The sequence below is a fragment of the Heteronotia binoei genome, chromosome 20 (assembly GCF_032191835.1).
Source record: "Heteronotia binoei isolate CCM8104 ecotype False Entrance Well chromosome 20, APGP_CSIRO_Hbin_v1, whole genome shotgun sequence".
Taxonomy (NCBI): Eukaryota; Metazoa; Chordata; class Lepidosauria; order Squamata; family Gekkonidae; genus Heteronotia; species Heteronotia binoei.
The window spans coordinates 3,971,315-4,043,403 of record NC_083242.1 but is presented as its reverse complement, the minus strand read 5'-3'; positions in this window follow the sequence as shown (position 1 = coordinate 4,043,403).

Below are 72,089 nucleotides of genomic sequence, written 5' to 3'. Positions count from 1 at the left end.
TCTAACAGTCAGGAAGTTCTTCCTAACAGAATCCTAGAGTTGGAAGGAACCTCCAGGGTCATCTAGTCCAACCCCCTGCACAATGCAGGAAACTCACAAATACCTACCCCTACATTCACAGGATCTTCATTGCTGTCAGATGGCCATCTTGCCTCTATTTAAAAACCTCCAAGGAAGGAGAGCCCACCACCTCCCAAGGAGGAAGCCTGTTCCACTGAGGAACCACTCTAAACTCACCAACACCTCCCCCTAAATTCACAGGATCCTCATTGCTGTCAGATGGCCATCTAGCCTCTGTTTAAAAACCACCTTCTCATCCAGTTGTGGCCCTCCTTGAAGCATCCATGGGTTTGATGCAGGGGGAGGGCTCTTTGCAGAATCGATGCATTCACTCTGCTCTAGACACATCGCTGGGAAACAAAGCTGGCTTCTGGCATTGCCACTGTCTCTCCCACGACCAAGCCTTGCGAATGGGAAGTCTGACGGTGCATACTGATTGACCAGCGCCACTATCTATCTCCTCTCTGCTGCCGTCCTTCCTGTCTTCCTCTCCCTCGAGTGCCTGTCACTAGTAATCCCTTTCTTAATGCACCAAGATATGGAGAAATCTCTCAACGGGCTGTTGGTTCAGGTTTTGGGGGGGGGGGGTTGCAGTTTGTCTGATTGCCTTTCAATTAATCTCAACAAAAGCCGGGTCTCACAACATGTCGTCCCCCTTCACCACACATCCGGGGAGAGTGGAGGCAGTGTGGCATTGCCCCTGCATCTGACAAGGTCCAGAATTGAAGTTAAACTCTTTTCATCAGGGAGGACTAGGTTTTGGAGACGGAGCCTTCTTTAGCCCCAAACTGACCACAGCAAAGCCTGAGACCCAGTTTGGTGTAGTGGTTAAGTGCACGGACTCTTAACTGGGAGACCCGGGTTTGATTCCCCACTCCTCCACTTGCAGCTGTTGGAATGGCCTTGGCTCAGCCATAGCCCTTGCAGAGCTGTCCTTGAAAGGGCAGCTTCTGGGAGAACTCTCTCAGCGCCACCCACCTCACAGGGATATAAATTCAATATCTTCATCTACCTCACAGTGTGTCTGTTGCGGGGGAGGAAGGGAAAGGAGATTGTGGGCCGCTCTGAGACTCTTCGGAGTGGAGGGCGGGATATAAATCCAATATCTTCATCTACCTCACAGTGTGTCTGTTGCGGGGGAGGAAGGTAAAGGAGATTGTGAGCCGCTCTGAGACTCTTCGGAGTGGAGGGCGGGATATAAATCCAATATCTTCATCTACCTCACAGTGTGTCTGTTGTGGGGGAGGAAGGGAAAGGAGATTGTGAGCCGCTCTGAGACTCTTTGGAGTGGAGGGCGGGATATAAATCCAGTATCTTCATCTACCTCACAGTGTGTCTGTTGCGGGGGAGGAAGGGAAAGGAGATTGTGAGCCGCTCTGAGACTCTTCGGAGTGGAGGGCGGGATATAAATCCAATATCTTCATCTACCTCACAGGGTGTCTGTTGTGGGGGAGGAAAGGAAAGGAGATTGTGAGCCACTCTGAGACTCTTCGGAGTGGAGGGCGGGATATAAATCCAATATCTTCATCTACCTCACAGGGTGTCTGTTGTGGGGGAGGAAGGGAAAGGAGATTGTGAGCTGCTCTGAGATTCTTCGGAGTGGAGGGCGGGATATAAATCCAATATCTTCATCTACCTCACAGGGTGTCTGTTGTGGGGGAGGAAAGGAAAGGAGATTGTGAGCCACTCTGAGACTCTTCGGAGTGGAGTGCAGGATATAAATCCAATATCTTCATCTACCTCACAGGGTGTCTGTTGTGGGAGAGGATGGTAAAGGGGATTGTGAGCCGCTCTGAGACTCTGAGATTCTGAGTGAAGGGCAGGGTATAAATCCACTATCATCTTCTGAAGTATTGTGGGATGATATGGCACTGATGCTCTGGTGTGATCTACCAGTAGAAGTTTGAATTTCTTGCCCTACTGATGGCATCAGGGGGGGGGGGGTTGCCCACTACGTGACACAGAATGATGGACTGGATGGGCCATTGGCCTGATCCAACATGGCTTCTCTTATGTTCTTATGTGACACAGAGTGATGGACTGGATGGGCCATTGGCCTGATCCAACATGGCTTCTCTTATGTTCTTATGTGACACAGAGTGATGGACCAGATGGGCCATTGGCCTGATCCAACAGGGTTTCTCTTATGTTCTTATGTGACACAGAGTGTTGGACTGGAGGGGCCACTGGCCTGATCCAGCATGGCTTCTCTTATGTTCTTATGTGACACAGAGTGTTGGACTGGATGGGCCATTGGCCTGACCCAACAGGGCTTCTCTTATGTTCTTATGCTGCCCCCGAACTCCGATTTTACACATGGTGTATTAGATCTCTGGGTGTGAAGTGCCATCAAATCACTCAAGACTTGCAGTGACCCTACAAATTAACGTTCTTCAGAATGTCCTATCATTAAGAACCTCATTCAGGTCTTGCAAACTGAGGGCTCTGGCTTCCTCAATGGGGTCTATGCATCTCATGTTGAGTTCCCCTCTTTTCCTTCTGTCTTCAACCTTTATTCATTTATTTAATTAATTTCTATCCCCCCGCTTTCCCAGGGCAGATAACAGCACAGATAAAACAACAGTTAAAACTTACAATTAAAATCACAACAACGTGAAGCAATGGAGTAAAACTATAGGCAAGTTATAAGCCATAAATGGCGGTTTCAGTGGGCGCATTCTACAATTCAATGTACTGATAGTCTAAAGATACAGCGAGTGATGGTATAGCAGTAAAGAAGGAATCGCAGCAAAGAATGCCAGTTGATGGAATAGGACACCCAATGCCTCAACCAAAGGCCCAGCAGAATAGCTCTATTTTACAGGCCTACAAAAAGGTAACAAATCAGTTAGGGCCTGGATCTCTGTAGGGAGCTGCTCCAGTTGAGATTCCAGTTGAGAGCCAGCTTGGTGTAGTGGTTAAGTGTGCAGACTCTTATCTGGGAGAACAGTGTTTGATTCCCCACTCCTCCACTTGCAGCTGCTGGAAAGGCCTTGGGTCAGCCATAGCTCTGGCAGAGGTTGTCCTTGAAAGGACAGCTGCTGTGAGAGCCCTCTCCAGCCCCACCCACCTCACAGGGTGTCTGTTGTGGGGGAGGAAGGGAAAGGAGATTGTGAGCCGCTCTGAGACTCTTCGGAGCGGAGGGCGTGATATAAATCCAATATCTTCATCTACCTCACAGGGTGTCTGTTGTGGGGGAGGAAGGTAAAGGAGATTGTGAGCCGCTCTGAGACTCTTTGGAGTGGAGGGCAGGATATAAATCCAAAATCTTCATCTACCTCACAGGGTTTCTGTTGTAGGGGAGGAAGGGAAAGAAGATTGTGAGCTGCTCTGAGACTCTTTGGAGTGGAGGGCGGGATATAAATCCAATATCTTCATCTACCTCACAGGTTGTCTGTTGTGGGGGGGGGGGGGAAGGTAAAGGAGGTTGTGAGCCGCTCTGAGACTCTTCGGAGTGGAAGGCGGGATATAAATCCAAAATCTTCATCTACCTCACAGGGTTTCTGTTGTGGGGGAGGAAGGGAAAGAAGATTGTGAGCTGCTCTGAGACTCTTTGGAGTGGAGGGTGGGATATAAATCCAATATCTTCATCTACCTCACAGGGTGTCTATTGTGGGAGAGGAAGGGAAAGGAGATCATGAGCTGCTCTGAGACTCTTCGGAGTGGAGGGCGGGATATAAATCCAATATCTTCATCTACCTCACAGGGTGTCTGTTGTGGGGGAGGAAGGCAAAGGAGATTGTGAGCCACTCTGAGACTCTTCGGAGTGGAGGGTGGGATATAAATCCAATATCTTCATCTACCTCACAGGGTGTCTGTTGTGGGGGGGGGGAAGGTAAAGGAGGTTGTGAGCCGCTCTGAGACTCTTCGGAGTGGAGGGCGGGATATAAATCCAATAACTTCCACCAGGCTGAGGCCAAGACCGAAAAAACCCTGGCCCTGGTTGAGGCAAGTCGGATGTCCTTTGGGCCAGGGATAGTCAGCAGGTGTTGCGAGCCAGCATTGTCCTTTTCCAGCATTATCGCCTTTGCCTATGAATTAATGACCTCCAAAGTATCCTTTCATTAACAGCCTCACTCTGGTCTTGCAAATGGGGGCCATAACTTCCTTGGTTGGGTCCATTCATTTCATGTTTAAGCGTTTCTCGTTTCCTGCTGCCTTCAACTTTTCGTAGCACAGTTGTCTTTTCCAGAGTACAAAGAAGAAACAAAACTGGAAAAGGATTCTTTCTTTCTTTCTTTCTTTCTTTCTTTCTTTCTTTCTTTCTTTCTTTCTTTCTTTCTTTCTTTCTTTCTTTTTTTCTTTCTTTCTTTCTAGCTTTCTTTCTTTCTTTCTAGCTTTCTAGCTTTCTTTCTTTCTTTCTTTCTAGCTTTCTTTCTTTCTTTCTTTCTTTCTTTCTAGCTTTCTTTCTTTCTATCTTTTTCTTTCTTTCTTTCTTTCTTTCTTTCTTTCTAGCTTTCTTTCTTTCTTTCTAGCTTTCTTTCTTTCTTTCTTTCTTTCTTTCTAGCTTTCTTTCTTTCTTTCTAGCTTTCTTTCTTTCTTTTTTCTTTCTTTCTTTCTTTCTTTCTAGCTTTCTTTCTTTCTTTCTTTTTTTCTTTCTTTCTTTCTAGCTTTCTTTCTTTCTTTCTTTCTTTTTTTCTTTTTTCTTTCTTTCTAGCTTTCTTTCTTTCTATCTTTTTCTTTCTTTCTTTCTTTCTTTCTTTTTTTCTTTCTTTCTTTCTAGCTTTCTTTCTTTCTAGCTTTCTTTCTTTCTTTCTAGCTTTCTTTCTAGCTTTCTTTCTTTCTTTCTTTCTTTCTTTCTTTCTTTCTTTCTTTCTTTCTTTCTTTCTTTCTTTCTTGTTAACAGAACAGAGATGAGAAACTTGAAATACACACCCCCCCCCCCTTTCTGGTACGATCCAACAACTTTCTTCTTAGGTTCTGATAAAGTCTGTAATTCTTAGCTTGCAGGGGGAACAGTAAAGGCAACTTGGCCTCCATGAATTGGATTTCCTTCCTGAAGACAAGTTGCGAGTTGAGAAACAAGAAGACAAAATCCTCTTTCCGCCGCTAAATCGGCCATGAGCAGAGGGACTTTCTCTTGGCATTCCCAACGCAGAGACCTCATCAAAGAGCCACTCAGTTGTCACGCCCGTCAGCAACTGCTTTAAGGATCTTGAGAGACTTTGACAGCGAGCTAAGTCTTCTGCAAATTAACTGAAACTTTTCCCCATCTCTCTCTCTCTCTTACATCCCTCCCCGTTGGCCAGAAAAAAACCCAAGAACTGATACCTCCTTTCTCCCGTCGATGAGTCATGGTAACCAGTTCCATCAAGTTCTAGAAGAAGACTAACTTTTGTGCAATAATCCCTGGCAAATTTGGACTTTCTTCATGAGTAATCCACGATTCACACAATGCTGCCTTAAATATTGAGACGACCCACTGGTATACCTTGCGTAGGAGAGGCTACTGGAATTGACAGTAGTTCTCCCGTTAAGAAAGGTCTTAGGATCCTTTCTCACTGGACATGCAAAAGATCCATCCCTAGATCAGGGCTCTTCATACAGGACTTACTGTAAGCTCCAGAAGGATTGGCTACATGATAGGGGTGTGGCCTAATATGCAAAGGAGTTCCTGCTACCAAAAAAAAGCCCTGGAAATGCCCAATGATAGCAGCAATTTGTGTGGCGAGTCTGATCTGGAGTTCCACAGATAATTTCATCCTTTTAGCCTCTTGCCAAATACTTCCCAAGAAAGCCACCATTTTGGAGGGTTCAGAAGCCATGTTCTTATTTTTGTAAAAAAAAAAATTACTACTGGCTTTTCCCCTGTATCCTCCTTGTCCTCGTTTGCAACTAATTAGACAAGGAAACGCTTTCTCCTTTCTGTGCTGGATTTCAGCACCAGCCAATTTCAGTTCTCCCCCCACAAAAAACAATGCTAAAACCTTGCGTCTCAAAATGCAAAGGGAGGGGAGGAGGATTTGCATTTAGATGCTTCCAGCTTCAGGGAGATGAGGCCCACAAAGGCCACCTTTCAAAATTCCTCTTTCAGCACACCACTGAGAGCCAATGAAATAAAAACCCTGATAGACTGAAAGGAAGAAGGCAAACCCCACCGTGTGCGGACGGCAGAACTAATTGTTCAGCTAAATTCCTGGAGAAATCTTCCAGGGATGTGGCGATGCTATGCTCTGTTTGGTCCGCCCAGCCATTCCCGGCTGCGTTTTCTTTCCAACTAGAGGTCAATTTAATCTCCTGGCCTTGTGTTAACTCTGCATGTGAAGTATTCTTTTTTTTAATGGCTCCCGAGTCAATAGCAACATGAAGGGGTATCTTTGTGCTTTGTATACCATAGCCTGCTCTTTCTAGCAATCTTGTTCCCCAAACAGGAAACAGAGAGCTGCATTTCCAACTTTTTAAATATCCAGGCCGCCTTTTCTTGAATTAAAACTGAAAACACATATCCCTTTTACATTTGCAAGAGACATACGTTTCTCTATCAGGTTCCATTATCCTTGCAGCCAATGACTGGTAACTTCCATCTATCTTTCTAGTACAACAGATCCAAGTGGGCAGCCGTGTTGATCTGAAGCAGTAGAACAAAGTAGGCGTCAAGTCCACCTTTAAGACCAACAAAGTTTTATTATCCTTCTCTACTTTGGAGTGTCACACACAGCTCTTCCATTCCCCCATTTTATTTTTACCGTGTGAAGTAAGTGACATCACAGTGACCACCCTAACGTCGTCCAGACAGATTGGGGATTTGAACCCAGGTCTCCCCAAATGTGGCTGGGATTTCTGGGGTGGGACCATGCTTTCTTGGTCACAGCAATCCTTCTTCCAATTTCCTGAGCACATGGTGAAAAGTCCCACAAGGCAATTTTGCTTAACCTGCGGTCAGTTATCAGTATGTCCAAACAAGGGTTTCCCAATGAGGTGCCCCAGGAGCAACCTAATGCCCTCCATTGCTTCCCCTTGCACCTGTCAAGCTCTTTAGAAAGAGGGCAGAGCAATTGTAAGGGTTATTATTGGTTCATTCATTCAAATGGAAGGGTTTTCCACATCTGTAATAACCACTGGAGAATCAGGAATGGTAAGCATCCAGGTTTGTGTGATTTGATTCACCTTTCTAGCTTTCCTTCTTTTTATTCTCCCTTTTCCCTTCCACCCCCCCCCCCTTTGGCCTGCCTGCCTCCCTCCCTTTCTTCTCTCCCTCCCTCCCTTTCTTCCCTCCCTCCCTTATGAGATTCCCTACTCATCCACTTGCAGCTGCTGGAATGGCCTTGGTTCAGCCATAGCTCTCGCAGAGTTGAGCTTGAAAGGGCAGCTTCTGTGAGAGCTCTCTTAGCCCCACCTATCTCACAGGGTGTCTGTTATAGGGGAAGAGGATAAAGGAGATTGTAAACTGCTCTGAGACTCTGACATTCAGAGTGAAGGGTGGGTTATAAATCCAATATCATCTTCTTCCTTCCTTCCTTCCTTCCTTCCTTCCTTCCTTCCTTCCTTCCTTCCTTCCTTCCTTCCTTCCTTCCTTCCTTCCTTCCTTCCTTCCTTCCTTTTTGTTCCCCCTTCTTCTCCCTCTGGCTTTCCAGAGGCTCCGCCTCCTGTGGCAGCCATTTTGGGTTGGGCTCTACTCTCTGCGGCAGCCATTTTGGGGTGGGGCTCACCACTCTCTCTCAAAATTCTGCAGGTGCCCACTGACTCGAAAAGGTTGTGGACCCCGTCCTAACCTACCCTCATTGACTCAGAAGCAAGCCTTCCTGTACTCAGCGAAGCTGACAATGTGACCTAGCTTTGCAACATTAAATACACACAATGACTGCCTTGAAATCAACAGTACGTTTAGCCCACTGGCCTGTGTTCTATATGTACTAGTAAAATGTACTTGGGAGCCACTCATTTTCGGCCCTGTCACTGTGCATCCAGAAACCCATGCTGTTCTCCCTGACAATTTTGGTTTCCTCGCAAGAAGCCAAAACTCACCTCCACCAAACGTTGTCGTAATTGCGATGCGACTAACCTGAAGGGCTGCAAAAGTTATTTTACGGATGTTTGCCTTGAATAGCTGGATGCCTTCTGTACCTTGGGGGAAGACTCGCGTTTCCTTAAAATATTTGCTACCAGCGAGGAGAAAATATTGCAGCCGGTTTCTAGGACGCCTGACGGCAGAGCGGGGAAAAGGCCTCCCATCCTCTTCCGTTGCCGAGAGATTTCGATCAGCCATTTAAAAAATAATTAATAGTTTTGCCTTTCCGCTCTGTGGGGTCCTTGACAACTACCAAAGGCCCCAGAGAAAGCTGATATCTATTTGCTGTGAAAATGGCTTGTGAGCCTGTACACACCTCACACACACACCCCGCCTTCCCTCAAAAACACTTCTTCCTTTTAAAAAGATGTTAGGTTTGATTTTTCTAAACAGATCTTCCCATGAGCAGAAGGCCTGGGTCAAAGAAAAGAAAACACTTTGCATGACAGTTAATTTTGCACGGTGTGGAGGATGCAGAGTTCTATGCATAGTTATAGGATGGGGGAGACTTGTCTTAGCAGTAGTATGTGCGAAAAGGATGTAGGGGACTTCATGGATCATACACTGAACATGAGCCAACAGTGTGATGCAGTGGCTAAAAAGACAAATGAAGTTTTGGGCTGTATCAACAGAAGTATAGTGTCCAGATCACGTGATGTGATGGTATTGCTTTACTCTGCTCTGCTCTGGAGTATTGCATTCAGTTTTGGGCACCACATTTTAAGAAGGATATAGACAAGCTGGAACACGTCCAGAGGAAGGCGACGAAGATGGTGAGGGGTCTGGAGACCAAGTCCTATGAAGAAAGGTTGAAGGAGCTGGGAATGTTTAGCCTTTAATACTATGACATGTCAAAAGCTTAATAGAATTCTTCCACAAATATTCCAAAGGGATCTGTTGAGGCTGGGTGAGTGGGAGTCAACGTGGCAGATGCGGTTCAATGTGGCCAAGTGCAAAGTAATGCACATTGGGGCCAAGAATCCCAGCTACAAATACAAGTTGATGGGGTGTGAACTGGCAGAGAGTGACCAAGAGAGAGATCTTGGGGTCGTGGTAGATAACTCACTGAAAATGTCAAGACAGTGTGCGTCTGCAATAAAAAAGGCCAACGCCATGCTGGGAATTATTAGGAAGGGGATTGAAAACAAATCAGCCAGTATCATAATGCCCCTGTATAAATCGATGGTGCGGTCTCATTTGGAGTACTGTGTGCAGTTCTGGTCGCCGCACCTCAAAAAGGATATTATAGCATTGGAGAAAGTCCAGAGAAGGGCAACTAGAATGATTAAAGGGCTGGAGCACTTTCCCTATGAAGAAAGGTTGAAACACTTGGGACTCTTTAGCTTGGAGAAACGTCGACTGCGGGGTGACATGATAGAGGTTTACAAGATAATGCATGGGATGGAGAAAGTAGAGAAAGAAGTACTTTTCTCCCTTTCTCACAATACAAGAACTCGTGGGCATTCGATGAAATTGCTGAGCAGAAAGGTTAAAACGGATAAAAGGAAGTACTTCTTCACCCAAAGGGTGATTAACATGTGGAATTCACTGCCACAGGAGGTGGTGACAGCCACAAGTATAGCCACCTTCAAGAGGGGTTTAGATAAAAATATGGAGCACAGGTCCATCAGTGGCTATTAGCCACAGTGTATGTGTGTATATAAAAAAAATTTTGCCACTGTGTGACACAGAGTGTTGGACTTGATGGGCCGTTGGCCTGATCCAACATGGCTTCTCTTATGTTCTTATGTTCTTATGTTCCCAAGTTTCCATCTGTATTTCTTTATTTACATTAAATTGCCACTTTATCATTTGAGGTTTCACTACTTCATCTTCTGTAGACCATTTTAAAAGTAATTTATATAGTTTTGAAATTAATTTTTCATTATCTCCAAGCAGAACTCTTTCCATTTCTGTTTGCTCTTTTCTTATTCCTTCAGTTTTAATATCCTTTTCCACCAAACTCTTTATTTGTTGCATTTGAAACCAATCATATTTATTATTCAGCTCTTCAGCAGTTTTCAATTCTATTTTGCCACTTTGTATTTTTAATAGTTGTTTGTATGACAACCACTTTTCTTCACCCATCTCCGCTGTTATTTTTATTACTTCTGCTGGCACTATCCATAATGGCTTTCTGTCATCCCCATATTTCTTATATTTCATCCACGTATTTAACAAATTGTTTCTTATATAGGTGAGAAAAAAACCATCCATCTTTTTTTTTCCATAATACAAATAAGCGTGCCAGCCAAATTTATTCCCATGACCTTCCAACACTAAGAGTTTTTTGTTTAACAGCATCATCCATTCTTTTATCCACACTAAACAAACTGTTTCATGATATAGTTTTAAATCTGGTAGTTGAAATCCACCTCTCTCTTTTGCATCTGTTAAGATTTTCATTTTAATTCTTCCCAGCCCACACAAATTCTGAAATTTTCCGTTGCCATCTATTAAATTGTTTACTGTCTTTCACAATCGGAATAGTTTGAAACAAATACATTATTCTTGGCAGAATATTCATTTTAATTGCAGCTATTCTACCCAGCAATGACAAGTTAAGTTTATTCCATTTTATCATATCTTCATCAATTTTACGCCATAGCTTTTCATAATTATTTTTAAACAGATCAATATTCTTCATTGTTATCTCCACATCCAGATATTTTACCTTAGAGGTAACTTCACAACCCGTTAGTTTCTGCCATTCCTTTTGTTTATTTACTTACTTTCTATCAACCCTTCTCCCCATTATTTGACCCCCGCCGGTAGCTCCACACCTATAGAACCAGCTCCCGGAAGAAGTGCAGGCCCTGCGGGACTTTGAACAGTTTCACAGGGCCTGCAAGACCATCCTCTTTGGGATGGCCTTCACCGATTAAAAAGATAGAGGGACTTGCCTAAGTGACTTTCACCATCTGTTGAAATAGCACCAAAATGTTAATTTTAGTAATTTTAGAATCTTAATTAAACTGTTAAACTAGCTATTGCTTTTAAATATTTATTGTATAATTTACTGTATTTGATTTGATGTTGTTAGCCGCCCTGAGCCTGCTTCGGTGGGGAGAGCGGGATATAAATAAAATGATTGATTGATTGATTGATTGATATTTTTACATAGAAGTTTTGATTTTTCTTTATTAATATAAAGTCCCGCCAATTCTCCATATTCTTGTATTTTAGCTAGTAACAAAGGTGTTACTTGTATAGGATTTTCATTTATAAACATTATACCGTCTGCAAATGCTCTATATTTATAAGTAAATCCTTTTATTTTAATCCTTCTATTTCTTTGTCTTCTTGGATTTGCATCAGTAAGATTTCAAGAGTCATTATAAACAACAGTGGGGAAAGCAGACAACCTTGTCTTGTACCTTTACTAATTATCATATCTTCTGTAACATCTGCATTTATACATAGCCTTGCACGTTGTTCAGTATATATTGCTTTTATCATCCTTATAAAGTTTTCCCCCAACTCCATTTTCTCCATTACTGCAAACATAAAGTCCCAATTTAAATTATCAAATGCTTTCTCTGCATCCGCAAAGAATAATGCTACTTCCTTTTCTGGATGTCTTTCATAATATTCTACAATATTTACAACAGTTCTAATATTGTCTCTTATTTGCCTTTTGGGGAGAAACCCTGCTTGATCCTCCTTTATAAAATTTGTCAGATATTATTTAAGTTGTTCTGCTAATATTCTTGTATATATTTTATAGTCATTATTTAATAGTGAGATTGGTCTGTAATTTTTCACATTCATGACATCTCTATCTTCTTTTGGAATCAACGAAATAACAGCTTCCTTCCATGTATTTGGAAGGAAGCTGTTATTTTCCCTTTTATTCATATCATGTTCATCAATTTCTGAAGTTTCAGTATTAACTCCTCCTTGAAAGTTTTAAAAAAAATTAGCTGTATATCCATCTGGCCCAGGTGCCTTTCAAATTTTCATTGCATTAATCGCTGCTTCAATTTCTATTTTTTTTTCAATTGGATCATTCAAAACTTTCCCCATATTTTCTGTTAAAGGTGCTATTTTAATGTTTTGTAAGTACTCCTCCATCTTTTCTTTCTTTATTTTAACACCCTTAAATAATTTGGCATAATACTTGCCCTCTTATCTTTATTATTCAAAATAATCAATATTCCTCTCATTACTGCTTTATAAGCATCCCATACCGTCTGAAATTCTATATCTTCTTTATTGTTTATTTGGAAGAAAGCTTTAGTTTCGTTTTCTAGAGATGTCACTATTTCTTTATTCTGTAGTAAATCTTCATTTAATCTCCATCTTCTCGACTTTTTAGACAATTTTGTAATCCATATTATCGGGTTATGATCAGTCCCTACTTTAGGTAAAATCTCTATTTTCTTTGTTATAAGACCTAAATCCTTAGTGCCCCACAACATGTCAATTCTGGAAAAGGTATTATATCTTGCTGAAAAAAAGGTATAGTCCTGCACTTCAGGGTTAAATTTTCTCCATATATCCTCCAGGTTTTCTTGTTTAACCAATTCAAAAAAAGACTTTGGCAATTTTCCTTTCTTATTATTTCTTTTTCCCCCAGACCTATCCAGTGTATTCTTAATTGTTCCATTAAAGTCCCCCATTATCAAAACTTGATCATATGTCACTTCATCAAATTGTTGTATAATGTCTTTTTAAAAAGCATCCTTTGCTCCATTTGGTGCATACAGTCCCAATAACAACGGGGGGTTTGCATTTAACATTATTTCTACTGCTACAAATCTTCCATCTTTATCCTTAAACACTAATTTCAGGTCCAGTTCTTGTTTAATATAAAAAATCACTCCCCTTTTCTTCTGTTCAGCCAGTGAATGAAATTCTAGTCCCAATTGCTTATTCCATAAAAATTTGTAATCCTTTTGTTTAATGTGTACTTCTTGTAGACAAACTATATTACAATTTTGCTCTTTAATCCAATGAAATGTTGCCTTTCTTTTTTGTGGTGAATTTAGTCCATTTACATTCCAAGATAATTATTTGTAATCCATCATGGTGCAAATTCTTTGTATTCTTCAAAAAATCTACACAGTTCCTGTGTATTTGTAATTGTAATCCTTCTTCCTTGAAGTTCAAAGCTCAAACCTTCAGGTATTATCCATCTATACCTCATTTCATTGTCCCGTAATTTTTCTGTCAATTTCTTATATGTTCTGTCATTTATCACTTGTCTTGGCAACTCCTTCATAATTCTTACTCTGCTGCCTCCCACTATCAATGTCTTTTCAAAATTTTTGTTCATAATTTTTCCCACCATTTCCTTTGTCATATATCTTATAATCACATCTCTTGGTAGATTATTTGTTTTAGCATAGAGTGAATTCACTCTATACATCTAGTCATACATGTTTCTAGTCCCTTCAGGATCTTCCTCCAGAAATTCTGCAATTATTTTTATTATATATTCTTTCAGGTCAGTTTCTTCATCCTCCGGTACTCCTCTCAGACGTATCTGAGTCTCCATCAATTTGCAGTCATGGATTGCCACTTTTTCTTGTATTTTTAACAAGGTGGAATCATGTACTTTCACTCTCCCTTCCACCTCTTGCACTTTCTTTGATGTTACCACAGTCTCATTTCTAAGATCCTCTATATCTTTTTATAGCTCTTCAATGTCTTTTCTAATTTCTTTTTTGGAAGCAGTTATCATCTCCTTCATCCCTTTCATTATCCTGGCTTCTATTGCATCTAGTTGGTCCTGCATTTTCTCCAGTGAAGCAGTCCTTGCCCGGGTTTGCTTGTGGTCTGACATGTAAAAACACCGAAAATTTTGACCTCACCAAATTAAATTTCAACTGTCAGATTTAAAAGAGTGAGGCTTGCTTTCTTCAATAAGACTAATTTCGCCATCCTCAGAGCCTCTTGGGCTCAGATATTAATTTTTAAAGTTTTTATTTTCTCCAAAATGGCGGTTGCGACTTTCTGCCTCACTTTAAAAAAAAATTTCTTTTTCCTCTAAAAGCTTCTAAAATAGTTATTAACAATAATGTCCAATAGCATTTACGTTATAATCATCAGCTCTATCGGCTCCACCAATTTTTTATGTCCTGAACACTTTAAAAGTTTATTTAAACTTTACCGTCCTTGCAATGGCCGCCAATGTTTTTCTATGATATTATAGTCCTCGAGTAGGCTGTCTACTTCAGTGACTTCCCTTTTCCATCCAATACTTCCTGCTTTACTTGCCACCAAATCCCGTTTTCGCTGGTAGAGAGATCTCACGATACTTGATGTATTTCCTGTGTTGACTGTGGGAACTGCAGTTCTGTGACGATGGAACTTTTTCTCAAAACCGCAAGTAGACCAAACAATAAATTCCTTTCCACTTTTTAGCACTGTCCTTTAAATTTACAAAGTCCAAATTTCGCCCCTTCTCCCCTTCTTCTCCTAAGCCTTCTGTATTTCAATTTCCCACCTTCTGATTTTATTTTGTTTAACTTTAATTGGTCCTGGAATGAAAGATAGCAATCTGCACCTTTTCTGTAGTTATCCAGATCAACATCGGTCTTGTGTAGCTTTAGATGTTTAGCAATATCAAAGAAGAATAGGATCCTGTCAATCTTATGTCAAATAAATGACTCTGGAAACTTCTGTAGATGATGAAAACGCAACTCGTCTCCGGTGACCCCTCAAAGCCTCAAAGGACCCCCCCCCCCCCCGGGACTCCCTTTTAGCCAAGGTAAATCTCCTCAAAGTTTTCTGTGCTTATCTTGGACTAATCTCTGACTGACAAAAGTAGGCAGTAGGCATTAGATTGCCTTCCACCACCCTGAACAGAAGTTCCAGCCTGCTCCTCTTCTGAGAAGCAGTTCAGCTCGGCATTTTCCAACCCCGGAAGTCCAGGGGGTTGGACTAGATGATCCTGGAAGTCCCTTCCAACTCTATGATTCTATGTGAGAGTTTTCTTTGGGTTCTCATTCTGTTTTGCTCGGTTTTTAGGCCACTTATACGTATACTTGTTTTCATTTTCCCCAAGACTCACAAACCATTAAGTCATATTAAAATGTTCTTGCAAAAATATTTATTTTTAAAATTCCAAAATGCAACGGAATGGACGTAGGAGAAACGAGTCAGCCAGTCGAATTTCAGGCTGATTAATCTGCATTTTCGCTATTGAAAGCCCAATGAGGAAAGATCAGTTTGTTCTATGCCGAAATTTGGGGTTCGGTGGGCACTGCCTTTCTGCAAGGAACCGAGGTGACCAGTGTTCCCTCTAAGATGAGTTGGTGTGAGCTAGCTCACAGTTTTTTAGCCTTTGGCTCACACATTTTTGTCTTTACTCAGGAAAGATGACCCCAGAGCCAACTAATTTATGCAGCAGCTCATAACTTTGATGCCAGTAGCTCATGATGTAGAATTTTTGCTCACAAGACTCCACAGCTTAGAGGTGACATGTTCCACTACTCCAAAAAGAGCCTTTTGGTTGCCCCAAAACTGTGGAACTCCCCTCCACATGATCTAAGTCTGGCTGCCATCTATGCTTTGAAGCAAGTCCATATTCAGGAAAGCCTTTGAACCAAATTGATTGAAAGGGATGCACTAAACTACAGTGCCACACTGCTTTGACTGACTTTAAAAAATATATATATTTTCAGTCCAGAGGTTACTTTATGGGTATTGAGGAGGAGGAGATCGGATTTATACCCCACCCTTTACTCAGAGTCTCAGAGTGGCTTACAACCTCCTTCCTTTCCTCTCCCCGCAGCAGACACCCTGTAAGGTAGGTGGGGCTGAGAGAGCTCTGAGAGAACTGGGATTGGCCCAAGGGTGTATGTTGTGGGGAGAGGAAGGAAAGGCAATTGTAAGTCCCTCCGAGACTCCTTCAGGTAGTGAAAAGCAGTATATAAAACAACTCTCCTCCTCCTCTTCTTCTTTTCAGGAGGGGGAGACTGTGCATCCTACATTTTTATGTAAGCAGGTGCATTGATCTATGCAAGTGCAGGATACCACTCTTGAAATGGGGTGGGGAGAGATTTAACCCTTCCCCAGTGTGTTTTTTCAATGATTTTAGATTTTTCCACAGACCTGGGGAGTTCCCCCAAGCTGTCAGAGAAAACCCTGTTTTGTGTCAGTTTAGCCAAGATCACTGCAGATGGTGACTGTAGCCATTAAATTAAAAGATGTTTGCTCCTTGGAGGGACAGCTATGGCGAACCTGGGCAGTATAATAAAAAGTAGAGACATCACCCTGCCAACAAAAGTCCATATAGTCAAAGCGATGGTATTCCCAGGAGTAATGTATGGCTGTAAGAGCTGGACCATAAGGAAGGCCGAGCGCAGAAGAATAGATACTTTTGAGCTGTGGTGCTGGAGAAGACTCTTGAGTGTCCCTTGGATTGCAAGAAGATCCAGTCGGTCAGTCCTAAGGGGAATCAACCCAGACTGTTCCCTGGAAGGTCAGATGCTGAAGCTGAAGCTCAAATACTTTGGCCACCAAATGAGAAGGGAGCACTCACTGGAGAAGATCCTGATGCTGGGAAAGACAGAACGCAAAAGAAGGCAAAAGGGGACGGCAAAAGATGAGATGGCTGGACAGTGTTACTGATGTCATAAACATGAATTTGAGAAGACTGCGGAAGATGGTGGAAGACAGGAGGGCCTGACGTGACTTTGTCCATGGTGTCGCAAAGAGTCGGACTCGACTGTGTGACTGAACAACAACAACAACAAAAGCCCCAATCCACTGATTTAGATATCCACAGATCAAGCCACACTTGAGTATTGGAATATAAGGTATCAGAATACTAATATACGATATTAGAATACGAAATGGTGTGCTTCTAAGCGGGGAAGGGTGGGGGGGTGTCGACGGGTTCCCTGTTGCAACAGATTTCTGGGACTCCTTGTTCTTTCCTGTATTGTGGAAAGGCACAGGTGAACATGAACATATATGAACATATGAAGCTGCCTTCTACGGAATCAGACTCTCAGTCCATCAAAGTCAGTCTTGTCTACTCAGACCGGCAGCGGCTCTCCAGTGTCTCAAGCTGAGGTTTTTTACACCTATTTGCCTGGACCCTTTTTAGTCAGAGATGCCGGGGATTGAACCTGGGACCTTCTGCTTACCAAGCAGATGCTCTGCCACTAAGCCACAGCCCCATTCATGGCCCTCCAGGGTCTCAAACTGAGGTTCTTCACGCCTACTTGCCTGGACCTTTTTTAGTTGGAGATGCCGGGGATTGAACCTGGAACCTTCTGCTTACCAAGCAGATGCTCTACCACTGAGCCACAGCCCCATTCATGGCTCTCCGGGGTCTCAAGCTGAGGTTTTTCACACCTATTTGCCTGGACCCTTTTTAGTTGGAGATGCCAGGGATTGAACCTGGGACCTTCTGCTTACCAAGCAGATGCTCTACCACTGAGCCACCATCCCTCCCAGGTCCTGCGATCGGAATCATTATTTTGTAGAAAAGACCTGGGACTAAAACCACCAATTGCCCCACTAGAGGACTTCACCTGATTCCCCAGCAAGAAGCCAAATTTATCAGCTACTGCCTTCTTGTGGAAATACATCTCAGCGCCATTTTGAGCTCTGCCAATAATTCCTGTTATTTAGATGAGTGATATTTTAGGTAGACTGGGAGGAAAAGAGAAAATTCCTGGAGAGTTGTAGCCAGCCCCTCCCCCCTCCCCCCCCCCCCCCCGCTTTGCTTCAGAGCCTCCAAGAGAGGCCTTCTCAAGTTTGGAAGGTACCGCAAAAGGTCAAGGAAGAGGTCAGCGCCCTGCTATCCGAGCCCAAGTCAGAAAGAATGTTAAAATAACCTCAAAGTGCTGTCTCCGCTTCACCACTGGCGGATTTCTGGAGCCAAATCCAATTTTCCTTGAATCAGCAAGGAGCCCCGCTGATCCGCCGTAGACGCTAGACAGAATCGGAGCAGCTGGATCCGTCTTTCTGAAGTTATTTCTGAGGCTTAAAATATCATTACGAGCCGGCCCGTGCGTCAGGCTGTGTTCTTCCAGAGGCACGGCGAAGCCCTGACGTGGGCGCTGGTCCTAGAAGCCGTCTTCCTAATGGCCCGACGACAGGTTAACAGAGAATCAACCTTGCTCCCCGCCCCCCGGGTGGGGTTATTTCAAACGCAACCAGAAAGTTTTCCATTTGAAACAGAAGATGTGCATTGCACAGTGGTTCTCATCCTTTTGGGCACCAGGGAACAGTTTTGTGGAAGATGATTTTTCCACACACTAGGGGGGAGGGGAGCATGGTTTCAGGATGATACAATTGTGCACTTTATTTTGGTGTGGTGGTTAAGTGTGTAGACTCTTATCTGGGAGAACCGGGTTTGATTCCCCACTCCTCCACTTGCACCTGCTGGAATGGCCTTGGGCCAGCCATAGCTCTCGCAGGAGTTGTCCTTGAAAGGGCAGCTGCTGTAAGAGCTCTCTCAGCCCCATCCACCTCACAGGGTATCTGTTGTGGGGGGAGAAGGCATAGGAGATTGTGAGCCACTCTGAGATTTTGAGTGGAGGGCAGGATATAAATCCAATGTATTATTATTATTATTATTACTACTGCTGCTGCTGCTGCTACATTGTAATCTATAATGAAATGATTATACAATAGTAATTTAATAATAATAAAAAATATTTTTTTATTTATACCTCGCCCTCCCTGCCGAGGCAGGCTCAGGGCAGCTTACAGGACTCATGACCCAGTTGCTAACAGGCCATGGACCAGTACCGATCCGCGGCCCAGGAGTTGGGGACCCCTGCATTGGAAGCGAATGAGGGCTTTGTAAAGTTTTTATTTATTATTTATTTGTTGCTTTTGATTTCTGTCCCCCTCTGCTCTGTATTGCAGGGCTCCGGGCGAGTTACAACATAATAAACTAGTTAAACTCTAACTTTACAATAATTAAACTATTACCGTTGACTTACGATAGCACATAAAAACCAGTACGTTACATTACATTTACAGCTGACTATCCGGAAAGGATGTCTGAGGGGAAACAGTATTGTAGTAATGGATTGGCGTTCCTCTTGCCATTGCCATCCTCGACTGTATACCTGGTGGAACATCTCCATCTTAGAGGCTCTGCAGAATTGTTTTGGATCCCATAGGGTCCTGGTCTCACCAGATGGGGAATTCCACCAGCTTGGGGCCAGGGCCAAAAAGGCCATGTCCTTGGTCAAGGATAGCCAGATTTCTCTTGGGCTGAGGAATCACTAGCCAGTTGTCATTAGCTGAGCATAATGTTCTTTGGGGGCTTGTTATTGGCTCCTTTATTCAAATGAAATTTTTACAGTGGAGGATGAGGAGGACTGGTGAACATCTGGACTTTCCATAGCGAGAGTGTGGTTCTATTCTTCCTTCAGAATTTCCTTTTTCTGATGAGTCGTGAGGAGGGAGGTGTTCTGTTTGGCTCCTCCTTTTGAGTCAGCCATTTTGAGAGTTGGCTTTATTTACTCTGGAAGCCATTTTAGAGTGGAGCGCCTCACTCTCAACATTCCAATGGTGTCCACAGCCTCAAAAAGTTGGGGAACCCCATTGTAGTCTCCAATCTACCCTTTGTGGGGGGAAGAGGGGCTGTGGCTCTTTGGGAGAGCATCTGTGTGGCAAGAATAAGGTCTCAGGTTCAATTCCCAGCATCTCCAGCTAAAAGGATCAGGTAGAAGGTGATGGGAAAGACCTCTGTCCTGACTTTGATGGACCACGGGTCTGATTCAGTAGAAGGCAGCTTCATGTACAGTATAAGAGAGCACTAGCAGACCAGCTCCAGGTCTTTGTGGAGAACTCACATGGACCCTTTTCAGGCTGGCTTAAAGTCTGGCTATTGGACAAAGATGGTTTGAAGATCTGCCTCTGAAAGTAGACATTGAGGTTCCAGAAGCCTCCAGGGTAGGGCATCTCTGAAAAGAAGCTGGGGGAAATGGAGTATCTGTAATCTGTGGGAAGAGGGGAGGAAGAAGTCTGGTAAAATTCCCAGCAGCCAGAAAGAGACATTTCTTGGCCTTGTCTGTTTTGTACAGATTTCTAAAACAGATTCCCTCTTCACCATAGGAGCACCAGAAGAGCCCTGATGAATCAGACCAGTGAGGGTCCATCTAGTCCAGCCTCCTGTCTCACACAGTGGCCAACCAGTTCCTCTGGAGGGCCAACAACAGGGCAGAGAGACCAAGATCTTCATAAGAGCATCAGAAGTGCCCTGCTGGAACAGATCCATGAGGTCCATCTGGTCCAGCATCCCGTCTCACACAGTGGCCAACCAGTTCCTCTGGAGGGCCAACAACAGGGCACAGAAGCCGAGGCCTTCCCCTGAGAAGAACATCAGAAGAACCCTGCTGGATCAGACCAGGGAGGGTCCATCTAGTCCAGCCTCCTGTCTCACACAGTGGCCAACCAGTTCCTCTGGAGGGCCAACAACAGGGCACAGAGGCCGAGGCCTTCCCCTGAGAAGAACATCAGAAGAGCCCTGCTGGGTCAGACCAGGGAGGGCCCATCTAGTCCAGCCTCCTGTCTCACACAGTGGCCAACCAGTTCCTCTGGAGGGCCAACAACAGGGCACAGAGACCGAGGCCTTCCCCTGAGAAGAACATCAGAAGAGCCCTGCTGGGTCAGACCAGGGAGGGTCCATCCAGTCCAGCCTCCTGTCTCACACAGTGGCCAACCAGTTCCTCTGGAGGGCCAACAACAGGGCAGAGAGACCAAGATCTTCATAAGAGCATCAGAAGTGCCCTGCTGGAACAGATCCATGAGGTCCATCTGGTCCAGCATCCCGTCTCACACAGTGGCCAACCAGTTCCTCTGGAGGGCCAACAACAGGGCACAGAGGCCGAGGCTTTCCCCTGAGAAGAACATCAGAAGAACCCTGCTGGATCAGACCAGGGAGGGTCCATCTAGTCCAGCCTCCTGTCTCACACAGTGGCCAACCAGTTCCTCTGGAGGGCCAACAACAGGGCAGAGAGACCGAGGCCTTCCCCTGAGAAGAACATCAGAAGAGCCCTGCTGGATCAGACTAGAGAAGGTCCATCTAGTCCAGCTTCCTGTCTCACACACTGGCCAGCCAGTTCCTTTGGAGGACCAACAACAGGGCAGAGAGGTTGAGGCCTTCCCCTGAAAAGAACATCAGAAGAGCCCTGCTGGAACAGACCAGGGAGGGTCCATCTAGTCCAGCATCTTGTCTCACATAGTAGCCAACCAGTTGCTCTGGAGGGCCAACAACAGAGCAGAGAGGCTGAGGCCTTCCCCTCATGTTGCCTCCTGGCTCTGGGATGCAGAGGATTAGTGCCTCTGGATGGGGAGGTTCCCCTCAGCCGCCAGGGCTAGCAGCCACTATCCTCCATGAATCTCTCTAATCCCCCTTTTAAAGCTGTTTATTCCTGTAGCCATCCCCACCTCCTCTGGCAGCAAATTTTCACCCTTGCCAGTCGCGTCCTCTTTCACAGTTGAAATTAAAACGCAAAATCCTTTTACATTTCTGATTTTGATTGCAATACCCACACAGAGACGCAAGCCAAAGAAATGGGGCAGGGGGCTACCGCAGATTTGGTAAAGGCTTGTTTAGCAAAACACAGATCAGTCCATGGTTTCTAGCAGTGGGGGCTGCAGTCCGGTGAAGTTGATTTTCCTGTGTCGCTTTTTTTTTCCCTGCAATAAATCACGGGACCTCAATATATGATCCAGCGTCTAATACGTGAGTTGCAGGCGCCACCTGCTGGACAGTTCTGTTTGCGGCTAATCCGAAAAAAACTACCACCCTGTCTGAGTATTGCTCAATTTTTGGCAGGGGGAAAATTAGCCGTGCCCCCACACACACACACACACACACAAACCAGAAAGCATCCCTTTTTGGCAATTGATGGCAATCCTTGCAAAAAAAATGCAATAATAAAAATTCATTTTTAAAAAATGCAATATTTGCTTGGTTCGGGTAGGCAGCTGGGTGGGCCTGAAGCAGTAGAACAAAATAGGAGTCGACTGCACCTTTAAGACCAACTTGGTTTTATTCAGAACGTAAGCTTTCGTTTGCTTGGCCATTGATACTGCTCTCAGCTGCCTTCATTCTAAATAGACTATTCTTAGTGATGTCTTCTCTCAGCCACACCTGATTGGCTGTGTGGTACTGTGGCACCGCCCTCTTTGCTAAGCGATCCATGGCAGTCTGGGATCACCCATCTAATGAAGACAAGACATTTCCCCTTTCCTCTTTTGCCCTTGGTCCCATCATACTCAGTTCTGATTGGCCGTGCAGTCTCATAACTCAAGAGCGCAATCACCAATTGGCTGGCTTCTCCTATATTGACTAACCCTAATAGTGACTTCTTAGGAAAACCAATAGCATCCAATAAACCCATAAAAAATTAAGAAGAGGCATTTCTGGAGAGGCGGCAGCTGAGAGGTGTTATGATCACCATCTTCAAGTACTTGAAGGGCTGTCATATAAAGGATGGTGTGGAACCAGAACCAATGAGTTGAAATTAAATCAAAAGAGTTTCCGGTTCAGCATTAGGAAGAACTTCCTGACCGTTAGAGCGGTTCCTCAGTAGAACAGGCTTCCTTGGGAGGTGGTGGGCTCTCTTTCCTTGGAGGTTTTTAAACAGAGGCTAGATGGTCATCTGACAGCAATGAAGATCCTATGAATTTAGGGGGAGATATTTGTGAGTTTCCTGCATTGTGCAGGGGGTTGGATTAGATGACCCTGGAGGTCCCTTCCAACTCTATGATTCTATGATTCTGCCCCACCAAAAATAGACATTTTAGATCCAAAATTCATCATATTCCATACATCCATAGTGGAGTTTCCCCTGAAATGTAAGGGGTTTTTTTAATTAGCTCGTTGGCGTTATTCTTGTCTTAATTGATACTGTTCTATTGATAACTGTCGTAATTGATACTGTTCCATCACTGCTTCGTTTTTACAGCGTTCCATTTAGCTAATAGTTGTTGATAGGTTTATCCTCCAGGAATTTCTTTCTTTCTTAAAGCCAATGAATGTAACAGCTGCTGCCCCATCTGGCTGTAGCAGCTTCAGCAAAATGGATGAAACAAATACGGGGAAGAGAAGGCCTACTTACACAGCCGTTACCCATGATAGTTAAATGGAACTTCCAGGTTCAGAGGTGGTCTACCTCTGCATGCTGAAGAACAGGGATAGAAAGCTGATGTTTGTGCATTTTCTGAGAAACTACAGGTTGGTCTGATCCAACGTGACTTTTCTTATCAGAACATAGGAAGGGATCACCACCTTCAAGTACCTGAAGGGCTGTCCTATAGAGGATGGTGTAGAATTGTTTTCTGTGGCCCCAGAAGGTAGGACCAGAACCAGTGGGTTGAAATTAAATTAAAAGAGTTTCTGGCTCAACATTAGGAAGAACTTCCTGACCGTTAGAGCGGTTCCTCAGTAGAACAGGCTTCCTCAGTAGAACAGGCTTCCTCAGGAGGTGATGGGCTCTCCTTCCTTGGAGGTTTTGAAATAGAGGCTAGATGGCCATCTGACAGCAATGAGGATCTTGAGAATTTAGGGGGAGGTATTTGTGAGTTTCCTGCATTGTACAGTGGGTTGGACTAGATGACCCTGGAGGTGCCTTCCAACTCTATGATTCCTGGATCAGAATATTCCAGTCTTCTGTCTCACACAGTGGACATCCAATTTCTCTGAAGGCCCAACAATAGGGCACAGAGTCCGTGGCCTTCCCCTGATGCGGCCTGCTGTCACTGGGATTCAAAGGTTGACTGCCCCTGAGCATGGAGCTTCCCCTCCGTTACCATGGCTAGCGGCCATTGATAGACCAGTCTCCATGAATCTGTCTAATCACCTTTCCAAGTTGTCTTTGCCCCTGGCCACCACTACATCTTCTGCTGTTAAACTCTTTAATTTCAGCCGAAGGTTGAGAACCAGTTTGGTGTAGTGGTTAAGAGTGCGGACTCTGATCTGGGAGAACGGGGTTTGATTCCCCACTCCTCCACACGCACCTGCTGATGTGACCTCGAGTCAGTCACAAGTTCTCACAGAGCTGTTTCTCTCCAGAGCAGTTTCTGTCAGAGCTCTCTCAAAGGGTGTCTGTTGTGGGAAGAGGAAGGGAAGGAAACGGTAAGCCATTCTCAGACTCCGAGTGAAGGACGGGGTATAAATCCAATCTCTTCTTCTTTAAGGAAAAGTGGTGGCATGAAATTCAGCACAGGTCAGACAATGTGGAAGAACTGATAAGAAGAGGAGGAAGAGACTGGATTTATACCCCGCCCTTCACTACACAAAGGAGTCTCAGAGTGGCTTTGAATCTCCTTTCCCTTCTGTTCCCCACAACAGACACCCTGTGAGGTAGGTGGGGTTGAGAGAGCTCTTTTGAGAACTACTTTTGAGCAGAACAGCTCTGAGAGAGTTATGACTGACCCAAGGTCACTCCAGCAGGTGCATTACTAAGCATTTGAGTGAGAAAATGCCCACCAGCATGCTGGTTAAAATCTAGGGATACCTAGCAAAGCAGAGGATAACAGATACCCTACAAGATGGACTTCTTTCTTGAACCTAAAGGTGCCACTGAATTCAAACTTTGTTCTTTTGCAGACGGGATGATGGTTTACACCAGAAAAATACTGATCCGGAGTGAATGCAGTTTTCCATGGTTTCAGTTTGTAATGCTTTAAAAAAAAAAGCTTTAATCCCATGTGCTATAAGCCCTTCCTATTAGGCGCTACAGTCCTTCCTGAGGGATTTTGGCTTGCCAGTGGAAGATTTTGCATTCAAATTCTCCCTTTGGTTTAAAAAGAAACGATGTTCACTGTGGGTATCCAAACAGCGTCGTTGAGACAAGCGATTATTAATTCAGTCACAAGTTTACCCGCCGTCGAAATCGGGCCGTATCTACCTCACCTATTCCACCGGCTCCATCAGCTGGGATTGCTGTTTGTGGTTCGTTTGTTTTTGTGTACACGCAGTGTAATCTTCAACCAAAATGTCCCAGCCGACAGGCAGTCCTGCAGGTAAGACAGTGCATTTAAATGTGAACATTGATTTGCTCAGGTCGGCCAAGGTCCTGCAAACAGAGATAACAGCCGCCTCGAGAACGTTTGACACGACATGCGTCCGATGCATGAAAGGAGACGTCGGAGGTTCTGAAACGCCACCGCTGAAGCTAGGCAGATAGAGAAGAGAGTCGCCGATCAGTTTGACCACATGGAAGGCTGCTTTGGTGACTTCTGGTATGGTCAGCAGACCCCTAGACATGTTCAGTTCTGTGTAGGTTATAAGGAGTGACATGGGAACATAAGAAGAGCCCAGCCGGATCAGAACAACAGTCCATTTAGCACAGCGTCCTGTCTCATACGGTGGCCAACCAAGTCCAGAGGATGGCCAGCAACAGGGCATAATGGCCAAGGCCTTTCCTAGATAAAAACATCAGAAGAGCCCTGCTGGATGAGACCAGGGAGGGTCCATCTAGCCCAGCATCCTGTCTCACACGGTTGGCCAACCAGTTTCTCTGGAGGGCCAACAACAGGGCACAGAGGCCGAGGCCTTCCCCTGAGAAGAACATCAGAAGAGATCTGCTGGATCAGATCAGTGAGGGTTCATCTAGGCCAACCTCCTGTCTCACACAGTAGCCAACCAGTTCCTCTGGAGGGCCAACAACAGGGCACAGAGGCCGAGGCCTTCCCCTGAGAAGAACTTCAGAAGAGACCTGCTGGATCAGACCAGTGAGGGTCCATCTAGTCCAGCCTCCTGTCTCACACAGTAGCCAACCAGTTCCTCTGGAGGACCAACAAGAGGGCAGAGAGGCCGAGGCCTTCCCCTGAGAAGAACTTCAGAAGAGACCTGCTGGATCAGACCAGTGAGGGTTCATCTAGCCCAGCATTCTGTCTCACACAATAGCCAACCAGTTCCTCTGGAGGGCCAACAACAGGGCAGAGGCCTTCCCCTGAGAAGAACTTCAGAAGAGGCCTGCTAGATCAGACCAGTGAGGGTTCATCTAGCCCAGCATTCTGTCTCACACAGTAGCCACCCAGTTCCTCTGGAGGGCCAACAACAGGGCACAGAAGCTAAGGGAGTGCTGAGGGAACTGCTCTTTGAGACAGCAGCTCCAAGAGAACTGCAACTGACACAAGGTCACCCAGCTGCTGCATGTGGAGGAATAAGAAATCACAGCCGCTTGTCCCAGATTAGAGTCCGCACTCTTAACCATGACACCAAACTGGAAGTTAGAATCAGCCCCCTATGGAGCAGAAAATACTACTTCCCGTAGATTCGTCGGAAAATTTAAACCCCACCACAATCAAGGAACTGCAACAACTTCTTTTCTCATGCACACTGAGACGTCGCGTACCCTGATCTTAAGTGTACGGGTGGCCTCTTTTCTGCAAACTGATTAGAATCGCTCTCGCCCTCACCCCCGAACTTCAGGCAGGCTCCTGCCCTGATCCTGGGATGCCCAAGTAGCGATTACAAGAGGAGTCCCATTGGCATAATCAAGGAGCGCCAGCATGAATGAGGATTAAACGCTCGGAGAGAAGATTAGAATTAAATTCCCTGCTATTTTTGCAAAACCGCTTTTCAGAACGTTGACACACTTCGGCCTGCATGCGTTTCATGCCTCCCGGCAAAAGGGCTTCTCAGCGGAGAGCTTAACCTTTTTTTTTTCTTTTTTCCTCCTCTTCCTTTTCTTTTTTGTTCATAGGCTCCCCGGGAAAGCCTTGAAGGTCACTGCGTCTGGATCCTCACCCGGGAAGCCAGTCCAGTGGGGCAGTTAAAGTGCAAAGCCCCAATTTCACAAACCTGCTCGATGCTGATGCTCTTGGAGTTACTTTGCTTGAGTCAAATTGGCCCAAGAATCCTGAAAGGTTTTTTTGCTTTCCTTTGGGCGTAGAGCAGGGGTCACTGGGGAAGTAGGGAGGGAGGTAAGTGTGAGTTTCCTGAATTGTGCAGGGGGCTGGACTAGATGACCCTTGAAGTGCCTTCCAGCTCTATGTTCCCGAGTCTATGCTTTGGGGACCTCTGGTATGGTCAGCAGACCCCTAGACACGTTCTGTTCAGAGCAGATTATAAGGAAGAGCATAAGAAGAGCCCAACCAAATCAGAACAATAGTCTATTTAGTCCAGCATCCTGTCTCACAGTGGACAACCAGCACTCTCTCTCTCTCTCTCTCTCTCTCTCTCTCTCTCTCTCTCAACCTACCTCACTTGAGATGCTTTGAAGATAACAGAGAAATGGGAAAACCATGTACCACTGCCCTGAAGTTAACTAGTAGCAAGCTTCAAATGTTGCAGGACAGAAGTCTATTACAACACACTCTTCTGCAGCCCTCAAGCAGAGAGAGAGAGAGAGAGAAATACACGGACAGAGGCAGAGTGATGGAGAGTGTGAACATGGCGGGGTGAAAGTGAAGGACACCTCAACCTGACCCATAAGAAAGGGTTCCAAAGGGGTCATTTTGTAGAAAAAGAGGTGATGGAGAAGCTCATCCAGGGATTGCTCTACAGCTGCACCTACTATTCAGTGGACAAGGAGGCAGAACTCTCAGAAGGAGGAGGTGGAAGAAGAAGATGAAGATATTGGATTTATATCCCGCCCTCCACTCCGAAGAGTCTCAGAGCGGCTCACAATCTCCTTTCCCTTCCTCCCCCACAACAGACACCCTGTGAGGTGGGTGGGGCTGGAGAGGGCTCTCACAGCAGCTGCCCTTTCAAGGACAACCTCTGCCAGAGCTATGGCTGACCCAAGGCCATTCCAGCAGGTGCAAGTGGAGGAGTGGGGAATCAAACCCGGTTCTCCCAGATAAGAGTCCGCACACTTAACCACTACACCAAACTGGAACTCTCAGAAAGGTTCAGGAGCTGCACTACTGTGAGCTCCCACTGAATCTGAGGCCTGTATATTGGAAACCAAATATTTGGCTCGTTGATGGACAGTGACCAATCAGATGCCCATCAGTGGGGCCCACCGGCAGCAGCTCTCACCTGCTGACTGCTCATTGGCAGCTGGCCAGATGGCACTTTTGGTTCTCCTTCCTTTGATCCTTAGAGAGGGAGAGAGCACACAGCTGGTCTGTTGTCTCTGATTCTTAGAGCCAGGGCAAGTCGCCTGAGTAGTAGGGAGGAAGAAGAAGAATGCTGCTAGTCATGCTGAAACCATTCTGAAGGCCAAAGTTTGAGTGGCACCTCTAAGACAAACAAAGTTTTATTCAAAGTACAAGCTTTCATGTGCAAGCACACTTCCTCAGAAAGAAGAAGAAGACGAGGAGGAGGAGGAAATAGTAGTAGTAGTAGTAGTAGTAGTAGTAGTAGTAGTAGTAGAAGAAGAAGATTTGAATTTGTATCCTGCCCTTCACTTGGATCCTCAAAGCAGCTTACAATCCCCTTCCCTTCCTCTCCCCACAGCAGACATCCTGTGAGGTTAAGTGGGACTGAAAGAGCTCTAAAAGAACTGTGATGGACCCAAGGTCACCCAGCTGGCTGCATGTGAAGGAGGAGTGGGGAATCAAACCCGGTTCTCCGGATTACAGCCTGCTGCTCTTAACCACTGCACCAAACTATTGACCATCTTTCCATTCCCAGACAAGACTTTCCTTTACAGAATCCATACTGGTTTTTCCTCAGTAGCCTTTGTTCATCAACGTGCCTACTCAGGGGTCATTTTGTAGAAAAATAGGCGGTGGAGCTCATCTAGGGGTTGTTATGCAGCTGCACTCAGAAGGAGGTGGAACTCTATTCAATGGACAAGGAGGTGGAACTCTCAGAAGGAGGAGGTGGAACCCTCAGAAAGGTTCAGGAGCTGTGCTCCTGTGAGTTCCCACTGAGTCCGAGGCCTAAATACAGTTGCCAACCTCCAGATGGAACTCGAATAGCTTCTGGATCTCAACTCATCTCCAGACTGAAGAACTCAGTTCGCCTTGCAGAAACTGGCTGCTTTAGAGGTTGGGATGTATGGATGTGTACCCTGCTGAGGCCCATGCGCAACCCAGGCTCCACCTCTAAATCTCCAGGAAATTCCTAACCCAGAGTTGGCAACCTTAAACTCAGGACACAGAACTATGCTGGGCAGCGCCTTGTCATGGCTAAGACCTTGGCCCATCAGGGAGGTCCTCTCTGTGCCCTAGGCATCCTTGACCAAGGACAGCACTTTAAGCTATGAGAGCATATCCAGCCGGTGGGCATGGAGCCATTCATCCATAATCTTTACTTCCTTAACAAAAAACCCAGGCCACTTGAGAGGTGGTTGCACAGAAGGAAAATCCCAGATATTCTTCCCTGTAAAGGCTGAAGTGTGGCCTCGCAGGGCAATGCCTCGGACCGGAGTCTGCCTTTGAGTCAAGCTCATCTGGCACTAGTTGGCTAACCCAGAACTGGGAGCTAAGCTGGGCTCCTTGATTGCCTGGGCACACGTGTCCTGGATACAGTTGTCATCCTCAACTCCAGATGTCAACCCGACTGGGTGTCTTTTATGGTTGCTGCTCTTCAAGCAGGCTCAGGAGGTTTCCCTCGGCTGTCTTCCTCCATCTGTGCCTACCCTCACTCTCCCCTTTCCCACCAGGGAAAGACATTCGAACACAGGTCCCTTCTACCGAGTCAAAGCATCCGTTTTGTCCAGGCTAGTCTTGACTGCTCAGGGTCTCGGGCAGAGATCATGAGATAGTCTGGCTGATGTTGCTGGGTCCGCTGATGGTGTTGCTAGTATCTATACAAAGCAAAAGCAGAATTCGCATCCAGGACCTTCTGCGTGCCTAGAAGGATGCTTTACTGCTGAGCCACGGCCTCTCTTAGCCCACGAGGTCTTTCTCCTTGTTCTCACTCTCTCTTTCCCTCCAGGTAAGGCCCTTTTAAAAGTCATCCGTGCCTGCGATGGTTGTCCCCAGATGTTCCGTGGTTTCGCCAAGATCAATACCTTTACCTTTGACTCTAGTCCTCATGATCGTGTCCCCAGCTTCCAGGACAAACTTTTCTTTCGCCCTATTACCGTATTCATTGGAAGCGGTCATCTTTCATCTTTCTCCTTTCGGCTTTCATCTGATACTTTGAAAAATGGGCTCACTGCAAGCGTAGTTTTGGATAACAAAGGCAAGCACTGATCCAAAGCGACCGTCATCTTATCACTTTTTCTTTTTTTTTCCCTTTTTTTGTCTTGAAGCTATCAAACAATCAGAGGGTCTCTCTGGATGTGTTGACATTGTGTTTTCGAAAGCCTCCTTTGATCACTGTCTTCAAGGCCTCCCCCAAAACGGAAAACAACCAACCTGTTTTCTTCCAATAGCCTTTTAATGCAATATCTAAAGAACTGGGGGGTTTTGAGGTTAAAGCCAGCAATGAATAATTGGTTGGGGCTATAGTTGCAAATTAGATATCAGGTTAGGCCATGAAACGCACAGACTTTCGGATGGTTTTGCCAATCTACTTTCAAATCAGATACATTTTGGGGCTGCCAGGGGACAAACCAAATTTTCAACAAACTGCAGAGTTTGAAATCTCCAGAACTTACAGCAATGGGTAGGGTTGCCAATCCCAAGGTGGGGGCAGGGGATCTCCTGGTTTGGAGGCCCTCCCCCCCACTTCAGGGTCATCAGAAAGCGGGGGGGAGGGGAGGGAAATGTCTGCTGGGTACTCATGATTCTCTATGGAGACTTATTCCCATAGAAAATAATGGAGCATTTATCCACGGGTATCTGGGGCTCTGGGGGCCCTGTTTTTTGAGGTAGAGGCACCAAATTTTCAGTATGCTATCCAGTGGCTCTCCCCAAAGTACTTCCTAAGTTTCAAAAAGATTGGACCAGGGGGTCCAATTCTATGAGCCCCTAAAGAAGGTGCCCCTATCCTTCATTATTTCCTATGGAAGGAAGGCAATTAAAAGATGTGCGGTCTCTTGAAATGTGGTGGCCAGAACTGCCTTTGCAGTTCAATCATGCTTGTCACACCCTTGCTCCTGGCTCCACCCTAATGTCTCCTGGCTCCACCCCCAAAGTCTCCTGGCTCCACCCCCAAAGTCCCCAGATATTTCTTGAATTGGACTTGGCAACCCTAGCGATGGGGGAGGTCCCATCTGACTCATCTCACAATAGCAATACTGCCTATTATGTTTGCCAGCCTCCAGGTGAGGCCTGGAGATCTCCTGCTTTTACAACTGATCTCTAGCCAGCAGAGATCAGCTCCCCTGAAGAAAATGGCTACTTTGAGAGGTGGGCTCTAGGGCACTGAACCATGTTGAGGCCCCTCCCCTCCCCAAACCCCGCCCTCTTCCAGCTCCATCCCCAAAGTCTCTAGCTATTTCCCAACACAGAAATGGCAACTCTGCTGCCCATGTTTGCAAGTTCTCAGCTCAGAAAGTGAATCTGGGCAGCTCAAAAGGGACTCTAAGGCAGGGGTGTCAAACGTGCAGTTTGGGGGACAAATTAGGCCCCTGGAGGACTCCTATCAGGCCCCCAAGCAACAGGCTGTCATCTGCTTCCTTCTCCCTCTCTCTTGCTTAGAATCATAGAGTTGGAAAGGACCTCCAGGGTCATCTAGTCCAATCCCCTGCACAATGCAGGAAACTCACAAACACCTCCCCCTAAATTCACAGGATCTTCATTGCTGTCGGCCATCTAGCCTCTGTTTAAAGACCTCCAAGGAAGGAGAGCCCACCACCTCCCCAGGAGGAAGCCTGTTCCACTGAGGAATCGCTGTAATGGTCAGGAAGTTCTTCCTATTGTTTCAACCCATTGGTTCTGGACTGACCTTCTGGGGCAACAGAAAACAATTCCACACCATCCTCTATATGACAGTCCTTCAAGGACTTGAAGATGGTGATCCTATCACCTCTCAGCCGCCTCCTCTCCAGGCTAAACATCCCCAGCTCCTTCAACCTTTCCTCATAGGACTTGGTCTCCAGACCCCTCACCATCTTCATCGCCCTCCTCTGGACCCGTTCCAGCTTATCTATATCCTTCTTAAAATGTGGTGCCCAAAACTGAACACAATACACCAGATGAGGTCTTACCAGAGCAGAATAAAGCGATACAATCACATCACTTGATCTGGACACTAAACTTCTTTTGCTTCCTTCTGCATCACCGCTTGCTTTGCAGGGCTTGCTCGATTGCACAGGAGCTACAAAGCAAAACCTCTGTTTTCTCCATTGGCTGAGGCTCCTCCCTTTCTGTGGAATAGCTAGCTTTGCCAGGCTCTCTCAATCACACAGCAGAGCTACTGAGCCAAGCCTCTCTTCCTTCTATTGGCTGAGGCTCCTCCCCCACCCTGGGGGAAGGAAGGAAGGAAAGAGCCAGAGCTTCCTTTGTCCAGTTCCCTGGATCCCATGGGAGAAATCCCCAAAAAGCACCTTTAAGACCAATGTGTGCAGCATGTTTTAAGTTTTTAAATATATATATGTTCTTGTTTGTGTTCTTTATAAAATGTAAATCTCTGCTACCTAACCTTAAACAGGTACACACATGGCTCAGCCTGCCACGGCCCAGCCCAGCAAGCTCTCTTTTATGTCAGATCCGTCCCTCGTAACAAACGAGTCCAACACCCCCTGCTCTAAGGTGATCTTCATGACCTGGAATCTCTTCTCAGGCTTGGACCGCAACCTGAACCAGAGGAGAACTATTTCTGTCTTCCCTCTTCGTCTTTCCCAGTCTCCAAAGTGTCTACTTGGCATCTTCTGGCTGTAGGACTACAGTGCAGTTGGTGACCCAGAGGAAGGAGTTAATCAGGTTCACTTCCTGTGTGTCCTTCCCTTGACCATGGTTCAGGCGGTGAGTAAAGATCCCTGGGAAAATGGATTCTAGGGTACTTAAAGGTCAAAGAGCTCACAGGAGTGCGAGACATCAGGTGGGATAAGGGCCGGATTTGGGAACCTCAAGCCCAGGGTACTCCTCATGACGGGGCTCCCAAGTTTGGAACTGTGCATAGAAGGAACTGAACTGATTTTGCCTGCCTCTGCGTAGCAACCCTGGGCTTCCTTCGTGGTCTCCCACCCAAGTGCTAACCAAGATCGACCCTGCTTAGCTTCTGAGACCTCCTGCAACTGGGCTAGTCTGGGCCACCCAGGTTGAGGCAAGGGGCTATGTCCAAACAAAATCTAGGCCAGGGGTATCAAACATGTAGTCCGGATGTTCAATCATGCCCCCGGAGGGCTCCTATCGGACCCCCAAGCAACTGGCTGTCATCTGCTTCCTTCTCCCTCTCTCTTGCTTCCTTCTGCATCACAGCTTGCTTTGCAAGGCTTGCTCAATTGCACAGGAGCTACAGAGCAAAGCCTCTATTTTCTCCATTGCCTGAGGCTCCTCCCTCAGGGAGAAAGGGGGTGGGGAGAGCTTGCTTTGCCAGGCTCTGAATTGTACAGCAGAGCTACTAAGCCAAGTATCTCTTCCTTCTATTGGCTGAGGCTCCTAGGGAAGGAAGGAAAGAGCCAGAGCTTCCTTTGCCCAGTTCCCTGGATCCCCTGGGAGAGATACAAAGAAAGCACCTTTAAGACCAACGAGTGCTAATGTTTTAAGCATGTTTTATTTTAAGCATTTAAAAAAAACGCCTGGGTCCTTTACGAAGTTTATATCTCCTCTCCCTGGCATTACATTTTACGACACTGTTATGTCTTGAAACATAACCTAATGTACCACATGGCGATCGCTACAGAGGCGACCCAGGGAAACCCATGCGTCCCCGGATGTAGCTCGCTAGACGCCCCGCCCATCAAGATCTGTGGCGGGAAGTTTGACTGGCCAGGATTGGACTGGTCAGACTGAGGGGCAGTTCCGGGGAATGTATATAAACGGGACCCGGCCCGCGTGTTCTCTCTCTTGGGGAGGGACGGTGGCTCAGTGGTAGAGCATCTGCTTGGTAAGCAGAAGGTCCCAGGTTCAATCCCTGGCATCTCCAAAAAAGGGTCCAGGCAAATAGGTGTGAAAAACCTCAGCTTGAGACCCTGGAGAGCCGCTGCCAGTCTGAGTAGACAATACTGACTTTGATGGACTGAGGGTCTGATTCAGTATAAGGCAGCTTCATATGTTCATAATGTACCACCGAGTAAAGCATGTTGCCTTCAAACCGTCTCGTCACTCAGTACATTACAGACACACCTGGCCCGGCCCGACAAGGTCTCATTTATATTAGTTCTGGTCCTCGTAACAAATGAGTTTGACACCCTTGATCTAGGCTTTGAGCTCCATCCAGTTCTACTGCGTAGCCGTCTCTGCAGAAATAGGAACGCTTGATTAACATCCAGTTCAGGGTGGTAGAGGAGGTTTTCTCCCCCCCCCCCACCTCCCCCCCCCCCGTGATTCTTTTTCTTTTCTTTTTTACCCTCTCCCTGTATTTCTTGGCAGAACACAAGCGGCTGAGATATAAGGGCTGTATATTGATCGCACCAGCTTCTGTTTGCATTATTTAGCTCTCGAGAAACAGCTGCTCGCCGTTCATTAGTTTTTGTGCAGGGAGCTGTTTCCATATGGATTGCCATCTGCTGGCTGACTCAGGGATGTGCATTCCCACCCCCCCATCTATCCCCATCCAACAATGTGATTAACATCTGGCGTGCCGTGGTACATGGTTACTTTTTTTTTGTGGCACGTTAAGGGGGAATCATTCATCCCTAACTACAACAGCAGTCCTTACAGAGGGCCCCGGCAGAGATCTGTTCGGCAAGGAAGTGCCTGTCTTTGACTTGCACAGCACAAACGGGGAAGATTTGGAGTGGCGCCTCTTCAAACGCTGCAGAGGAGCTGTGTTTTTTTGCAACTCTCTCCTCCCTGTGAGAAGAAGAAGAAGGAGACTGCAGATTTATACCCCGCCCTTCTCTCTGAATCAGAGACTCAGAGCATCTTACAATCCCCTGGCCATGCTGGCTGGGGCTGATGGGAGATGTAGGCAAAAAAACGTCTGGAGAGCTACCGTTGGCCACCCCTGCCCTATATCTTCCTCCCCCACAACAGACACCCTGTGAGGTGGGTGGGGCTGAGAGAGCTTTCACAGCAGCTGCCCTTTCAAGGGCAACTCTTGCGAAAGCCATGGCTGACCCAAGGCCATTCCAGCAGCTGCAAGTGGAGGAGCGCGGAATCAACTCTGGTTCTCCCAGATAAGAGTCTGCACACTTTACTACAACACCAAACTGGTGGTATTGGATTCATATCCCACCCTATACTCTGAATCTCAGAGCGGTCACAATCTCCTTTCCCCCCACCCCCAGAATAGACACCTCTGAGGTAGGTAGGGCTGAGAGAGCTCTCCCAGAAGCTGCCCTTTCAAGGACAGAGTCTCAGAGCGGCTCAAAATCTCCTGTATCTCCTCCCCCCACAACAGACACCCTGTGAGGTGGGTGGGGCTGAGAGGACTCTCACAGCAGCTAGCCTTTCAAGGACAACTCTTGTGAGAGCTGTGGCTGACCCAAGGCCATTCCAGCAGGTGCAAGTGGAGGAGTGGGGAATCAAACCTGGTTCTCCCAGATAAGACTCCAGACACTTAACTTCTACACCAAACTACCTCTCTGAAGTGTTCTGTGCAGAAAAGTGTCTTAGCAGAGAGAGAGGATCAAATCCTGACTTTAAAAATTAGCATTCAGATAATTCATGTAGATTCAAGTCCAGTTGCACTGAGGAGGAGGAGGAAGAGAAGGAGATTGGATTTACATCCCGCCCTTCACTCGAACTCTCCGAGCAGCTTACAATTGTGGCAGGATAAAATTCCCACAACAACAGCCTCCTTCCTTTCCTCTCCCCACAGCAGACACCCTGTAAGGTAGGTGCGGCTGAGAGAGCTCTGACAGAACTGCTCTTGAGAGAACGGCTCTGAGAGGAGAACAGTGACTGACCCAAGGTCACACCAGCAGCTGCATAAGGAGAAGTGGGGGGTCAAGCCCAGTGCTCCAGATCAGAGTCTGCCCCTCTTAACGACTACACCAAACTGGCTTTCTCAGATCTTGGGAGTAAAAGCTTTCAAGAGTCAAAGCTCTCTTACAGGAGAGCCAGTTTGGTGTCGTGGTGAAGTGCGCGGACTCTTATCTGGGAGAACCGAGAACGCCTCCACCTGCACCTGCTGGTACGACCTTGGGTCAGTCATAACCCTCTCAGAGCTGTTCTCTCAAGGGCAGTTCTTGGAGAGTTCTCTCAGCCGCACCTTATGGCGAGAGGAAGGGAAAGAGATTGTGAGCTGTTCTGAGATGCCGAGTGAAGGGCAGGGTATAAATCCAATCTCGTTTCTTCTTCTTCTTCTTGTCAAAAATCATACTTTCCTTTTGCTTTAAAAAAGAAGAAGAAAGCTTGTGCAACTGTAGGGTTCCCAAGGCAAGAGCAGAAAAGAGATGGGTTTGCCATTGCTTGCCTCTGCGTAGCAACTCTAGTGGCCTCCCACCCACGTAGTGACCATTCCGACTCCATTTAGCTTTCGAGAGCTGATTAAATTGGGCTAGTTTGAGCTATTCAAGACAGAGCTTCTAGTCCCTAGGTAGTTGGAAATCCATAAAAAGAATTGTTGAGATCACCAGGGCTGGAGTGGACCTCAGCAGGGTGGGAAAGCCATTACCCGTTTTTATTGTTAATGGAAGACCGGTGAGGAGATGCATTAAATCAGTCCAAGGCATGCGAAATGAAAAGTGATGTACAGATCAGAGAACCTGACATTCCTGGGGACAGAATCGTGCTTTTCAGTAGGGGAGTGCATTCGGTTCGGCTGAACCGTATATACAGCCGAATCAACACTGATTCGGCTGTATACGGAATTGGCCGTAGCCGATTCCCATTGCTGCCTATTATGCGGCAGCCGAATACGGCTCGCTGTATACTGCCAAATAGCTATTCGGAAGTATATGGCTATCAATGGAAAAGGCAGGAAAGTAGCTTCTGCAGCCTCAGTGGAGCTGCTTGCCTACTTACCCGCCTTTAGTGGCCTCTCCCCGCCTCTCCCATAGCCTCCCTGGGATCAGGGGGGGAGGGGGAAGAGGAGCCCCAGCAGCCAATCCAAAGCATGCATTTGCAAAATGCATTGCAAATGCATGCTTTGCAGGGCTGTTGTGTAGCTGATGGCCCAGCCATCAGCTACATTGTTGTTATTTTGATCTTTTGCTTACTTGGGTATCCAAGTAAGCACTGTTGTCTGGCCAATCAGAGAGCAGTGCTATTTTTTGAAATTGCTCTCTGTAGGGCCAGATAACCTTTTTAAGGAGTCTTCCTGGCTGGACTCCTCCATTGCTGTGTTGGTGTATGTGGGTTGGTGTGAGAGATTGTGCTGCTGCTGGCTGGCCCTTGGCTTCAGCTGCTGCCTGCTGCTCTCTCACTCAGCCTTACCAGACTTCCCTGGAGTAGAGAAGACAAGGTAAGACAGTTTTGGGGTTCTTGTTTTAGTTTTCGTTGGTAAAAGGACTAGAGTCCCTTTACCTGCCCAGATTTGGGTGGGTGAGTACTGGGTGGGGGTAGCCTATTTGGGGTTGGGGTTAGGTTCTGCTGGGGGTGGGGGCCTGGGGTGGGGGGGTTTGCTAATTTGCCCATATCTTAATTTAGTGAGAGGACTTTTAAAAGTGCAGTGTCCTTTTACTTCTCCTGATTTGGGTGGCTTGAATTTCTTGGGGTTAGGGTGAAGGGTTTTTTGGTTTTTTTTGGGGGGGGGGGGTGGCAAAGTTCCTGTATTGTTAAAAGTTGAGGTTTTTTACTGTTTTAAAAGTATTCAGTGTTTGATTTGTTGCTGCTATGTTGTGCTGCTGCTGTTACTTTTATCTTCAGGTTATTGGGGGGGGGGTGCTGTTTGGCCTAATTTTCATTGTTTAAAAGGCCACTTTTGTCCCCCTTTTCCTGGTTCTGGTTTTAGGGGTGGGGGTGTTGTTGTTGACTTATTTGGCCTGAGCTTTCTTGTTGGTGAAAAGGCCACTTTTTTAACACTTGGCCTTTTGTGATTCTGCTGGTTTTGTTTTGGTTTTTTTAAATTACTTCTGGTTGGTGTGGGGTTTTGGCGAGGGTGTGTGCAGGCTGTGAGGGCTGGGTCACTTTCTTGTTTTTATAGAGTAGATTGTGTATTCTGTGGCAGGGAAGCTGGCACCTGGGTGAGAGACCCAGAACCAGCAGGCTTGTTGTGGTTGGCCAGCTCTCCCCTTGTTGTTTGGGGCAGGGTTGAAGAGCTGGCATCTGTAGATTGTGTGTTCTGTGGCAGGGAAGCTGGCACCTGGGTGAGAGACCCAGAACTAGCAGGCTTGTTGTGGTTGGCCAGCTCTCCCCGTGTTGTTTGGGGCAGGGCTGGAGAGCTGGCATCTGTAGATTGTGTGTTCTGTGGCAGGGAAGCTGGCACCTGGGTGAGAGACCCAGAACTAGCAGGCTTGTTGTGGTTGGCCAGCTCTCCCCGTGTTGTTTGGGGCAGGGCTGGAGAGATGGCATCTGTAGATTGTGTGTTCTGTGGCAGGGAAGCTGGCACCTTGGTGAGAGACCCAGAACCAGCAGGCTTGTTGTGGTTGGCCAGCTCTCCCCATGTTGTTTGGGGCAGGGCTGGAGAGCTGGCATCTGGGTTTGCTGCAGCCAGGTCTGCCTCAAACCCCCTGCCCCCCCAGTAGCCTCTAATTATGCCCTATGTTGCCATTGATGTCAATGGCCCATAGGGTATAATGATGGAATAGGGGCACCCTCTTTGGGTGCCCCTGGAATGGGATCCCCTGGCCCAATCTTTTTGGGACTTGGGGGGTTGGAGAGGAGAGTCCCCTGCAGGTCCCCTGCAAATTTGGGGGCTCTCCCTCAAACCCTTCCCCTCCAGGCGGCTTCAAATATACCCTATTTGCCATTGATTTCAATGGCCCATAGGGTATAATAGGGCCGTATATTCGGAAATAGCCGCGTATCTACCGTATATGCAGCTATTCCGAATGCGGTATTCAGCAGTATACGGGGATTCCGAATTTTTTTCCCCCGTATACTTCTGAATCCGTGTAATGCCGAATTCTTTTTTTTTTTTGCACATCCCTACTTTTCAGCACTGCTCGTGTGCCCGGTTGTCATGATCCTGGGCCTAGCGAGGCCTGCAAACCCCAGGGAAGCCTGCTTAGGAGTTCCTGGGAAGAGCCTACATCTCCCAGGATCCCCTCTGTCCCTCTGATTGGGTAGCGAGGGTTTTGGAGGGAAACAGGCCCAGAGAGGGGTTGGGCCTGGGAAGAGAATATAAAAAGGGCAAGGCCAGAAAGTGGGTGTGCTTTTCCTAGCAGGCAGAGCTGAGGAGGAGCTGCTGCCAGGAAGAGACCCTTGCCCTTAAAGGAAGGGTGAGTAGGCACAGTAAACTCAAACGCGTTAGGGCATTTGTTTATTTTCCCTTCACCCTTTTACTGTTTTATGCACCTGGTTTTGTTATCTTGCACTGACCTTTTATTAAACCTTTTTGTTGTTGTTGTTGTTCATGCTGCCTGGTCATCATGCCCATTATTTGACCTAAGCTAAGGGAGGCTTGGGAGGGTACTCTGGGTCTTCTCAAGGGAGACCCTTAACCCAGAGTGGTGGCAGCAATTGGTAAAAAGACATTGGATTTATATTCCGCCCTCCACTCAAGAGTCTCAGAGCGGCTCACAATCTCCTTTATCTCCCTGCCCCACAACAGACACCCTGTGAGGTGGGTGGGGCTGAGAGGACTCTCACAGCAGCTGCCCTTTCAAGGACAACCTCTGCCAGAGCTATGGCTGACCCAAGGCCATTCCAGCAGGTGCAAGTGGAGGAGTAGGGAATCAAACCCAGTTCTCCCAGATAAGAGTCCACATACTTAACCACTACACCAAACTGGCTCTCTCACACCAAACTGGCTCTCTCTGAGTCTCGCTGAGTCGTGACACCGGTGTATATGAAAAACCCAAAGGTATGCTCAGACTGTGCACAGTTTTGGAACCACCCAAGGGGAACGAAGCAAAACTCAAAACTTGGCAATGTTTGGACATTCTTGAAGATTTCCCCTCAAGCAGAATTATATGGGGCCCTGGGTAGCTGTAGTCCAATGTAATTTTAATATCCATTTTCTCCTTGGCAGCTATCAGAATCTGAGCCATTCCAAAGGGGAGATCAGATTGCCAAAGGTCAGGGTATTTTTAACCAAACTTTCTGTGAGTTTCTGGCATAACCTGCCTATTGTAGCACATAAAGAACATGCACTCTCTTCCATTGTCCTATTGGAGGATGCGGCTTTCGAGTGGTGGGACGATGGATCACGTGCTCTCCCTTTTTTTATTTTTGGCTTCCCTGAATTTTTGGTGGGCCCCTGGCTGTCTGTAAGAGAACCACCTGACTGAAAATCCCTCCTGCCACTAATCAATGGATACGATCGATCCATCCTGGCTGCGCCCCGCCTTTGTACTTCGCTGAGCAGACTCTGCTCCCTTTGAAATGAAAATTTCATCCCAGCTGATATGAGAATGTAGGATTGTAAGAGAGGCTGCCATTTGAATGCACATTAGACGTTCCTGATAGCCATCTGTGCTGAGTAAAGGGCGCAATAGCGACACCTGGGGCAGCCTGCATGCATTACAACACCAGCAGATTCTTGGGCAGGGGTGGCCAAACTTGCTTAATGTAAGAGACACATGGAATAAATATCAGATGTCTGAGAGCTACAAGACATCAGAGTCAGATGTTTGAGAGCCAAAAGACGGGAGGGAGGAAGGGAGGGAGGGAGGGAAAGTAGAAAGAAAGCAACTTTAACTTAAAATGCATTCCCCAAGCCACTGGTTGGCTTAGCTTGGAGAAGTGATTTAAAGAGATAAATGCTTTCTCCAAGCTGATCAACAGGGTGGTGGGGGCTTCGAGAGCCACACAGTATGTGTGAAAGAGCCACATGTAGCTCCCAAGCCACAGTTTGGCCACCCCTGTTCTAGGAGAAATGGTTGGCTATTAGGAGGAAAGAGCCCAGTAGCACCCTGAACACTAACAAAAATATGTGGCAGAGTATGTGCTTCCATGAGTCACTGCTCGCTCCTTCAGATGGTCCATTGTAACTCTGCATGCAAGAGGATCTGGGAGGGAAAGGGTTAAGACAATTCTCCCTGGAGTACACTTGGTAGTTCCATCCCCCTTATGAATTAGATGTTGAGCTTCTTTGTCCCTCGATTGCAGTCTGTTTCATCTCATCTAGGACCTCTCTTCTTCTCTCTCCTACCTGAGCTTAGAGCAGGAGCAAGTTAACCTTTTGGGAAGCTAATTGTCAAGCATGGACGTTTCAAAAGAATCAAGCAATGATTGGAAACAAAGTCTTAGTTTATTGATAATCCATTGTGCTCACAGATGGGACAACTTGAAAGTGATACATTTCAGTATATGGCACCTGGCTTTAAGGAGTACATCAAAGAGAACAGTAGAGATAACTTGGCATTCTATCATGAGCGTGTGAATTACTACAACTATGCATTCTACTGTCTTTTGCGGTTAGCGGCATCCTGAGTCCCAGGCTTGAGCTTGGGAACTGTCTCAGGAGGCACTACATATGAACATATGAAGCTGCCTTATACTGAATCAGACCCTCGGTCCATCAAACTCAGTATTGTCTTCTCAGACTGGCAGCGGCTCTCCAGGGTCTCAAGCTGAGGTTTTTCACACCTATTTGCCTGGACCCTTTTTTAGAGATGCCAGGGATTGAACCTGGGACCTTCTGCTTCCCAAGCAGATGCTCTACCACTGAGCCACCGTCCCTCCACTATCTTCAAAGCAGGCATTCCTGCATTTGTTACAGAGCGTGAAGACTAATAAAGGGTTTACATAGCTTTGATATGCAATGGTAGCAGAGTAACAATATGAATACTACAGCTTTATATTAGAAATAACTTGTATGCTTGACACTAATCTGTTCACAATAAGTTAAATGCAGGGGTGGAATTCTAACCGGAGCTCCTTTGCATAGTAGGCCACACCCTCCTGACATAGCCAATCTTCCAAGAGCTTACAAAGCTCTCTTTTGTAAGCTCTTGGAGGATTGACTATATCAGGGGGGTGTGGTCTACTATGCAAAGAAGCTCCGGCTAGAATTCCACCCCTGGTTAAATGTACCTACATGAATACGTCGTGTAAGACGTGTTTCTGTGAGTAAAATTTCTTTCTCTTGTTTCCCTTGGCGTTAGATCATCTTCTCAATTTGTTTGAATAGCATTTTCCCCCTGAACTGGAAAAATGTGGAGGATCAGGGATACTGTGTAAAGCAGGGGTGTCGAACTTGTTATGAGGGCTGGATCTGACATAAATGAGAGCTTATCGGGCTGGGCTGGGGTATGTCGAGCCAGGCCATGTGTGTACCTATTTGAGATTAGGTAGCAGAGATGTAAACTTTTAAAAGGACACAAACAAACACAACTAAAGATTTTAAAACTTTAGCACTTGCTGGTCTTAAAGGTGCTTTCTTTGTCTTTCTCCCATGGGATCCAGGGAACTGGGCAAAGGATGCTGTGGCTCTTTCCTTCCTTCCCCAGGGAGCCAGGAGGGGGAGGAGCCTCAACCAATGGAGAAAATCGAGGTTTTACTCTGTAGCTCCTGTGCGATTAAGCAAGCCTTGCAAAGCCAGTTGAGATGCAGAAGGAAGTAAGAGAGAGGCAGAAGAAGCAGACAGGAGCCAGTTGCCTGGGGGCCTGAGGAGCCCTCTGGGGGCCTGATTTGTCCCTTGGGCTGCATGTTTGGCACCCCTGGTGTAAAGCTTCAGTCCTTCCCCAAGGCAAATGATTTTTTTTTTACATTTTACCCAATAAAAACACCCATGCCTTCCATTCCATCCCAAGAGGAATAATTTTAGATATATTTAAGAGTCTCAAATATCTGCTCCCTTCCCTACGGAAGAAGCCACGGACAGATAACTACACCTATCGATTATGTAAATGCCTTCTTCGCCTGTGTAAGATGAGCCTTTAACAGCGGGTATCGTGCCAATTTAAAAAAAAAAAAATTAGCAGGAATATTGACAAGTCCCGAAGAACGTCCTTTTGAATTGCGATGACATCCTTTCCTCTTCCCTCCAGTGTGCACAAGAAGCGATTTGTCTCTCCGTTTTGCTCTGCAGGGACGGGACGGCGGATTTTTATAAATATGTTTCTCACTGAGCCGTGGCAAAAAGGCCCGGCCGAGGCTGGCGCAGCGGCTGCGTAGCGTGCACAGATTTGCCAGCAAACGGTGCTGCAGCATCTCCCAGCCGCGTTCCTTACACTTTTGCAAGAGGTGATTGATAAAAGGGAGAGAAGGAAACGTTGTAGCAGGCTCCGGAAATGCTGCGCAGATACGTTAGGCAAAGGTTTAGGGGAGAGGGGTTTGTCTCAGGGGGACTGGTGGCATCACCAATCCAAAGGGTTGACAAGTCCAATTCAAGAAATATCTGGGGACTTTGGGGTGGAGCCAGGTTGTGGCAAGCATAATTAAACTCCAAAGGAAGTTCGGGGAGGCGAGGGAAGGAAGGAAGGAAGGAAGGAAGGAAGGAAGGAAGGAAGGAAGGAAGGAAGGAAGGAAGGAAGGAAGGAAGGAAGGAAGGAAGGAAGGAAGGAAGGAAGGAAGGAAGGAAAATAGATGGGGAGAGAGAGGTAGAAGGAAAGCAACTTTAACTTTATTAGGGTTTGTAGAATCTTTCGGGCTCAAGTGCCATGTTCTACTGGAGAAAGTTTTTCTTCCAGACATTTCGTTCTCAGCTGCGGAGAACATCCTCAGTGGCGTTGCAGCTGGAGCAGGCGCTCTGACCTTCTTGGCTGCTGTGCATTGTGCATTCCTCACTCATTCAGAGTCCTTTGAATGAGAGAGGCCAAGAGCTGAATTGGGGACCTGCTACCTTCAAAGCCTGCTCTCTACAACTGAGACATTGAGCTCCTCTAATGAAATCTCTTATATTCATTTCCAGCAGGGCCTTTTTTTCCCTAGCAGGAGCTCCTTTGCCTATTAGGCCACACACCCTGGATGTAGTTAATCCTCCCAGAGCTTACAGGGTTTACTGTAAACACTTGGAGGATTGGCTACATCAGGGAGGCATGGCCTAATATGCAGAGGAGTTCCTTCTACCGAAATTTAAAAAAAAAACCCTGGCTTCCAGGCAGGGATATACTAGGGTTGCCAAGTCCAATTCAAGAAATATCTGGGGACTTTGGGGGTGGAGCCAGGAGCAAGGTTGAGACAAGCACAATTGAACTCCAAAGGGAGTTCTGGCCATCACATTTCAAGGGATTGCGCACCTTTGAAATGCCTTCCTTCCATAGGAAATCATGAAGCATAGGGGCAACTTCTTTGGGGGCCCTTAGAATTGGACCCCCTGGTCCAATCTTTTTGAAACTTGGAGGGTACTTTGGGGAGAGGCACTAGATGCTATACTGAAAATCTGGTGCCTCTATCTCAAAAAAAACAGCTCTCCCAGAGCCCCAGATACCCGTAGATCAATTCTCCATTACTCTCTATGGGAATAAATCTCCATAGGGAATAATGGGGCTCCCAGTAGACATTTCCCTTCCCTCCCCCCGCTTTCTGATGACCCTGAAGCGGGAGGAGGGTCTTCAAACCGGGGGATCCCCTGCCCCCACCTGGGGGTTGGCAACCCTAGGATATACAATTTTGGCATTTCTGCTCACAATGCATGGGGGAGGAGGAGGTTGGGTTTATAGCCCACCCTTTACTTGGAGTTTCCAACCAGCTTGCAATCTCCTTTCCCTTCCTCTCCCCAGCACAGACACCCTGTGAGCAGTGTTCCCTCTAAGCTGAGGTAGCGGGAGCTGGCGCACAGATTTATTTACATTATATTTATAGCCCGCCCATTCCATACAGACTCAAAGCGGCTAACAACATAAAACTCTCTCTCGGCTTGGCTTCGCGAACGAAGATTTAAGAAGGGTGCAATAGCCCACGTTTGCTGCAGGCTCGCTGGTGGCTGACAAGACCAATGTGGGACAGGCAGGTCCGGCCACAGCGGCTGCAGGGAAAAGTCTGATTTAGGGTTGGTCCTGTAGCAGTGCGATTCTTCCTCAATCTCCTTTTGTCCTCAAGACCAGCTATGCGTGCGTTCTCAAAGGAAGAGACAGCCTGGTGGATGGTGTGCCTCCATGCTTTGCGATCTGAGGCTAGGTCAGACCACTGGTGATGGTTGATGTGACAGGTGCTAAGGGATTTCTTCAAGGAGTCCTTGTACCTCTTCTTTGCTGCCCCTCTATTTCGATGGCCGGTGGAGAGTTCGCCATACAGGGCAATCTTGGGAAGGCGGTGGTTTTCCATCCTAGAAATATGCCCTGCCCAGCGCAGCTGCATCTTCAACAGCAGTGCCTCGATGCTGGTAACCTCCGCCCTCTTGAGGACTTCAGTGTTGGTCACAAAGTCACTCCAGTGGATGTTGAGGATGGTGCGAAGGCAGCGCTGATGAAAGCGCTCAAGGAGTCGCAGGTGATGACGGTATAAAACCCACGATTCGGAGCCGTAGATAAAACAGACAGTAAACAAAACACTATTAAAACAATAAAACAATCAGATAAATAACAATGGTGCTACTTCAGGCAGATCATATAATATTTTCTTTCTCACGCGCACAGATCCTGGGCAGTTAGTAACAAAAGCGCTATGGATCCAGATGTGGTGGCAGCCCTCTCCCATTAGATGTTATATGCCGGGGTGGCCAAGGGTAGCTCTCCAGATGTGTTTTGCCTACAACACCCATCAGCCCCAGCCATTGGCCATGCTGGCTGGGGCTGATGGGAGTTGTAGGCAAAAACATCTGGAGAGCTACCACTGGCCACCCGTTAAATGCCATCCGAAACAGTTCAGTCTTTTAGCCTCCAACACACACATTTTTGTCTTCGCTCAGGAAGGATGACCCCAGAGCACGTTAATACATGCGGTAGCTCCCGACTTGAATGTCAGTAGCTCACCAAGTAGAATTTTTGCTCACAAGGCTCTGCAGCTTAGAGGGAACATTGCTTGTGATGTGGGGTGGGGCTGAGAGAGCTCTGACAGAAACTGCTCTTGAGGGAACAGCTCTGAGAGAACTGTGTCCGGCCCAGGGTCACTCAGCAGCTGCAAGTGGAGGAGGAGTGGGGAATCCGACCCGGTTCTCCTAGGTGAGAGTCCACCCTCTTAACCACTGCACCAAACTGGCTGTCTTAGATGATACTGACTTCAGTGCGCCAGCGGCCTGAATTCTCTGGAAGGCAGCTTCGTGTGACTTCTTGGCTGGCCACTTCTAGGAAGTTCAACAGCTGGCTGAGCCGTCGACGTCTTCGGCTCGAATGGCTCTTTGCAATCCAATTAACTCTTGGCCTGGGAGAAAGGAATACGGCACAGATCTGTGGCGTACAACACAGCTTTCAGCACACAGCCCAAATGTTAATTACTTCTTCGATGCCAATAATGGCTCGATTCTCAGGAACCCTTCCAGCCTGGTTTGCTTCCGCCTCTCCTACTCTTTCTTTTCTCTCTTTCCCATTTGTCAAGTTTAGGGGCCGACCCATCCTGACAAGCAGGGCCCCTCTTGGACCAGAGGAAGTCCTGCCACATCCCAGATTTCTGGTTAGCAAAATGCAAAGCTGTACACTAATGACCTCCCAGCTGGATTCCCCCTCCTCCTCTTCCTCTCCACCTCCAACAGTCCAGATTTTTTTTTTTTTGCCTCTTGGCTGCAAGGAATTATTTCATACCAGCGCTGTCCAGAAGCACGTACACCCCCACCGTGGAGTCTTTTGCATGTGGCCCATCCGCTTTTCAAGCTGGTGCAAAACCGCCTTCGATCCTGGAGCCGACCCACTGGGTGCCAACGAAGCCAACCTCGATTTAAAACCTCGCGCGCCCCCGTGAAAAGATTTGCAGTCCAAAAAAGCAGTACCTGCGATGAAGGGTAGTCTCGGCGGAGGGAAGGAGAAGGAGCGTACGGGCCGGACATTAATTCAGCCCTTTTCCCACTGACAGATGGTCAAACACAGGAACATTTCACAATTTCGACAGCCGCGCTTTGCCAAACGACTCTTTCAAATTAGCCGACGCTTCAGCCACTTACGGCAAGTTGCTTCCTTCCGTACCTGCATAAATGAAGATCCATGATCACAACCGGTGTTGCACAGTGTGGCAGAACAGATTGCTCTGGATGTACGGGCTGGTTGGCCCCTGTTACAGCTGCCCACGGTGACTGATAGCCACGTTTTTTCTGTGCACCAACTCTGCTCTTTATAGGCACAACACTTTACAGGAACTACACTTTTACTGGGCTGTGGGGAGATTTCAGGGCCTCGTTTCAATTTTTGCCTCACATCCGGTATCCTCTGACTGGCCTTTGGTCCAAGCAGGGCTTTTTTTGCAGCAGGAACTCCTTTACATATTAGGCCACACCCCTCAGATGTAGCCAACTCTCAATGAGCTTACAGGGCTCTAATTACAGGGGCTGTTGTAAGCTCTTGGAGGATTGGCTACATCAGGGGTATGTGGCCTAATAAGCAAAGGACTTCCTGCTACAAAAACAGCCCTGGGTCCAAGTCAAAGGGGCCTGTCTAGTCTTCAATACCGTTTCCAGTGCTGGCTGTTTAGGGGGCTGTGAAATCTGATAAAGATAGCAAGGAGGTAACAGTCTGACGTGTCCGAACCTCTGAGGTATACTGCCTCTAAATATAGAGGTTCAACTTAGCTTATGCAGCCAATTGTAGCTGCCAGACAAAGTTGCTGTGAATTTGACATATTTTTTTTAAAAAAACAACCTTACTGTTCATTTAGCCACACCCCTCACTGTTCAGCCGTGGCCACAGACAGCTATAGGGTTGCCATGTCCAATTCAAGAAATATCTGGGGACTTTGGGGGTGGAGCCAGGAGACTTTGGGGGTGGAGCCAGGAGACAGTAGGGGTGGAGCCAGAAGCAAGGGTGTGACAAGCATAATTGACTCCAAAGGGAGTTCTGGCCATCACATTTAAAGGGACCGCACACCTTTTTAAATGACTTCCTTCTAAAGGAAATAATGAAAGATAGGGGCACCTTCTTTTGGGGCTCATAGAATTGGACCCCCTGGTCCAATCCTTTTGAAACTTGGGAGTTATTTTGGGGAGAGGTGCTGGATGCTATACTGAAAATTCAGTGCCTCTACCTCAAAAAACAGCCCCCCCCCCAGAGCCCCAGATACCCGTGAATCAATTATCCATTATTTCCTATGGGAATAAGTCTCTATAGGGAATAATAGAGTTCCCAGCAGACATTCCCCTTCCCTCCTCCCGCTTTCTGATGACCCTGAAGCGGGGGGAGGGTCTCCAAACCGGGGGGGTCCCCTGCCCCCACCTGGGGATTGGCAACCCTGGACAGCTAACTGGGAAAATGTGGCATTGTGGGAGAATTTTCTGTGGCAAGTGGGAGGGGTGTGTTTGTAGTGGAGCACACATAAGGTCCCTGATTTAACCTCTAGCATCTCTTGGGGGATTTGAAATATACCTTCCAAAGTTTCACAGATAATAAGTTTTAAAGAGAGAGAGAGAGAGAGAATGCTTCATGGATGCCCCATGTAGCCTTCATTGATGCCCCATGTAGCCTTCATGGATACAGCTATGCTTATACAGTACTTACTCAAAAGAAATGCGACTATAAATGTCACGCAATGCCTCTAAAAATAGTTATACCCCAAGGGAAAAAAAATCACTAGATATAACTGTAATTTGTACATGAGTATAAGAGGAGGGGGAGATTGGGTTTATACCTCGCCCTTCACAGGGTGTCTCATAGCAGCTTACCATCTCCTTTCCCTTCCCCTCCCCACAACAGACACCCTGTGAGGCAGATGGGGCTGAGAGAGCTCTGAGAGGACCGTGACTGGCCAAGGTCACCCAGCTGGCTGCATGTGGAGGAGGAGTGGGGAATCAAATCCAGTTCTCCGCATTAGAGGCGACGGCTCGTAACCACTTCACCGAAGCTAGTATGTTTTGGTTTTTTTTCAAAATTTTATTACTTAGATTTCTGACTTGCCCTCCCCTGCTATAGCAGGCCTCAGGGCGAGTAACAACATATTATAAAAACATCCATAAATCAGGCCTCAGATTCAGCAGGAGCAGAGCTCCTGAATCTATCTGACAGCTCCCCTTCTTCCTCCCCACCTACCTTGTCCATTGAATAGGAGGTGCAACTGCATAACAATTAGGGTTGCCAATCCCCAGGTGGGGGCAGGGGATACCCCAGTTTGGAGACCCTCCCCCCGCTTCAGGGTCGTCAGAAAGCAGGGGGAGGGGAGGGAAATGTCTGCTGGGAACTCTGTTATTCCCTATGGAGATTTTTCCCCATAGAAAATCATGGAGAATTGATCCGCGGGTATCTGGGGCTCTAGGGGGGCTCTATTTTGTGGTAGAGGCACCAAATTTTCAGTATAGCATCTAGTGCCTCTCCCCAAAATACCCCCCAAGTTTCAAAAAGATTGGACCAGGGGGTCCAATTCTATGAGCCCCAAAAGAAGGTGCCCTTATCCTTCATTATTTCCTATGGAAGGAAGGAATTGAAAAGGTGTGTGGTCCCTTTAAATGTGATGGCCAGAACTCCCTTTGGGGTTCAATTATGCTTGTCACAGCCTTGATCTTGGCTCCACCCCTAATGTCTCCTGGCTCCACCCCAAAGTCTCCTGGCTCCACCCCCAAAGTCCCCAGATATTTCTTGAATTGGACTTGGCAACCCTAATAACAATCCCTGGATTAGGAGAGCGGGCGGCCAGCCAGCCACCAGGGGCTTTGCCACACCCCCAGCAGCCCTCATTAGCCCCTGGAGAAGCCCACACCACCCTTTCTCTACTTATGTGATTTTGGGTGGCGGGTGGCTTGCTGTCCTTTTGACTGTGGTGGGGCAGCCCAGGAGAGCCCCAGGCAAGTGAAGCCTGCTTGGGCTGCCTGGATCTCTAGCTAGCCCAAGCAGGCCTCGCTTGCCTGGGGCTCTCCTTTCTTGAATTGGGTTGCTTTTGGCTGGGGGAGCATATGCTTGTGAGCTCCGCCAACTATTTTTCTACAAAATAACCCCTGCCATAAATGATAATTAAAAGTTATTTTAAAAACAAAAGCATAAAATTATAATACACAGTGCATACAGTACAATTTCATCAGAGAAATATAATCATGAGCATTGGGGAAGGTTGGAAAAGAGGAATAGGAGGTATAAGAAAGATTCCATCCCAATATGTTCAGCAACATGCTATTTCTGAATGAGCTCTTTGAACTGGAGTTTTCAGATTAATTGCTTTTCCACAGCCAGTACTGGCTTATATCTGGTCACTCTGATAACTTTTCCCATTGGTGTTCTTGGGAAATGCACACTGTCTATTGAAATGGCAGTCAGGGATGACACTGTAGGGTGTGAGCATTGGTTAATTCTTTCGGTTGGATAGCATGCCTGTCAGGCACATATCTGCTGACTCACTGTCTCCATTCCAGCCCTCCCACTCATTCTAGACGTTGTCCTGCCCTGGTCTAAGGGAAATAGCAAGACACCAAGAAACCTAGTCAATTCTCCAGATTTGAACTTCAGGACTCATTTCATTCCGATCAATTACCGTTTCAAGGGTAGATTTTAATTAGCATTACTCCAGCTGCATTTCTGTCCATAATAGGCTGTGGGTTTGCTTATTTGTTTGTTTGTTTGTGTTTTTTTTTTCAGGAATTGATGTCTGAAAACAGGGAAACATGGACTGTGGGTTAAAAGTTTCAGCATACAATTTTAAAATCATAGCTTGAGACCCATGTCAGGCTTTCATGCACGCGTGAGAGTTTTTTTGGAACCTGTCTGGTTTTTGCTGTTTCTTCTCCAACAGATTATGGGCTGCGGAGTACGTGATGAAGCAAGAAATCCCCTTGCTTTCGTTGTCTGGCTCATTGATTTTTTAAGACACGGGGGCTGTCAGCTCTAGAAACTACCTGACAAGTAATGCAAAACCCGGCACATCTTTGCCAGTTTCAGGAGAAAAGGTGAGAGAGGTGAGGAGAAATCATTCCCCCCCCCCCGCTGTAGACTTTCGCTTCCTTCTTGACACTGAGAAAACAACTTTTGCCAGGCTAGAGAAGGCCTGCCAGGCGGTGAGTGAAAAGGGGGTGGGAAGGTCAGCGGAACACGGTCGCGTGTGCTGTGGAAGGCTGACCCGGAGGGGGCATCGGGTGAAGGTTTTGCAGGCTGCACATCTCTGGCTTTGAAAGACCATGTTTCAGCAAAGGCGAGAAGTGTGGAGGAGGTAATGAAGGTCCACACAAGTCACCCCTGAAGGATCAGGGCGTTTGAGGCTTCAGTCCACGATAAGTGGGTGTCAAGTCGCTGACATCTCCGGCATGACGTTTGCCTTACATCTGCTGGGACCCTTTTGTGATGACGAACAGAAAACAGCGCAAACGGAGGAGCCCTCGAAAAGCTGTACACGTGATCGCAAATGTCGCCCAAACATCATTCACGCAGCTCTGCTAAAGGTGTTCGTAGTAACCCTTACCTTTCTGCCCCCTAACCACAAACTGTTTTGGGGGGGGCAGCTCCTTGTCCCTCTATCACAGCTTTAAGAGGGGATTGGATCAACATCTGGAGCAGAGGTCCATCAGTGGCTATTAGCCACAGTGTGTTGTTGGAACTCTCTGTCTGGGGCAGTGATGCTCTGTATTCTTGGTGCTTGGGGGGGGGGGGCACAGTGAGAGAGCTTCTAGTGTCCTGGCCCCACTGATGGACTTCCTGATGGCATCTGGTTTTTTGGCCACTGTGTGACACAGAGTGTTGGACTGGATGGGCCATTGGCCTGATCCAACATGGCTTCTCTTATGTTCTTATGTCTGCGGCAGTGATGCTCCGTATTCTTGGTGCTTGTGGGGGGCACAGTGGGAGAGTTTCTAGTGTCCTGGCCCCATTGATGGTCCTCCTGATGGCACCTGGTTTTTTGGCCACCGTGTGACACAGTGTCGGACTGGATGGGCCATTGGCCTGATCCAACATGGCTTCTCTTATGTTCTTATGTCTGCGGCAGTGATGCTCCGTATTCTTGGTGCTTGTGGGGGGCACAGTGGGAGGGTTTCTAGTGTCCTGGCCCCATTGATGGTCCTCCTGATGGCACCTGGTTTTTTGGCCACCGTGTGACACAGAGTGTCAGACTGGATGGGCCATTGGCCTGATCCAACATGGCTTCTCTTATGTTCTTGTTTGTCTTTAAAATTAAATGAGAAAGGGGTTTGCAAGCTACAGATGAAATGCCCAGAAATGTAAGGAGGGGACAATATACAATGTTCAGTCTAAAAATTACAGAATGAAAGAACAGCCCTGCCGAACCAGAACACGGATCCCTCTTGTAGAGCCATGTTCTTCTGGCCGTATTATGAGAAGACAAGAGTCACTGGGAGAGACAATAATGCTAGGAAAAGTTGAAGGCAACAGGAAAAGAGGAGGATCCAACATGAGATGAATGGACTCAGTCAAGGACGTCGTGGCCTGATGAAAGGACCCTGGAGGAGGAGGAGGAGGAGGGAAAGGAATGCCCAGAAATGCAAGAGGAGGGGGAGGAGTTGCTTTTATACCCCACTCTCGACTACCCAAAGGAGTCTCAGAGCCTCTTACAATCACCTTCTCTTCCTCTCCCCACAACAGACATCCTATGAGGTAGGTGGGGCTGAGAGAGCTCTGAGAAAACTGTGACTGGTCCAAGGTCAGCCAGCCGGCTTTATGTGGAGGAGTGAGGACTCATACCCTGAGAAAGCTCATACCATGAAAAAGTTGTTGGTCTATAAGGTGCTACTGGATTGGAATCTTCTTCTGAGAGCCAGTTTGGTGTCGTGGTTAAGTGCGTGGGCTCTTATCTGAGAGAACTGGGTTTGATTCCCCACTCTTCCATTTGCAGCTGCTGGAATGGCCTTGGGTCAGCCATAGCTCTTGCAGAGCTGTCTTTGAAAGGGCAGCTGCTGTGAGAGCCCCACCTACCTTAGAGGGTATCTGTAATGGAGGAGGAAGATAAAGGAGATTGTGAGCCGCTCTGAGACTCCAAGATTCAGATTGGAGGGTGAGATATAAATCCAATATCATCTTCTTCTTTTTCAAAACCTGCTGCAGGCTCAACTTCAGGTAGAACTATCTAAGGTGTGTGATTCAGCTCAGCAATAAGGTGCAGCTAGGAGACATGTGACTTTTAAAGCTGAAACTTTAAAGTTTGACATGTCCAAGATATACTGTGCCATCTCCATTCCCTCCATTTGCCCTCTTTTGGGGCTGAAGCCTTATGTGGATTTTCATCCTGCAAAATTGTAATCAGAAATTTCCAGCTTCTATGATTTTCAAATCAAGGGGACAGACAAAGCCCCAGTTGGAAATCTTGTATCGGACAGCTGCATTGTACCAAATTTAGCCTCGTGTGTTGGGAAAGAACCAAACTGAATTCACTGTGGCAGGCTCTGGTGTTCCCCCCCCTTCTGCCGTATAAATCACGCCAAGTTTGAAGTTTTATCGCCGCAGCTGTTTATGGGTTATGCAAATCCAACAACGCAGCCACAACATACAGTGAAAAATAGATATTCACCCCGTCTCCTTTCCACTCCCATAATTCAAAAGCAGCTAAAACAAATATGATGGGAATATCCCCCTCCCCAAAATATCCGCTTTAGGCTTAGAATCAACAGACCTTTGAGAGAGAACAAACAATTCCAATATGAACCTTGAAAAGTCCGGGTAGGGGGGGATGCTCCATTTTAATGTATGATCAACATTTGTGGTTCAGCATGTGAAATACTCTACTCAAAGATTTTATGCACACATGGAACTGCTTTATACTGAATCATCCTTTGGTCTAGGGGTGACCAAACTGTGGCTCGGCAGTCACGTGCGGCTCTTTCACACATATTGTGTGACTCTCAAAGCCCCCACTGCCCTGTCAGCCAGTTTAGAGAAGGCATTTATCTCTTTAAATCGCTTCTCCAAGCCAAGCAAGCCAGTGGCTTGGAGAATGCATTTAAAGCTGCTTTCTTTCCACCTCTCTCTCCCCTATCTATTTTCCTTCCTTCCTTCCTTCCTTCCTTCCTTCCTTCCTTCCTTCCTTCCTTCCTTCCTTCCTTCCTTCCAACTCTCAAACATTTGACATTCCTGTCTTGCAGCTCTCAGACATCTGATGTTTATTCTATGTGGCTCTTACATTAAGCAAGTTTGGCCACTCCTGTCTTAGATGCTTCACGGTGAACTAGTAAAGTATATATTTTTGGCCTGACTAAAACAGAGGTCCCCAAACTTTTTGAGCCTGTGGACACCTTTGGAATTCTGACGGCGTGGTGAGCATGGGTGAAAAAATGGCTGCCGCAAAATGGCAGCTGCTGCCAACGGAACATTTTTAAAAATCCACACAGCCAGTTGAATCTCCAGTAGCCAATCAGAAGCCTTGATGTTCAAAAGTCACACTGGGCCCCTTCCACCTTCTTAAAGCCCTCAGTTGGTGCTAGGGAAGGTGTCAGCGGGTGTCGTGGCAACCGTGGGCAGTCCATTGGAAACCTCTGGTCCAGAAGAGGGATGTGCAGAAAAGTGGGAAAGAAAAAGTGAAATTTCTTTAGCTGATATTTTTCTGTGCCGTCTCCATTCCCTCTCTCCCTGGAAGGTAGACAGTTTGAGGAAAACCACTTCTCTGCAGTATTCACCTTGAGCTGGGAAGCAGGCAGTCCTGTTTAATGAACTGGCTTCCATTTCTCTACGGTGGCAGAGAAGAGCAAATTAAGTGTAGATAACAGATTAATGGACACCGCGAAAGCTGTAGAAGCTTTTGGGGCCGGGGGGGGGGGGGACAAATACAGATAAATATTCACCACAGCCTTATTGGAGGCAGCTCAGCAGACGAGGGCACTTCCGTGTGGCAAATTATTTGAAGGAGAAGCTGCCGGTGCTTGTCGGGCTCATTCATTATCCCCCCAAAAAAGCATCTTCAGAAATGCTGCCCACGTAAATTTGTTTTGCATTTGCCAAAGGTCGGTTCGGGACAGACTGTGTCGCTGGCAGCGACTGAAACCAGGATGTAGCCACAAAAATTCTAAGCAAGGTTCAGATCTCCACCTCTCCCCTATCTTCCTTCCTTCCTTGCAACTCTCAAACATCTGACCTTCCTGTCTTGCAGCTCTCAGACATCTGATGTTTTTTCTATGGGGCTCTTAAGCAAGTTTGGGATTCAGGTTTGAGTCCCTCTGCACTGAGAAAAGCAAATACCAGTGCAGAATCTGGGAGTCCAAGTGTATCACTCATGATGGGCTGCTGTTATTTGTTTCCTGGTTTATTTACATGCTTCATAGTCCACCTATAGAGAGCCAGTTTGGTGTAGCAGTTAAGTGTGCGGACTTTTATCTCGGAGAACCGGGTTTGATTCCCCACTCCTCCACTTGCAGCTGCTGGAATGGCCTTGGGTCAGCCATAGCTCTTGCAGAGCTGTCCTTGAAAGGGCAGCTTCTGGCTCTCTCAGCCCCACCTACCTTGCAGGGTGTCTGTTGTGGGGGGGGGAGGAAGGTAAAGGAGATTGTGAGCTATTCTGAGACTTTGAGATTCGGAGTGGAGGGTGGTATAAATCCAATATCATCTTTTTTTCTCATTTGGACTCAGTGTGGGTTACAAAGTCCATACAATGGGCAGATCGGACATTCAATAAACAGTGAAATGGGATTACAGTTGTAGAACCAGCCAGAAGTCTAAAAGCAGAAGAAGAAGATATTGGATTTATATCCCGCCCTCCACTCCGAAGAGTCTCAGAGCGGCTCACAATCTCCTTTCCCTTCCTCCCCCACAACAGACACCCTGTGAGGTAGATGAAGATATTGGATTTATATCCCGCCCTCCACTCCGAAGAGTCTCAGAGCGGCTCACAATCTCCTTTCCCTTCCTCCCCCACAACAGACACCCTGTGAGGTGGGTGGGGCTGGAGAGGGCTCTCACAGCAGCTGCCCTTTCAATGACAACCTCTGCCAGAGCTATGGTTGACCCAAGGCCATTCCAGCAGGTGCAAGTGGAGGAGTGGGGAATCAAACCCGGTTCTCCCAGATAAGAGTCCGCACACTTAACCACTACACCAAACTGGCTCTCCAAACTGAAGCAAAGTATAAGTATTAACATGACACAGTAAATGATGCAAAAACTCCATAGCAGGATCCTAGCTCTAGCAAGCTATGCGCTGTAGGGAAGACCACAGTCCCTGATCATTTTTCTAAGTGACTCAGAGAATCCTAGAAGCACAGAGTTGGAAGGGTCCATAGAGGCCATCTAGTCTAACCCCCATCTAGTCCATAGAGGCCATCTAGTCTAACCCCCACAGCCTAGCGCATTCCTGTTCAATGTTTGTCCTGCTGCTGCTTAAGAGCGGCCAGTAAAAGAGAACTCGCTATCACTACCTCACCAGGTAGCTGATTTCATGGTTAAACAACTCTTACTGTTAAAAAGTGTTTCCTGACATCCAGCTGGTACCTTCCCACCCTTCATTTAAACCCATGATTGTGAGTCCTCTGCCATCAACAGGAACAGTTCCCTGCCCTCCTCTAAGGTATAGCCTTTCAAAGACTTCAAGACATCCATTCTGTGTCCCCACCCCCCAACCTCCTCTTCTCCAGACTGAGCATTCTCAAATCCCTCAGCCTTTCTTCCTAGGACTTGGTCTCCTAGGAGGGGCATTATGGTGCTTAACACACACACACACACGCCTTTGACCCCTTTAAATACCACACACCAAGGTTTGAAGTGGCAGCTGGCCATGGTCCTGAATTTCCAATGATGGAGCTAGCCATGGTGCTGAAATCCCAGATGGTGCTCCAAACTCTTGCTGGTACGTGCCTCTTTTTCTATCCATTGGTTGTCACCTTTGATACCTGCTTCCTCCAACCCTGAGAGGCCCTCTGAATGTTGCCAAATTTGGGAGAGACGCTCTTAGTGCTCTCTAGCCAGCCTTTAGCATTTCTGCCCCTACTGTATTTAATCTATTCATTATAATTTATTTTGTACTTTGCTTTGTGTGGTGTGGTTGTGGTTTCCTGTGATAATCCTGAAAAGTGGACCAGGCTGATAAAAAGTACCAAAGTTTAAGTAACCATTGGCTTTTGTGATTGAGAAGGGACTTGAATGCACATTTTCCTGAGTGGAATATGGATGGATGGATGGATGGATGGATGGATGGATGGATGGATGGATGGATGGATGGATGGATAGGTAGGTAGGTAGGCAGGTAGGTAGGTAGGTAGACAGACAGACAGGTAGGTAGATGGTAGATAGGTAGGTAGACAGACAGGTAGGTAGATGGTAGGTAGGTAGGTAGATAGATAGGTAGGTAGACAGACAGACAGACACAGATAGATAGATAGATAGATAGATAGATAGATAGATAGATAGATAGATAGATAGATAGATAGATAGATAGATAGATAGATAGATAGATCGATCGATCCAAGCAGGCAGCTGTGTTGGTCTGAAGCAGTTGAACAAAGCAGGAGTCAAATTTCACCTTTAAGACCAACCCATTTTTATTTAGAACGTCAGTTTTCCTGTGCTCTTAAACACACTTCATCAGACGAGGAATCCAGCACAGTGAGCAAAGCCATACATAGCTGAGCAGATAGATAGGTAGATAAAAATATGGGACTGTAGGTAGGTAAGCGTTACATTTGTAAGTGACAGCAGAACACTTCGAGATAACAACATATTTTGTGAACTTAAGTAGATAAGTAGTCAGCGGTAATGTTACAAAGTTTGATATTGGTTGATTATGTTTGGTCGATTATTTAGTAATAGTTGTGCTTTATATATTTTGTAATTTTTATATTTTGTACTGATTAACTGGAGAAAACTTGGTGAGGTTCACCAAAACGGCTCATACAGATCAGGCCCCCTGCTTGAATTATTCCGCCTGTTGAGGATCCGGTCCTTTTGCCTCGTGCTGATTCTCCCCTCCCCCTAAAAGAAACCCTCCCTGTGTTTTTTATGGTGCCATTGCTTTTCTGTTCAGTTGGCCCTTCAGATCTTAAACATACCATTAGGGAGGGGGAAAGGGGCACTCTCTATCCCAAATGGCACTCTCAACTCCTTCTAGCAAATGCCATTCCAGTGACTTACTACTACATTATATTTTAGGGGGGAAATATGACCTGCCCTTTACTTTTTCATGAGGGCTACCATTCAGACAGTTCGGAAGCCATAATTCTTTCTCCCACCCCCACCCCCCCCGGTTGCCATGGAAACAGGTGAGTGTTCCACCGTTGCCTCATGAACCCGAGAAGAGCAATCGTAGATCTTTTCGTTGCTCCTGGGTCAACGTGTGGCCGAACCGTTTGGGAAGGCTCTTTCTGTCTATAAAGGCAACGGAGCACAACACACGTTTCTAGATTTTTCCTTATATTGCCAGTCAATCAACTTGACCCAAAAGCCGGGCTCGAAAGAGGGGTGAAGACATCATCCGTTTCAAATGACTTTTGTTCTGCAATGCACTTTGATGGAAAGTTGTTGTTTTGTACAAAGAGGTATTTTTGAGTCAAGAATGGGAGGGCTGCCTTACACACACCAGAAAGATACAGTGATTGAATGTAATGCATCATTTTGGATGGTTTCCTTCGCATTGAACAACTCCATGTATTTTTTAAAGAAAATAGCATAAGAACAAAAGATAAGAGCCCTGCTGGATCAGACCAGTGAGGGTCCATCTAGTCCAGCATCCTGTCTCACACAGTGATCAACCAGTTCCTCTGGAGGGCCAGCAACAGGGCAGAGGCTGAGGCCTTCATAGGAACATAAGAAGAGCCCTGCTGGATCAGACCCCTGATCAGTCTAGTCCAGCATCATGTCTTACACAGTGGCCAGCCAGTTCCTCTGGAGGGCCAGCAACAGGGCAGAGAGGCTGAGGCCTTCATAAGAACATAAGAGCCCTGCTGGATCAGACCACTGATCAGTCTAGTCCAGCCTCCTGTCTCACACAGTGGCCAGCCAGTTCCTCTGGAGGGCCAACAACAGGGCAGAGACATTGAGGCCTCCCCCTAAGGAGAACATCAGAAGAGCCCTGCTGGGTCAGACCAGTGAGGGTCCATCTAGTCCAGCATCCTGTCTCACACAGTGGCCAACCAGTTCCTCTGGAGGGCCAAAAATAGTGTGTATAGGCGAGATGCGAAGGACTGAAACAGGCTCTACTTGTGCAGTGCTTACTCAAAAGAAAGAGGATCATGAATGAAACACAATGCCTCTAAAAATAGTTACACGCAGGGGTGGAATTCTAGCTGGAGCCCCTTTGCGTATTAGGCCACACACCCCTGATGTAGCCAATCCTCCAAGAGTTTACAAGGTTACATCGGGGGGTGTGGCCTAATATGCAAAGACGCTCCTGCTAGAATTCTACCCCAATTGCATGGCAAGAAAAAAAATTACTGGGCATAACTGTAATTTGTATGTGAATGTAAGTTTACCCCCCCCCTCCTCCTCCTCCTCCTTCCTTTCATCTCTGTTCCAATCGCCTCCAGTTTAAGTGATTAATTTGTAGCCACTGGCTAACATCCCCCGTTGGCGACTCATCCTTCCGTTGCCGTTGCAAGAGCTATAAAAAGACGGTTATTTTCATTAGCATAAATAACTACGTGTTGATAGAACTCGCCATTTTGAAAACAGTTTACAGCCCAAACTGTCTTTCTCCGTTAAAAAGGTTAAGATAGTCCCCTGTGCAAACAGCGGTCCTTTCCAACCCTGGGGTGACGTCGCACCATGATGTTTTCATGGCAGGCTTTTTTTATGGGGTGGTTTGCCATTGCCTTCCCCGGTCATCTACACTTTCCCCCCAGCAAGCTGGGTACATTACCCGGATACAATTGAATGCAGAATTATTGTGTTCAAAGGAGAACCCCACTCCACGTTCAGCCGCAGAGATGGCAAATCAGGTCACGATCCATCTCTAAGTAGGAGCGAAGGACTCGGAAATGCCGAGAGGGGACAACTTTGTGCGGTCGGCCTAGAACGAGAGAGATGAGTTGGATACTTTCCATTTCTAGGGTGGGGACACAGAGGAGACAATCATGGAAGTGCCACAAACATCATTGTGAACAGGGCTGGCAAGCAGGAATGTTTCTTTTCAGGGCTTTTTTGTAGAAAAAGCCCAGCAGGAACTCATTTGCATATTGGGCCACACACCCCAGAAATCACAATTGTTTCACACAGCCCAGCAGGAACTCATTTCCATATCAGACCACACACCTCTGACATCACCATTGTTCCACACAGGGCTTTTTTAATAGAAAAGTCCCAGCAGGAACTTATTTGCATATTTAGCCACACCCCCAATGCTAAGGCAGCCTGAACTCCATTCCTGCTCAAAAAAAGCCCTGCTGTGTTTGACTGTGTGTTGACCGTGTTAGAGAACCGGTTTGGTGTGGTGGTTAAGGGCATGGACTCTTATCTGGGAGAACCGGGTTTGATTCCCCCACTCCTCTTCCACATGCCCCTGCTGATGTGACCTTGAGTTAGTCACAAGTTCTTGCAGAGCTGTCCCTCTCAAAATGTGAGAAAGCCAAGGCCAAAAATCTTCGTAGCCAGTTACCAAAATACTTTTTTAAAATGGCGGATGAGTTCAACTTAGTAGATGTCTGGAGGATGAAAAACCCACAAACAAAGGATTTTACTTATTTCTCACAAGTACATAACTGTTGGTCTCGGTTAGACATGTGCTGGATGCCGGCCTCCCTGGGTTGGTCCGTACTCCAAGCAGATATTAACCCCAAAACATATGCTGATCACAACCCAATTCAGATGATCTTGAAAGATGCCTCACGTTGGACTCTGAATTTGCAAATTTTAAAAGAAGAAGCGTTTACTGAAAAGGCGAAAAAAAGGCCTCAGACTAAATTTCAAGAACTTTTTGGTCTTATCTCTTGTGGAATAGGTGGCTATCCTTGGTAATTATTACAGCCACAGCAATCCAATCTTGTATAAGAGGCTGTACAAACCAAGAAACAAATCAGCCCTCACCCAGACGGCGCGAAATGCACCTTCCATTCGATCTCGGCTCTCCTGTACCCAAATCCAGCCGCCCCATCGACAGAACGACACTAATTCTCTCGAAAACCCGATCTCCATCCCGTTAATCTGCGACTCATTATCTCCCTCCAGCATACGCCTCAGAGTGAATTAAATGTATATTATACAGATATATGTGCTGCAGCTAGCCCCGACGTATATATTTGGGGTGCCGCTATAGAGAGCAAGCGCGCCGTCTCTGCGTCTGCGTGCATTCTGATCTGTCGTTCCAATATTCTGCCTTCCGTTCTCCGGTGATCTATTGCGGCAATACATCACTGGCATACTGGCACCCCCGATAATGAATTACTATCATTTATTATTAGAATATCATTGCAAACATATTATCGCTATGCATCACCGGAGAGGCCGCTCACAGGAACGCAGCTGCCAGCAATGGACACACCACACATGGTGTCTATTGCCCGGCGGGGGGGGGGGGGCTGGTGTCAGCTTTAAAAGGTTGGCAGAGGGGAGTGGCCAGGGTTTAAGGTTTATTAGATTTACATCCCGGCCTCCCCGCCGAAGCAGCCTCAGCGCGGCTCGCAACCAACAAAATCACATAACAATTCAATCACATTAATGACATCCTAATTAGAATTAAACAGTTCAGAGTATGACAGTCTGGGGCTAATACCGTTTGATGTCGTTTCATTTCCGATGGCATTCAGTATTTATTAGGCGTCGTTCCCTACTACCATATTGGTCATTCAGGATCAGTTAAGAACATAAGAGAAGCCATGTTGGATCAGGCCAATGGCCCATCCAGTCCAACACTCTGTCACACAGTGGCAAAAAAATTTATACACACACACTGTGGCTAATAGCCACTGATGGACCTCTGCTCCATATTTTTATCTAAACCCCTCTTGAAGGTGGCTATGCTTGTGGCTGCCACCACCTCCTGTGGCAGTGAATTCCACATGTTAATCACCCTTTGGGTAAAGAAGTACTTCCTTTTATCCGTTTTAACCTGGCTGCTCAGCAATTTCATCGAATGCCCACGAGTTCTTGTATTGTGAGAAAGGGAGAAAAGGACTTCTTTCTCTACTTTCTCCATCCCATGCATTATCTTGTAAACCTCTATCATGTCACCCCGCAGTCGACGTTTCTCCAAGCTAAAGAGTCCCAAGCGTTTCAACCTTTCTTCATAGGGAAAGTGCTCCAGCCCTTTAATCATTCTAGTTGCCCTTCCCTGGACTTTCTCCAATGCTATAATATCCTTTTTGAGGTGCGGCGACCAGAACTGCACACAGTACTCCAAATGAGACCGCACCATCGATTTATACAGGGGCATTATGATACTGGCTGATTTGTTTTCAATTCCCTTCCTAATAATTCCCAGCATGGCGAACTAATTCCCAGTTAAAAGGCCAGCCGGAATGGTGTCGTCTTACAGGCCTTGCGGAAATGGGCAGGGTCCCACAAGGCCCTAACCTCTTCCGGCAGCTGATTCCACCAGTAGGGGGCAGCAATTGAGAAGGCCCTCTCTCTGGCGGACTTCAATCTGGCTTCCCTAGGCCCAGGAATCGCTAATAGATTTTGCGTTCCAGATCTAAGGACCCTCTGGGGAACGTGTGGGGAAAGACGGTCCCTAAGGTAAGCAGATCCTCAGCCAGAAAGGGCTTTAAAGGCGATAACCAGAACCTTGTAGTGAATCCAGTATACTACGGGTAGCCAGTGCAGTTCCTGCAGCCCCGGCTGTACGTGCTCCCACCTGGGGAGCCCCAATAGCAGCCTGGCGGCCGCGTTCTACACTAGCTATGGTTTCTGGGTTCAAGACAGGGGCAGCCCCATGTAGAGGGCATTACAGTAGTCCAATCTTGAGGCGGCTGTTGCATGGATCACATGGGTCGTGCTTGAGGAAGGGAACCAACTGTCTCACCTGCCTGAAATGGGAAAAGGCGGATTTAGCAGTGGCTGCTATCTGGGCCTCCATTGTCAAGGAAGGCTCCAGCAGCACCCCCAAGCTTCTGACCCTGGATGCCATTGCCAGTGGCGCCCCATCAAAAGCTGGTAAGGGGATTTCCCTGCCCAGATCACAGTTCTTCTGGGAGGACCGAAAAAGGCAGTTAGAATCTCAGAAGGTACAACTTTGACTGGCAATTGCTACTGGTTATTCTGAGCATCCAGGGGGGTTTTTTGGTAGCAGGAAGTCCTTTGCATATTAGGTCAAACACCCCTGATGTAACCAATCCCCCAAGAGCTTACAAGGTTCTTAAGACAGGGCCTACTGTAAGCTCCAGGGGGATTGGCTACATCAGGAGGGTGTGGCCTAATATGCAAAGGAGCTCCTGCTACAAAAAAAGCCCTGCGAGCAACTTTTTTCATAGTGTCAAAATATGCAAGAACTCACCTTATAACTGGCAGCCAGAGGTCATTTTGTAGAAAAAGAGGTGCTGGAGCTCATTGGCACAACTCATTTGCATATGCCACATGCACCCCTGACATCACCGGAAGGGGCACTAAATTATATCAGCTCAGCATCTACCTTAAAATGTTTCTTGAATTAGAATGGTCATCATAAAACCTGACTCCCGTCATACTTTTTAAATTACTTTTTCCTATGTGGCCACAGCGGCATGATGAAGATTTCCATCTGTCTGCTTTATATCTGGGAGTACCGGGTTTGATTCCCCACTCCTCCCCTTGCAGCTGCTGGAATGGCCGTGGGTCAGCCATAGCTCTGGAAGAGGTTGTCCTTGAAAGGGCAGCTGCTGTGAGATCCTTCTCCAGCCCCACCCACCTCACAGGGTGTCTGTTGTGGGGGAGGAAGGGAAAGGAGATTGTGAGCCGCTCTGAGACTATTCGGAGTGGAGGGCGGGATATAAATCCAATATCTTCATCTACCTCACAGGGTGTCTGTTGTGGGGGAGGAAGGGAAAGGAGATTGTGAGCCGCTCTGAGACTCTTCGGAGTGGAGGGCGGGATATAAATCCAATATCTTCATCTACCTCACAGGGTGTCTGTTGTGGGGGAGGAAGGGAAAGGATATTGTGAGCCGCCCTGAGACTCTTCAGAGTGGAGGGCGGGATATAAATCCAATATCTTCATCTACCTCATAGGGTGTCTGTTGTGGGGGAGGAAGATAAAGGAGATTGTGAGCCACTCTGAGTGGAGGGTGGAATATAAATCCAATGTCGTCTTCTTCTTATACGTTTTCGTTATTTCTCCATTTTTTTGTCTGAGGGAAATATCAGAAAGTTCGTCTATGCTTGTGGCCACCACTACTTCTTGCTGCAGTGAATTCCACTTGTGAATGACTCTTTGGGTAAAGATTTACATCTGTCTGCTTTATATCTGGGAGTACCGGGTTTGATTCCCCACTCCTCCACTTGCACCTGCTGGAATGGCCTTGGGTCAGCCATAGCTCTGGCAGAGGTTGTCCTTGAAAGGGCAGCTGCTGGGAGAGCTCTCTAAGCCCCATCCACCTCACAGGGTGTCTGTTGTGGGGGAGGAAGGGAAAGGAGATTGTGAGCCGCTTTGAGACTCTTCGGAGTGGAGGGCGGGATATAAATCCAATATCTTCATCTACCTCACAGGGTGTCTGTTGTGGGGGAGGAAGGGAAAGGATATTGTGAGCCGCCCTGAGACTCTTCAGAGTGGAGGGCGGGATATAAATCCAATATCTTCATCTACCTCACAGGGTGTCTGTTGTGGGGGAGGAAGATAAAGGAGATTGTGAGCCACTCTGAGTGGAGGGCGGAATATAAATCCAATGTCATCTTCTTCTTATACGTTTTCGTTATTTCTCCATTTTTTTGTGGGAGGGAAATATCAGAAAGTTTGTCTATGCTTGTGGCCACCACTACTTCTTGCTGCAGTGAATTCCACTTGTGAATGACTCTTTGGGTAAAGAGAGGTTGACAAAATTAGGCATGGGATAAAGAAGATATTGGATTTATATCCCACCCTATAGTCTCAAAGTGGTCACAGTCTCCTCTACCTTCCCCCACACACACACACATAAAAGACACCCTGTGAGGTAGATGTGTCTGAGAGAGCTTTTTACAAGGACAACTCCTATGAGAGCTATGGCTGTCCCAAGGCCATTCCAGGAGGTGCAAGTGGAGGAGTGGGGAATCAAACCCTTTTCTAACAGATAAGAGTCCGCGCACATAACCACTACACCAAACTGGCTCTCCACAAGGTAGAGAAAGAAGTGGGGAGGTTAATTTTCCTTAAGCCAATAATAATAATAAAAAAGCTTAAACAAGTTTTTCAGCACAACCTGATAATCGCGCAGAGGTTCAGAGGTGTTGCGCTCTGTGAGTGCAACAGCCATGCCGCCAACGTCAGAGTCTTCGATGTACCGGCTGGCTTTCAAAAACAAAAGCCCCGCCCTCATCTCCTTTTGATCTCCTTGAAAGACGAAGACCTCACAGGATCTGACTCGAGAACAGCCACGGGGAAGGAGAAGGTAGAGCCGCCCCACCTGCTGAGACCAGGGCTGCCAAAGAGAAACACATCAAAACCACCGGCTCAGAAACCGCACACGCTCTTTGTTCATCTCAAGACCCAGGCTGGATGCAACCTCGTTTCATGTTTCTAGACCTCAGGCGCCCGCAGCCGTCAGGAAAAGTAACGCGCCAGCCGAACCTGAGAGCACTCGGCCCGACGTGGGAGGTTGCAAGAACACAGAGTTCGGCAACACCTTTGTAACTTTCTAAACTTAAATCTGACATTCTTTTCTACAGAGAGAGTGCATCACTCTACGTGTATACAGGTGTTATCTCCTTGAATGGGTGGCCTCTCTTTGTCTTAATCTGGGAGATGCCCTCTGACCTGAAAGCCAGTTTGGTGCAATAGTTAACTGCACGGACTCTTATCTGGAAGAAGCAAGTTTGATTCCCCACTTGCAGCTGCTGAAGTGGTCTTGGGTCAGCCATAGCTCTGGCAGAGTTGTCCTTGAAAGGGCAGCTTCTGGGAGAGTTCTCTCAGCCCCACCTACCTCACAGGGTGTCTGTTGTGAGGGAGGAAGATAAAAGAGATTGTGAGCCACTCTGAGATTCAGAGTGGAGGGCGGGATATAAATCCAATATCTTCTTCCTCCGCCTCCTCTCTCTCCCTTTGTCCTCTCCCACCCCTTCCATGGCCTTCCATGGAGACACATGCCCCTGCAGCTATGGCTGACCCAAGGCCATTCCAGCAGGTGCAAGTGGAAGAGTGGGGAATCAAACTTGGTTCTCCCAGATAAGAGTCCGCACACTTAACCACTACACCAAACTGGCTCTCTGGAAAGAAGGATGGAAGAAGGGAGGGAGGGAAGAAGGAAAGCAACTTTAATTGCATTGTCCAAGCTGCTGGCTAGCTTGGCTTGGAGAAGTGATTTAAAGAGATAAATGCTTTCTCCAAGCTAGCCAACAGGGTAGTGAGGGATTTGAGAGCCACACAATATGTGTGAAAGAGCCACACAGGCTCCTGAGCCACAGTTTGGCCACTCCTGGCCTAGGGCTTTCTGTCACCCTCGGCCCATCCCTCCTTCCGGCTACTCCGCTGCGATACAAACTGTCTGTAGCTTTATCTTCATCTATCTCCACTCGCTGAGATTTATGTTCAAAATTAGAGTTTTGGCAATGCTCTGGCAGGCAGGGCCCCATTACTGCCAAACAATATCGCGTAATTAATGTTTTTTATGTTTAAGGAAAAGAGACGGCACATATGTTCTGGAGAGGCGGAGGGGGGGGGCAGATTTATAGGGAACACACCGGAGTCAATGCCCGTGTTTATGCTCTCGCCTGACAGATCACGTATCATTTTCTAAAGGATGCGCACTGCTGCGCTGCTTCCCCGGATTTGCTGGCGGGGGCCGCGCGGCGACGCCGTCGCAAGATGATAGATTTCAGGTGACACCGGGAGAGGAAGCTGAGCATCCGTAAATGCTTCAGCGGCACATCCATCTCTTTGTAAGCAGATGGGCTTGTTTGAGCGAGGGCCATTAAGGCAAGCTCTGGGGTCTGCACTCTGGAAGTGAAACACTCTCCTCGGGCGCCTGTTCCTCTAAAGGGTCTGCATCGGTGGAAGCCAGAAAGGTGGCCTAGGGCGCGTAAAGACCTACTTTATGACGACGCACGTTGGCCTTCTCCAAAAGCCCTTTTCAGACATAATGGCATGCCTATCGACAGGGCTTTGTTTGTAGCAGGAACTCCTTTGCATATTAGGCCACACCCTCCTGATGTAGCCAATCCTCCTGGAGCTTACAGGGCTCTTAGTACAGGGCCTGCTGGAAGCTCCAGGAGGATTGGCTACATCAGGAGGGTGTGGCCTAATAGGCAAAGGAGTTCCTGCTACAAAAAAAAGCCCTGTGTATCAACCGCATGTAGATTCCCTGCCATCCTGATATGCACATCGAGTTGCATCAACATGGGCAATGCACATGCCTGGTACAGCCCTAACCACTGGATTTTTCAGGTTCTTGTGTGTATGCACGGGTGATCCCAAGTCTTTTTTTTTTTTAAGCCTGTGTGAACTTTTGGAATTCTGACACAGGGAGGTGGGTGCAGTCCCAAAATGGCTACTGCAGGAGGTGGAGCAAACCACAAAATGACTGCTGCAAGAGGTGAAGCCAGTGACAAAATGGCTGCTGCAGGAGGCGGAGCCAACCACAAAATGGCTACTGCAAAAGGTGGAGCCAGTGACAAAATGGCTGCTGCAGGAGGCGAAGCCAATCACAAAATGGCTACTGCGAAAGGTGGAGTCAACCACAAAATGGTTGCTGCAGGAGGTGGAGCCAGTAACAAAATGGCTGCTATAGGAGGTGGAGCCAGTGACAAAATGGTTGCTGCAGGAGGTGGAGCCAGTAACAAAATGGCTGCTATAGGAGGTGGAGCCAATGACAAAATGGCTGCTGCAGGAGGTGGAGCCAATCACAAAATGGTTGCTGCAGGAGCTGGAGCCAGTGACAAAATGGCTGCTGCAGGAGGTGGAGCCAACCACAAAATGACTGCTGCAGGAGGTGGAGCCAGTGACAAAATGGCTGCTGCAGGAGGTGGAGCCAACCACAAAATGACTGCTGCAGGAGGTGGAGCCAGTGACAAAATGGCTGCTGCAGGAGGTGGAGCCAACCACAAAATGACTGCTGCAGGAGGTGGAGCCAGTGACAAAATGGCTGCTGCAGGAGGTGGAGCCAATCACAAAATGGCTGCTGCAGGAGGTGGAGCCAATCACAAAATGGTTGCTGCAGGAGCTGGAGCCAGTGACAAAATGGCTGCTGCAGGAGGTGGAGCCAATCACAAAATGGCTGCTGCAGGAGGTGGAGCCAATCACAAAATGGTTGCTGCAGGAGGTGGAGCCAGTGACAAAATGGCTGCTATAGGAGGTGGAGCCAGTGACAAAATGGCTGCTATAGGAGGTGGAGCCAGTGACAAAATGGCTGCTGCAGGAGGTGGAGCCAACCACAAAATGGTTGCTGCAGGAGGCCAACCGCAAAATGACCTCCGTGGGAGGTGGAGCCACACACATAGAAGAAGCCCAAGTGCAGGAAAGATGAGGGATAAATTTTAAAAATATATATGGGGAGAGAAGGGAGGGAGAGAATAAAACCAATGCTGCAGTAGCAGCTGTCTCATCTACAGCACCTTTTTTATCTGTACTGCCAATCAGAAGCCCTGTTGAACAGAAGCCCCACCTGACCCCGCCCACTTTCTAAAAAGATGTGATGGGTGCCAGGAAATTCATTGGGTGGCATCTTGGTGCCCATTAGCACCACGTTGCGGTCCCCTGTTGAGTGTGAACAGAAAATACATCCATTGTCCAGTTCATACAACATGGTGGAGTGCGGGCACAGCATAGGGTTGCCAAGTCTTCTTCATCCCCCAGCGGGGGACATTCACATGCACGATGGAATGACATCAACCGGAAGTGACGTCACCAAAATGGCGGCACCCGTGCGGGGCTGCTTTAGGCATTTCCAGGAAAACTCTATGGTTTTCCCGGACGCTCTAGCTATTTGGGAGGTTAAAACTCTATGGTACCTATTGTGCCAGAGTTTTATCTCCAAAATGGCTAGAGTGTCCAGGAAAACCATAGAGTTTTCCTGGAAATGTGTAGAGCAGCCCCACACGGGTGCAACCATTTGGATGACGTCACTTCTGGGAGGTTCTCCCTGCCGGCCCAATTTGGGCCAGCGGGTCGAGAACCTCCCGGGTAGGAGATTCCCCGCCCAGACCGGGGGTTTGGAAGCCCTAGTACAGCATGCCCCCAATATGGACCATTTCTTGGTTCCCAGGACACAGAGCTGTAACATCTGGTGAAAAGCTAAAATGACGGCATTTCCATTGTGATCCGTTCCAGACCAGAGAACACAAATTCCTGACCGTTTCAGCCCCAGCACTTATTTTAAGAAGCAGCTGATGGGGAGTGAGGGGATAGAGAGAAACTGTTTTCTCCTGTTTCTTTTCAGCCTAGTTTTCAAACTCCATTCCCTGGGCCAATGGCTCTCCATCACCCACCACCCACCCCATGATCACACACCCTTAATATGTTCCGCAGAACTGTGTCTACCAAGTGGCGGGTCCCTCTAGGCTTCCATGGCAATTCTCACCTTTTCCAAACACTCCTCCTAGTGCTTCTCACGTGGAATTGCATGCAAAGAGGTAGGAGGGGGAGGGTGGGACCACCCACGGACCACCCACCCACCCTCACGCCCGGGTCTCTTTCAACAGCACTTAAACTTCTCTTGAAACAACTCATTTAGATTAAACAGGACTGCCAGTACATATTAATTAAATACCAATTTATTCTTGAAAGACTACTTATCGAAGGTTCTCGGTTCAGGAAGGGGATAAACCCCGCTGTCACGTAATTAATTTTGAATGACGCACGCTGGGAACAGGCGTCCCATCCCCCCCTCCGCCAACATCCCTGCCTTAACATTTTTTAAAAAACCCCTTGCATGGCATGTTTACACATCCAATTAACGTTGAACAAGATAACCTTATAGCGCATTAAGGAGATCGAGTAATTGTGCACCCAAAATGCCAAAATTAATCGAGGCATTCCGTAAGCGCCCGCTGCATTCCAGCACAGGTAGCAAGCCGGATGGATATATTTGCGGTTTTCAATTATTCCTTACACTAGTGAGATGAGACACGCAGGAAACCTCGTCCAACTCTATGTACCTCCATTTTTAGAGGCAGTGGACTTCTAAATACCAATAGTGGGGAAACGAGAACCAGAGGAAGACTTTGAACTCTGTTCCTTGTTTGTTGACCTTCTAGGATGATCTGCCCGGCTGCTGTGTGAAACAGGACCACCTCTTCTCGTATGCCCCCAGAAGAGTATTATATTCTGAAGAGAAGAACTTTCTGGTGATATCTGGCTCAAAAGATATCCAGCTACCCTCGACCATAGCCAGGGACTTTTCTGCCCTGGCCCCAGCCTAGCGGAACTCACAGCCTAATGACATCCGTACCTGGCGGGACACAATGCAGTTCCACAGGGCCTGTAAGACAGAGATGTTCCACCAGGCCTACGGTTGAAGGACAGCAACGGTTGGTCATAGAACTGGGCCTCCTCCAATGCTTCCTCTCTCCTCATGGAGAAGTGCCTTGAAATTGGTATTAATACTATCGGAAACGGTGATAGTTTTGTAATTGTCTTAGCTGCTTTAATTTGATTCCAAATGTATTTGTTAAAATGTATTTGATGAAATGTCTGATGCAGCAGGGTCTGTTCCAGCAGGGCTCTTCTGAGGTTCTTCTCAGGGGAACGCCTCAGCCTCTCTGCCCCTCTGCCCTGTCCAGAGAAATTGGTTGGCCACTGTGTGAGACAGGATGCTGGACCGTATGGACCCTCAGTGGGCTGACCCAGCAGGGCTCTTCTGATGTTCTTTTTAGGGGAAGGCCTCGGCCTCTCTGCTCTGTTGTTGGCCCTCCAGAGGAACTGGTTGGCCACTGTGTGAGACAGGATGATGGAGTAGAAGGACCCTCACAGGTCTGATCCAGCAGGGCTCTTCTGATGTTCTTCTCAGCGGAAGGCCTCGGCCTCTCTGCCCTGTTGTTGGTAGGGTTGCCAAGTCCAATTCAAGAAATATCTGAGGACTTTGGGGATGGAGCCAGGAGACTTTGGGGGTGGAGCCAGGAGACACTGGGGGCAGAGCCAGGAGCAAAGGTGTGACTAGCATAACTGAACTCCAAGGGAGTTCTGGCCATCACATTGAAAGGGACAGCACACCTTTTTAGATGCCTTCCTTCCATAGGAAATAAGGATAGGGGCACTTTCTTTGGGGGCTCATAGAATTGGACCCCTGGTCCAATCGTTTTGAAACTTGGGGGGTATTTTGAGAAGAGGCACTAGATGCTATACTGAAACTTTGGTGCCTCTACCTCAAAACACAGCCCCCCCCCTAGAGCCCCTGATATCCACGGATCAATTCCCCATTATTCCCTAAAACTGCCGGAGATCTAGAGCTGTGGGGGTGGGGCTTCCCCCGCCGGCTAGCTGGCTGGGGTGTGGGGGAACTTGTAAAACCAGGAGATCCCCCGCTAGGACTTGGGGATTGGGAAGCCTAGTTGTTGGCCCTCTAGAGGAACTGGTCAGCCACTGTGGGAGATGGGAGGCTGGACTAGATGGACCCTCCCTGGTCTGACCCAGCAGGGCTCTTCTGATGTTCTTCTCAGGGGAAGGCCTCGGCCTCTCTGCCTTGTTGTTGGCCCTCCAGAGGAACTGGTCAGCCACTGTGGGAGACGGGAGGCTGAACTAGATGGACCCTCCCTGGTCTGACCCAGCAGGGCTCTTCTGATGTTCTTCCTCAGGGGAAGGCCTCGGCCTCTCTGCCTTGTTGTTGGCCCTCCAGAGGAACTGGTCAGCCACTGTGTAAGACAGGAGGCTGGACTAGATGGGCCCTCCCTGGTTTGACCCAGCAGGGCTCTTCTGATGTTCTTCTCAGGGGAAGGCCTCAACCTCTCTTCCCTGTTGTTGGCCCTCCAGAGGAACTGGTTGGCCATTGTGTGAGACAGGATGATAGACTAGAAGGACCCTCACTGGTCTGATCCAGCAGGGCTCTTCTGATATTCTTACAAAGGAGTCATTCTCTACACCCAGTTGTTGGCCCTCTGGAGGAACTGGTGGGCCACTGGATGGCCACTATGTGAGACAGGAGGCTGGACTAGATGAACCACAGGGCTTATCCGCCCCCCCACACACACACACCAAGTCTAAATCTTTCCTCCAGAAGCCCCTGAAGACAAAGACGCCAGAGCCAGGAGACTCAC